Source organism: Acartia tonsa, chromosome 1 (genome assembly GCF_053477335.1).
Source record: "Acartia tonsa isolate MP-2025a chromosome 1, ASM5347733v1, whole genome shotgun sequence".
Taxonomy (NCBI): Eukaryota; Metazoa; Arthropoda; class Copepoda; order Calanoida; family Acartiidae; genus Acartia; species Acartia tonsa.
The window spans coordinates 23,362,067-23,423,014 of NC_137260.1; the positions used below are offsets into that span (position 1 = coordinate 23,362,067).

The 60,948-nt window shown below is 32.3% G+C and overlaps 3 protein-coding genes across 4 annotated transcripts; 2 read left to right on the forward strand and 1 right to left on the reverse strand.

Annotated features, from left to right (window-relative positions):
• Positions 1-14,755: 14,755 nt before the first annotated feature.
• On the reverse strand, positions 14,756-17,915 carry LOC145326874 (uncharacterized). Its single transcript, XM_080170314.1, has 4 exons — positions 16,289-17,915; positions 15,773-15,923; positions 15,433-15,479; positions 14,756-15,049 (listed from the first exon to the last, which is right to left on the reverse strand). Exons 1-4 carry the CDS (start codon positions 16,997-16,999, stop codon positions 14,756-14,758), a joined length of 1,203 nt encoding a protein of 400 aa, XP_080026440.1. The 5' UTR covers positions 17,000-17,915.
• A 15,297-nt stretch (positions 17,916-33,212) lies between these two features.
• LOC145332608 (uncharacterized) lies at positions 33,213-51,732 on the forward strand. Its single transcript, XM_080177617.1, has 13 exons — positions 33,213-33,275; positions 33,763-33,826; positions 37,520-37,597; positions 38,338-38,460; positions 39,107-39,185; positions 39,476-39,524; positions 40,349-40,427; positions 40,856-41,042; positions 42,751-42,828; positions 43,125-43,235; positions 43,547-43,666; positions 48,169-48,238; positions 51,262-51,732. The coding sequence occupies exons 1-13, from the start codon at positions 33,223-33,225 to the stop codon at positions 51,461-51,463; spliced, it is 1,293 nt and encodes a 430-aa protein (XP_080033743.1). The 5' UTR covers positions 33,213-33,222; the 3' UTR covers positions 51,464-51,732.
• Positions 51,733-52,358: 626 nt separating this feature from the next.
• LOC145332617 (uncharacterized) lies at positions 52,359-55,220 on the forward strand. Of its 2 annotated transcripts, none has more exons than XM_080177628.1 (5): positions 52,359-52,477; positions 52,723-52,789; positions 53,622-53,751; positions 54,370-54,443; positions 55,076-55,220. In XM_080177628.1, exons 1-5 carry the CDS (start codon positions 52,422-52,424, stop codon positions 55,151-55,153), a joined length of 405 nt encoding a protein of 134 aa, XP_080033754.1. In that variant the 5' UTR covers positions 52,359-52,421; the 3' UTR covers positions 55,154-55,220. The 2 variants fall into 2 exon arrangements, with proteins under 2 accessions (XP_080033754.1, XP_080033762.1); XM_080177636.1 differs by having other exon boundaries at positions 54,370-54,465; positions 55,076-55,181.
• The last annotated feature ends 5,728 nt before the right edge of the window (positions 55,221-60,948 follow it).

Below are 60,948 nucleotides of genomic sequence, written 5' to 3' on the forward strand. Positions count from 1 at the left end.
AAAAATAGCTTAAAACCATTCCAAGATATTTACGTAGCCTCACTGAAAAGTACATCCAATTTTATATTATAGGAGGAGAGGTTGTTCTATTTTTGTTTATCTGTCTCTATAAATTGTAATATTAACAGGTCAGGGCAGTTTTGGCAACTGGTCAATCAATTCAAATTACAACCCTTCAAAAAATGCAATAGCAATCTAAAATTTTAGATATCCTTGCAGGCTATCTTAATGTGAATTTATTTTATGCATTTGCTAGAATTGTAGTTTACAATGACTTTAAATATCAAGTATCAAAATTACCTATAAACAAGGAGATACCCTCCCTCAAAACAAAATGATTAAAACCATCCTGGGATCTAATTTCATTTTCACTGTAAAAGAAAGTAAAAGAAAAAAAACAGAGAAACAAACATCCTCTCCTTTCTATGTAGGTTTTATTAGGAATTGCAATAAATAAATGATATATCATTGCAAAAAAAATCCGCAAAGCTATTTAGTGTGAAAGAAATCAATAATAATACCATAACTCTAGTTTATTAGCTATATTACCTCATAAACACAAAATATATCTAGAATGGATAAAATTCTTGAAGCGGATCTACTCAATGATTGTATCCAATCTATGTGTCTTAGAGTACAATAATAACCAGTTTGAACCAACCAATCAAGATTCAATAAAAGTTTCAAAGTTGTAAGCCTTTTAATGGGAGAAGCCACACTTCTCTACTATTGGGTCATGTCCGTAGATACAAGTCTTTCAGTATATTACATCTCTACTTATATGGTAATGAGTAAATTAATTCTGATAACTATGGATTTTGCTATTCCTGTTACTATATAGTATTTGATAGCATGTAATAATATTTCATATAAAAAGGATTTGATGTGTATATTTAATATAACCTATCCTAGTACGGCCTACATTACAAAAATTGCACTTTTAATAGCGAAGCTACTCTATAAGTCCGTTTGTGTTGCTGCTCTCAATTCGGCTATCTCTGTTAATTTTCTCTCAAAGCACTAAAAAGGACTCATCACAGTGCTATTCTATAGTGTCCCTTAATGTTTGAATTATTATTTTAAACCTTCTCACTATCATTGGACTTGATCGTCCTTGTTTATAATTAAAAGACTTTTTATGGTTAACACGGAAAAATGTAAAATGTATTTAAGCCCAGCTAAGCAGCAAAAGGTTACAAAAGAGTTCAATGACAATCATATAAAGACATTTGCAAATACAAGTTCTATTGCAAAGTTATTGGTTGGATTTATTATTCGTTTATTTTTACGGATCTGCCGCTGACAATATTGTTTCCGAGTTCAGTAAAAAGATTTGGTTAGTTAGATAGAAATTGCAGAAATAGGTTTCGTGTTTTTATAACACGAATAAAAACAAATTTTTTTAGATTTTTCTCTATTACAAATTTTTCAGAGAAAAGTTTACATAACATCAAAGAAAATATATCTTTTTAAATAACGTATTTTTATTAAAAACTTAATTTTCTTAACTTCGCATTTAGTACATGGTGCATGCCCTTTATAATAACTTATAACATTGAACTATTGTCCTCATTTTGTTTTCATGGCAGCCTGTTTTTTTACAGAGTTATGATCAAATAAATGATGGAACATAACAACTTATAAACTATCCCTTCACTGTACTAATGGAGATGCGATCCTCAATTTTCAAATTCTTTGAACGTACATATGAGACTTTTACAGAAATGCTTCGCATCCACAACTATCTATCTATGCTTGATATAAAATCAACACTTTATAGATCATATTATGAACCTTTGATTGACACGTGCCCTGCAATTAACTAGTAGCACTCAGGGGCAAGACACAATTACTTTAGCTAGGCCCAAGGCATTATTTGTATCAATTTATGCATTCATAGGCCTGTCTCTACCTATATGACACCATATACAGGTAACGACAGCTTATTCATGGTAATCTGTATGTGATTTGCTAATAGTATATGTTTATTAAAGATATTATGTTTATAGTTAATGTAATCATATAAACAACCAGTACATATATGTATGCCTACAACCATGCCTGATTTACGTCACATATTAACACACAGATATTTAATTGCACAGACAAACACTAAAATCCTGGTCCAGAGCTAATGTTATAGCATGTACCTCTTGAATTTATTCAGTTATTTACTAACTCCCCTACCATCAACTTCTCTTTCTGGCTTTAAAAGGTAATGACTTAGTTGTTTGGCATGCATTGTAGTTTAAATTTAGGCCCCTTAGTACTTAGCATGAATTGAGCTCAGGCCTTATGTTAGAACTCTAACACTTAGCACAATTCACTGCTTGGGACTTAGGGCATATTTCTGTCCTACTCTACTTATAATTTTAACACTTATCCTGTAAATATTTCCATACTTAACTTATGCACTTGTGATATAAATACACTTTATAAAAACATTTTCCTTCCTTAATACTTAATATACTTATATGATTCTGATCGAATATCAAAACCAACCATTTATTCTTAGGTTAAAGCAACATAATACTTCGCGTGGGTCTTTTGTTGAGCTTCCACCAGCTCAACCAAATTCGTATTATACTTGTGGGAATAGAGGGTTAAGCATTCTAAACAAGCGAACCGACGATGAGAATGTCTATGTGTATTGCATTAAAATTAGGTTTTAGTAGTACTCATAGAAGAGCGGTCTCCATACCTAAATATGGACAAACGCCCCATTCGCACACACAATGGTGCAACTTACCGGTTGTATCTTGGAAAAATTTTACTTCATAAATTTTTTTTCTTTTTTTCCTTAACGTACCCGAACCGCCTAAGGCAGGTATTTTTACCAAAATCGAATAATTGTAGTTATGGCAAAATCGGATTTACCAAAACCTGTGATACTATTTGAGAGCAAGGTTAGGACTATGAGGCGTTTGAAGAGATAGGGACTGAAAGGCACGACACAAATGCAATTGAGAGCCTCGTGTACGAGCAGTTGCACTAGCTGACACTCTAGAGGCCCTAGAGAATGCTAGCATATTTGTGGCCATTGGTCGCCGCCCTATAAGGACACTCGCACTGGTTGACACTCTAGAGGCCCTAGAGAATACCAGCACACCGGCACCTCCATGTCCGCCTCTCTTTAGTAAAACACTTGGGTTGGAATAATCTATGATTGAGCTATGTGCAAAATTTTGATTTTTTGGACTTAGTCAGAATTTTGAAACTTAGGAGTTGTGCTAGGTGGCGGAGTATATATATAAATCTTCGGACTTAGTATGATTTTTACTTATTCGAAAATTCTCTAAGTGTTGAAATACTTGAATCTTTGATACTTAAACCAGAACTTATTAAGAATCAAGCATGGAGTAACTTTTCATTTATAAGCTATCAAAATACTATTTGTAAAGGACCATTTTGAACTGCCTTATTAAATGAAAACTTAGGAGCAAATCCTATAGAACACGGGAAACGCTGTTAGTTGGGATACATATTGTCTTTGGAGCCATGTTTCTGAAACAATATGCCGAAAGCAGTTAGTACTCTTGAGTCGTAGTAAAGGGCCAAAAGATTATTACAAACTTGTAGCATTTATACTCAAGTTAAACTGTACTAATACTTTGGTGCCGTTAGAACCGATTTTCTGAGATTTGCACTTACTTATACATGCCTAGGACTTATATTCTTAATGCAATTCTGATTTATACGCGGATGTATCAAAATAACTATAGCCTCAAAAAAATTTTGAGTTAAACAAAATATTTCAAAGTCTCAAAGATATTCTCAACATCGATCGGTTGGAATGATATAAGTGTAGACAAATTGCTGTATGCAATCAGAGAAATAACTCCAGAGACTTCCTGAGACTCTGAGCAAAATATTCCACTTTTGGACTTAGCACCGTTTCTATTTCTTTTGTTACAGAGAGAATCTCGAATTTCTGGACTTATAGTAATTTCTATGAAATTGTGAACTTGGTTGGAAATTTACCAAAATTCGGACTTGTAATAATTACGATTTTTCCAACTAGATTAACAAATTTCACTTTCCACACTCAAAAGAAAATTTTGTCTTAGAGTATTTTTGCCTTAGCCAAAATATTCCAATTATGGACTTAGAGAGATTCTATTTCTTTTGGTGAAGGATAATTCTAACACTCTAATACTTTATAATTTTAAAATCCTTAACTTAGCGAGATTTGCATTTAGTCAAAATATTCCAATAGTGGACTTAGAGTGATTCTATTTCTTTTGACTTATAGGCAATCTCTAAAGTAGCATTGTGAATGAACTGTTAGGATATTTCATCTTGGACAAAATATTCCACGTCTGGACTTAGAGTAATTCTATTTCTTTTGTCTCAAGAAAAAAAAAAAAAAAAAAAAAATTCACTAATTTTGTACTTAGCATAATTTCATTGAAAGGTTTTGGACTTAGTCAAAATTCACTAATTTTGTACTTAGCATAATTTCATTGAAAGGTTTTGGACTTAGTCAAAATTCACTAATTTTGTACTTAGCATAATTTCATTGAAAGGTTTTGGACTTAGTCGAAATTCACTAATTTTGTACTTAGCATAATTTCATTGAAAGATTTTGGACTTAGTCAAAATTCACTAATTTTGTACTTAGTATAATTTCAATAAGAAAATTTTTTTTGATTTAGTCAAAAATTTATTAATTTTGCACTTAAAATATTTTCAGAATTCTTTCCTAAGCCGAAATTTGTTGATTTTTGTACTTAGAATAATTTCATTAGAAACTTTTGGACTTAGTCAAAATTTTCCAACCTTGGACTTAGAGTGATTCTACTTTATTTTGACTTAGAAAGTTTTAATTCAATCTTAACTTAGAAAATTTTTGTATGATTCCTTACAAACACGTACATAAATACAATAAACGGTTCACTCAACAATAAGTAGGACATGAAAACTAAATTTTTACTTGCTTTGCTAATGCTAACATTTCTATTTCATGTACCACCAGGATTCAGCAGTGAAAGTGAAGACAAGTTAATTACTAGTGATAGTGACCATTAGTGATATAAAAGTATAGTCAACAATATAGGCCCTATATGTACTGAATAGCACACTTTAAGAGACAAAGTTCTATACACCAAACGCAGCAGGAGGTTGCAGCAGCCTACCTTGGGAGAGTAGGACGTCTCTAAAAGAAGTAGCAGAAGTACTACGGAAAAGTACCCTACTGTCTTTAAATATCCGGAATCATAAACCTTTTATATCGAGAAATGTATGTTTACTTAGGCTTACTAGCACATAGACTATAACCAAGTAACATAAAAGTGTGTCTACATATAGCCCAGAATTTTTATAACCTAACAAATTACTTTTAGATAAGTTAGAAAAAAAAGTGCACTAAAATCAGTCAGATTAGTTTTCAGAAAAAAAAGTATAAGTATTGCTTAATTCAAAGTTGATAGGCTCCTTTGAAGTTTGATTGACAACCTCCACATTATAGGTTGGCCACCTAGTGTAGGATCTCACACTTCCTCAGAGTAAACTTGCACTTGAATACTGTATTACTACTAATTATAATTAGATTACATCCGGTCAGATAATTTTGAAAACAATCTTTACATATATAAATATAGGTATATCTAAATTGTATATCCCACTACAGTTATAAGAATTGAAGTCATAAGTGAAGCCCCAATTTTGCGCAAATTACGTTATAGGATTGGAAGGAAACCCCTAATACAACTATAAGTAAAAGGTGGCGAGATCTTTGACATTCAGGCAAAATTGTTGCAATATTATTAGAATATAGACGATCCTTTGGGAGTGAACCTTAGTAAGTTATATTCATAATAGCCTTACAGGAATAAGTAGATCGTAGGCTATAAACACATATCCTTAGAGTGAAGTAAGAGTTCAACAAGGATTATAAATTGCTGTTTCTTTTTCTCGACAACCATAATTTGCTAGGAAAGTCGACTCCTGAGCAAACTAAAAGTTAATTTGCGATAGTATATAAGCATACCCAAATTAACTCCGCTGCAAACATTACTTAACTTAATAACCAATTTGAATAGCTAACTAGCTCAAATTGACTCCATAAAATAAAACTATATAAAAGTTAAGTAGGAGTGTTTCTACAGTTGAGCCTAATTAAGGATAAGGGTGCATTAGCGCACATCTTTAGAATATCAATCAAAAGCTCACACGCACGTATATACGACGTAGAAACAACTATAGGTGAAGCATATATCATACCCAGCTATAACTAAACACAATTTAAAGCAAAGAATTGTTAACTTAAACAGATTCTTGATTGTTTTAAATTATACTCATTATTTGTACTCCTCTCGAACTTCCGCTATTTTTATCATAAAAATAGTATAACACTCCACTGGCATCTAAAAGAACTTACAATTAGTTCTAAGACTTTACAACTATTATCATGTCATCTGCCCGCAAGCAAGGCCAGCAGGATGATGAAGCTGGTAAGGAAACCACTCCTTGTCGGGGACGCTCGACAACACCTGGTATAAACACCCCTTCAGCTAATACAGACATTAGAGACTCCGATGCTTATGAGGAAATACAAATATCCAATTTAGAAGAATCAGAACAAATTGGCAAGAGGAATATGAGCCCTGAAGTGAATGCGATATCTCTGGCCTCACTATCAACACAAGCTAACTTATCAGACTCATGGAAAACTGTTTCCCACAGGCGGACAAAAGTAGCAGAACCAGCAGAAGAACTTCTACTCTCGCAGAAACTGAACACAATACAACTTGGTAGACCTAACACGAGTGGTTCACTTGAAGTTGGAAGGCATCTCTGCACAAACTGTACAACGAGTATAGAACACAAGAGAATCCACACCACCAACACTTCGAAATCTAAAGAGAGAAGAGCTAACTACAGAGACAGACAAATTGCCAAAATAGAGGCCATCTCAAATTATCATAGAAGAAAATCCACCGTTAAAGAAATGGCTACAAAGTCACCCAATCCCAAACCTCATCATAGGGATAACAGGGACAGGCATTTTCAGAGGAATACCAAACGGGATTATCAGGCTTCTTATAGGTTATCACCTGGACGCTACTGTGTAGCATGTGGACAATATTCTCACAACATATCTGATGGATGTAGATTATTATGTGATGATACAGGGCGGTTATACCCAACTGTATTGACATCAGCTTTCTGTACAAACTGTTATAAGACATATGGTAAAGAGTTATACCATTCTCGACACTTATGTCCTGGAAGGCCAGCCATGATGGAATTATACCATAGTGGTAAGGTGAAACCTAGTGGTGTCTTCAGGCAAACATATGAAGACTGGGCTAAAGCCAAGGCTGAGGAATCATCTAGAGATTGTAACTTCGGTGGAATCACAGCCGCCACAGCGGAAATAAGTCCCAATGAGCCTAAAAATCAATTAAGAGATAACGTTACACCAGCAAAGGAGGAAGAAAGAAAATTGTACCTTCATTGCTCTGGTTGTATGCCAGAAGAAATAGATTGTAAATATGACTATGATGTACGCATGACAGCTTTACTTGACTCAGCAACAGATAAAAACATCATATCAGCCAGGTACTATAGCAAGTTGTTCGGCATAGTAATGAACGATGATGAAAATCAGCTGGAAGAAAGTCATGATCTACCAGTTACATGTGCAGATCACAAGATCCCCGAACCCAGAGAAGTAACTCTCATGATTCGCCCCACATCATTCTCAAGCCGTCATTACCCAATTCCCTTCTCAATTGTAGCTGAAGACCATGAGGATGTCGCACCTATGATAATTGGACTAAATGGTATTAGAAGCCTACAGCTAACATGGACGCCTGTCACAGACAAATACCGGTTAGCACCGTGTTTGTATTCTATTCTTCACCCTGAAGGACCGCTGAGCAGTATCTTCTGTTCTGAACTTGAGCTCCAGCTCTGTACAGGAGTAGTTAAAAAGATCAAAGCTAAAGAAACCCAAGTGATAGTAATGAATATCAACCACTTTTTCAACCTAGCACCTGGAACACAAGTAATCCTCAGCGACGATCATATTTCAAATGAAAATGCAGGAATCAAAATCTTACCTGGACAAACACAACTCATTATCAATGATGATGGACAACTCAGTGGCAGAGCTTTAATAATCAACAACTCCGATCACACTATCACCAACACAGTTATCACTGGTTACATAGAGTCCAGCGACCAATCTATTGTCAGAGAGGTAGTCGTTGATTTTGACTTCTCAGGATCATTCATATATGGACTACCTATGCTACCAGAAGTAGACGAATCTGATGACGAATTGGATCAACTTGCCATAGCACGAAACACGCCAGCTATTAATTAGATCACTCTAGTTACTAGTAGCCAACCCAATAATACTCTTATACCAATCTGAAACACAAAATCAATTATTACATTGATTAACTTATTAAGCTGATAGATACACTTTAATTCATACAGCTATCAAACAGGGCACTCACATATCATGAGTGATCTTAATCTGATTATCATCTTAATGCTAAATAAAAACTCCAGTCTCATCTACTCCTGAATACAGTAAATTCATTGAACACATAGATGATGATGTAGAAATTAGGTTAAGGTGTATGGTCAAGATTGAAAATTTCACACACTACTATTTCAAAAAAAAAAAGAGAGAGAAACTTGAATAGTAATATAGCTAATATTTTATGGCATAATTCTAAAATCTTCATACATTCACGTGTAGACAAAAGAAAAGGTCCTGAACAATCAACAGTGCCAAAATACCACTGGGACTTTGTCTAAAGACTATCATTACTTGTGAAGCAAACTTTACACTAAAACTCACCCTAAGACAGACAAGACCAAATTGTAAAACAAAAATATATATTAAGGACATGACCTAGATAGTACACTCCACCCCAGGAGCCCAGTATACTTAGGGAGTATCATTAAATTGATTGAACTATCTAAAAACGAAGTCAGAATTACTGAACATATATTTTGAATATTCTGAAGAAAGTTGTGGAGAATACGCACATAAAAGATAGAAAATTTAGTTTGAGAAAATTTCACTTACCTTGAAAAGTTGTAACTTTTCCTTGGTTCTAGGTTTACATGTCTATCGCAGTATAAATTGAAAACAAGCATAGCAGTTTTCAAAAGATATATGGACTTACAGATTTTACAAAAAAAAACTTTTATGCGCATATTCACAACAATAGGCACAAATGAACCAATAGCACATTCGATCTCATTTATACTTTCGGGTTGGATGAACTTTTGTCTCAATCCTAGCACAACGGTGAAACTTAGAGGACACTATGAAAGTTTGGCAATTGGACCAATTTTGGTAGAATTAACTAGCACATTGACATGTAAAATAACCCTGTCAAATAAAGCTAGTACCACCTCTAGCTTTTATGTAATAGTCTTATTATAAACTGCATTATTAGAACTCACAGACCACTTTTACCACCTGATCTAATCTTTATATAAGCATACAATACTATATCACTCCTGGTGATAAGATACCAAGCTTATCGTTGCATTTGCAAGCAAGGGAAAACAGTATTGAATCGCTTGAATTTAAATTTTGATTAACTCGAAAACCCTATGAATTATAATTCCCAAGTAACCTTGCAGTTAACATTAAGTCTAAGAAACACATCTCGGATACTTAACCCATCAGCCTTTAATAATGCCTGAAACATGTATCCAAAACCATGCTGTGGCAAAAGCGCATCTAATTTGTATATAATTGTGATACAGACAAAAACTATCGATTAGGATCTATACGAACAAAACTATATCTTTAATGCTCTTATTTAAGAACACAGCAACAGTATACATTGTGATATGCCACAATTTCACCCATCAATGATTTTATTTAAAAATCTAGTAATTAAGCAAAAACCATTGCCTACCCTCAAAGAAAATTTCAATCAAACAAGATTAAGTTTTCTTTCTTGCATATTGTACTCAGACTTCTTTAAAACTTTAAACTTCAGAACTCTTTAAACTTCAGAACTATAATATAACCCGAATACCAATGCATCTTGTCAACAAATGATTAACAGGTATATTACAGTTCTAACCAAATTAGATTTGAACTGCTACAACAACAACACAACTAATAATGATGCCATAAAATATTTAAGTTATAAACCATATGAACTAATTATAGCTCATACTATAAGAAGGGAACACTATTGCTCTTCTTTCCTTACGCAATATTATATGCTGTACGCAATTTTTGATAAAACAGGGATATTTAAAAGTTTAAATAATAAAACTCCCCTATATCTATTTTAAAAGATGCCAAAACCTGTTTTAATTGCTAATTAAAGATAAGATTACAACTAAAAATCACATAAAAAAAAAAAATATAAAGGTAAACTTACAGAAAATTCATGGAATTAACTAAATACTTTCCACGTGAGACCAATCCTAATATCACACATACCCTCTCACAGTATTAATAAATTGCAAGTTTTCAAAATAAACATGGTTGAAAGGAGATCTGATATAAATACAGACAAGTTAAATACCCTTTCAAAATCAAAGAGTTTCAAACCAATTGGCTAATATTTTGACACTTTCATAGAGAATACAAAAGAGTAATTATAAAGTCTTACAATAAAGTCATGGACTAAAAGATAATTAACTAAACGAGACGCTTCCGCTTATAAGTTTGGCCAAAGCAAAATTTGCGACTAAAAATATGTGCACAGTCATCCCTTTATGCACAAATAAGCAACATAATGACTATCATTATAACAAAATGCAAATTTAATTAATACAAAGCCTATAATTCTGCACACGTACAGAATTCATATCTATAAAACATTAAACATAAATTATAATATCAAATTTCGAGAAATATAAATCAAATCCAATAACAATCACTTGCATTTCCGTTTACCCTGTAAACTCGGGAACAATATAATAGTATGTTATTCTAATCTGATAACAGAGATATCATAATTTATGTAGAATTTTCCCACTCAAGGTTATATATCCAGTGGTAAAATTTACGTCTTCTCTCTTGACAGGGGGAGACCAACCATATACAATACATGTCGACTAAATAAGTCGATCCCTTCAAAAAATATTTATACACAAAAATATATAAAAGGAAAATTGTATATGTATAAGTTTTGAATCTGTATAATCTAAACAGAGTCAAACGAGTAATACAAACTGTACAAATATACGCATGTCACTGCGTAACCCAATATATACAAAATTGAGTTAAAAGTTAAAATATCTAATACTTCTATGTAAATCACACAAGCATAAAAATATTATTAGACAACCTATATATAAATGCCTTGAATTGAGATGAACTTGATTAGTTATTAAGCTTATAACCAATCTACATACAAAAAAAATATGTCAAAAACTTTAATTATAGTTAGAAACCGGAAACGCCCACTCAGGATCTAGCAGTAGCGAAAGTGGGATAATAAATAGATTTTGGAAAAATAAGTTAGTATATCATAGAACTCCAAGCAGTGAAGACCTTAACTATTAGTGTAAGTGTACCAGTCAGAAAAGTAACTTTTGATTGTGGATATAAGCATCTATTAAATAAACTTAACTGTTTAACAATGTATTCTAAGATAATATTAATAATACTAAGTACGTACTACTATAGTACAACAGCAGACACAATGACAGACTTGATACCCACTCACTATCAAAGTGGAGAATATATAGGCTACACGGCTGTAGCAATTCGATCCATTCAAGTTGATATATCTGTAGACAATACAGCGCCTGAAATAGCAATCTATGATGGCCTGAAGACTCAATTAGACATTAGCTACGATGGACGCACATTCACTTCAGCACAAACTAAACTTATAGGCAAGTTATATACCAAAAAGATTAAGGACTTGCTTAATGAAGTAATAAAACTTATCCGCAACATCAAGGAAGCTATTGAAACAGTAACTCCTTTAATAAGTTCTAACCGCATTGAAGTGACTAATAACGTAAATAAACTTTCTTATAAGCTAGATCATGATAAGTTTGACTTTACACAGTTATTGCTTGCGGAGATAGTACCACAAATTGTAAGTGGTATAATCCTTCATGCCAAAGCAGCTAACTTTGTGCAAACAGCAGAATACTCTTATGTTGATAGCTTGAGCAACTTAGCCATCACGAACTTAGAAGATCTTAAAGCAGACTTGAACTTCAGACTTACTCTAATTCAAGATCTTGCAAAGACAGACATCACAGACTCTATTAAAACTTTCGTAAGGCAAGAACTTAACTTGGACTATACTCATAATCTTGGATTGGAAGTCCAAAGTCGTTTAAGTGGTGGTACCACATCATTCACCACTATCCTATCCATGGAATTAAGTTCTGAGCCAATAAAAATCTACAGATACGCACCAATTCCTTTTGATGAGTGCTATATCGATTCCATTTATTACTTGGATAAAACCAAAAGAGTTTACAGACAATCTTATTATAACGCTTATCTACCGGTTGAAGCTGACCAGTGCCTTAAGGGACTACTTAGCGTTAATGAAACATTGATAACCAAGCACTGCCCTTTGGCAAAACAGACTTATCCCTACGCTCATGTGCAAGATGGAATTGTCTTTACTAGCTTGAGCGAAAATACTAATCGCAGTTTAGAGAATGCATCAATAACTATTACATCCACTCCTTTTATTATAACAGGAGGATCATATAATCTCACATTGGGAGATACGATCGCACAGTTCGCATTAGGATATGACCGACAGACCACGGCACGAACTTTACCATTTGCGTCAGAAGCACTGTGCCCACCAAAACCTAAAGAACCATTGACCATTAGAACTATCTTTGCTCATATAGAAGAAATAGCTATATACGTGTCAATAACAATTATCATGGTCATAATATTAGACAGGATCACTACATTCCTAGTCAGACTCTTGAAAAGAATATTAAGAGTATTTCAGAGGAGTTTGCGTATACGCGGTAGAACGCTTGTCCCTCAACGACCAGATGCACATCATCATAACCTAACGGTAATCTACGGCAGGAGAGGTCACCCCGCCGCGACTACCGCTAGTTATCGACCTAGAAACTCAAACAGAATAGTTAGATAAATATACAAGTTAACATGATTCCTATGACTTAACTTCTAATGTATCCAGATGGAAAGACTTACGAACATTCCCAATGATATAAAAGACTTTGCCAAACGGAAAATATAATACTCTCGTACTTACCTATACAATATTGTACTTATATTCTTACACGTTCTTATAAAAATCTCCACGTTATTATTATATGAGTTATCTAAAAGGGTAATGATAGAAACGGTAAGAAAATGAACCACATATATAGTAACTATGATACTAAAAGAACATAGTAGGTAATGTTATTACTCATTTAATCGTTATAAAACAAGCGAATTTTAAAACTAGGTTAAACGCTTCATAAAGGTAACAATTTAATTATTATCACTACTAACGTGACAAACAAACAAGTAACGCTTATAGAGTAGCTACGTAATTTTACATAACATATGTTAAACCAGTAATTAACAAAATATGTATGTTACTTAAAAATCTCTATATTTATTTTAACAAAAGTAGATAATCTTTAGAAAAAGGTATAAAAATTTGATAAATATTTCTCTTTGGTGAAAATTATAAAGTTAAGACAATTTCGAAAACAGAATATAAACTTTCATTTACCAAAATTTTTGAAAACAAAATTGTGATAATAAGAAAGATTTCTGACAAGTTTTAACAAATTTAGTTAATATTTTTTTTTGACTTAAGCTGTATACTGGCACATAAGAAAAATTCCGAGATCATTAAAAATAATTGAGCAATAAATGCAAAAACTTATATATATATATAGGCACACAGCCTATCAACGACTCTACTTGAATCAGGAAAATTCTATTTGGTGGAAATAAAAATTTAGATTTAACTTTAATGACAGGCCTAAGAAAATTTTACCCCGAAACTTAAGTTTTACGGCTATTGTAGTAAGAATTAAAGGGATGTAAAGTTCTATAGTTTTGAAGAGGAATGATATATATTCTAAACCTTAATAAGTTAAATAATCTTCCTTAATAAAATTATCCGATCAATGAAACTACTCTAATTGCTCAAATATTAAAATTTACAAACAGTCTTTACATATCTCTCTTATAAGTACTTGAATAAGCATATTTGAATAGCTTTGTCTAACGTCAGTCCTTCAGTCTACTTAGATATTGGTTACAAAAAATATACGCTATTTACAGGTCCTCTATATATATCACAGCACAATTAAAATTCACGATTAATGCACAGGGATGGATATAAATGAAATTTAGAAAAAAGGTACTGAGGCGCAAGCTCGATTAAATATCTATATACATAACCCTTAAAAGCTAACAAGAATGAATAAATTGTGATATAAGGCTGAAAATTAAAATTGTTAATATAATATTGAGAAAAGAAATTTAGTTCAACTATGACGAAAGTAATTGAGATTACACGAAGTTTTAAATTAGGGGAAAAGAAAATACAACCTTATACCATTATTTCCTTACATACTAAGTTCCTTACAAGCTAACATGTAATGACATAACAAAATAACAATGGTGTAAATTATTTGGTCTTGTACAGTATGAAAGTCATAACGTCTAATATTTTACTGAATAGTAATCACTATTTTGACTAGTTACATAGATTAAGAATTTTGTCACACGTGTCTGAGCAGTCTTTGTCTAATAAAATTTACAATGTCTATGACCAAGCTAACATTCGCCACTTCAACGCGTACGCTTAGGGCCGGCAGAACCCCGTCGCCGAGGGACACCTTCAGCATCGGACTCCTCTCTGCTGTTATCCGACGAACGCGCAACTGAGGTCAGGCTAGCAGTCTCTGAGGCAGTCTCTGGTGGAAGAGATGGGGTGGGAGTCTCGACTGTAAGACGCAACCGCTCTAAACCTCCAACCATTCTCTCTGGCAATGGGAACCGAATCTCACTACCCATGGAACCGAACTGGCTGGATGGTATATCGATCTCGAACACGTTCACCAGAGGAAGGGTATTTTCCGCTTCCTAAAATAGGGAAGTAAGTATTAGTTAAAATAGAAAATCTTAACAAATAATCAGGGAGAAATATAATAATGTTTACCCATATAGATAATTGAGCAGCCTTGATACTTTTAGAAAATTTTTATTAACTCCGCTAAAGTCATGATGCTAACCAATGGAACGGGAATAGCACCATGATTAAAATAACTTATTGTATATACGCATAGCTAAAGTCACCAAATTCTTTACCTCAAGTCACGTAGTTTTGGCGACTAATAATATTAAACGAATGTAGCAAACTTACCGCTGAAAGGTCCGCTGCAGATGGGGAATCAATTCGACTCAAGCATAGGGATGAACTATAGCTGGATCCTTCTGCAGACCCTCCAGAACTGGGTGGGCTAAACCTTAGCATGTTTGTATAGTGTTCCTCCAGATTGACTGAGTTGGTCGCCTAAAATATAATAAATCTTATTAGTTTAATCGCAATGCCAACAAAAGAATCTAGGAAAATCAGGAAATGAGAATGCCTAAAATCCTGTAAAGCTATATGATTAGGTAGCAATTCAACCCACTTTATACTAGAATTAAAATCTTAGATCGGTTCAAAAATGCTTATGCAACCATACATTTTAAGATTAATATTCTACCAATAAAAGAATTTTAGTTGCAAATACCGCTAGATACGTGTACAAATGTACAGCCTCTTTCTGAAAATTAATAGAAAACTAAAGCATGGATACTTACATGTAAAGCCAGGACTCCCCGTCGAGGTTTCCAAGCCCGCAGGCACATTTCTTCCAGTAACCCGATCCTCAGTGGCAGACAAACAGTGTACGGCAAACAGGCCAATTCTGGACCTTACTTCTGCTGGAGTCGATGGACTAGCAGAGGGAGCCTAAAACCAAAGGAAAACATTAAAGTCTTGGTCTAACATTTAAACCCCCAATGAGAAACGTACGGCACGAGCAAACTCTTAACCTTCCCAGAGGGAAATAATATTAGGTTGCTACTTAAGATTTTAGTAAATGTTAACTGGTATCTCAACTTAATTGCGGTAACCGAGCGGATTTCTCTGGCGACATAAAACGACGACAAACGGTGAGCGATATATATGGAAGAGCCGAAAGTCAACGTTGAGGAAGTGAGAATAGGACAGAACAACCCTGCAACAACATGATGCTTTATTAGACAAAACGGGTGGCTAGAAAAAAAATTATACAAAACAAAAAAAAAAGAAATATACAACAGAAGAAAACTCACCTGTGTATCCGACAGAATATCATCAATCTCAGAGGACGCGGCTTCATACATGGTGTCCGACGGCTCCGCAGTTGGCGACATAGCCCCAGATCTAGTCCTGTTGGTCCTGTTACTGCAGTGAAGAAGCTCAATGGTCCTGACGCCTATGTTTCGGAGGCGCGTACATACATCTCTTATCCAGCGAGCCAGCGACCTGTCTGAGGTGTTGTCAATACGTGTTAGAGTCTCAAGCCCTACAGCACCGAAGAAGACCACTATGAGAACACATGAAAACAAGCCTAAACCCAACAACATGTTAATTAAGCCATCCATGTTGAATGTGTCCAGACTCGTCTTCTGGTCTCTCCCCAACTCGGCAGACCCAGAATCACCTCCGGCAACATCGTCACCAATGTCACCGCAGGAGTTCTGCATCACCGAATTGAGGAGAGACCAGATGATTTGTATCGTTCTACTAAGCATCAGTGAGAGATGCTCGTTGCCAAACATCTCCCCTTGATCCCTTTCGGACTCTACAGTACTTGTACTCCCATAGTCATCGACATCAGCAAGGCTTGGCATCCCAGACTGGTCGCTGTACACTGAACTCGAGTCGTCTAAGGAGTTTTCAAGAAACGAGGAATTGGCAAGAGTGGCCGCAGCCGCCCTCATTGATTCCTCGAATCTTTCCTTAATATTCTGATGCGCGTCCAGGCTGTCAGGCACATACATTATGAGCGAATGTAAATTTAAAATAGAGGACTAGTGATTCTGAAAGGCAATATAGTAAAGTTGATTTTATGAAAAAGACTGTACACACGAATGTTTTTTTTTTGTATTTTAAGCAACTATGGTTGAACCTCCTAACCATTAAACTTTGATTTATCATCTAAAAGTAAAATTCTTTAAGTTAAAGAATATGTAATTAATCTTACATGATTCAACGCTTAAAAATAGCTATCGTTAAGCTATTCAAACATTAAAACTTTGTTTTATTAGATTCAATTAAGTTAAAGAATATGTAATTAATTTTACATGATTCAACGCTTAAAAATAGCTATCGCTGAGCTATCAAAAACATATTCATTATGATGTATCAAGCAATTAAAAACTTATGTACTAGCTAAATCTGAATATCTTCAATGATGTTTTAAAAAACACTTTAGATAAAGCTAGCTAAATATAATTTTTGCAAGCGACCATTTTAAAATAAATATGGTTGAGTTACTCGTAACGTAAATAACCTATCAATTAGCGTCATTATAATTGAATTAAGTAAAAAGAAAATCTTATTTTAAAACCTATAGTAAAATTGTTTTAGAAGAGTTGAATCAGGACTCAATAAGTTTTGATTATAAAAAGGGGAACGCTGTAATCAAAAGTTAAAACGAATAGAATGATGGAACATATCTGTGTCAATATAAGTTTTGTTTACGATGAACGAATTTAACTTTTGCAGACGGAAAACGTAAACAAAACAAGGTACATCAATTTACCTGATGACTCAGATATGTCCTATCAAAACTACAAATATTATATAAAACAAGATTGTCATATATTGAAGATGTACCCATATTGCTTCTAACCCACTTTCGTTTAAAAATACAGTGATAAAGGCCTTATCGACGAAGAAAATAAGATTCTTGAGTCTTAAATAGCGGCTAACGAATGCAATAATGGGCATATCAGCAATCTATAACATAAAAACATTCATATAAAACAAACGGGATACTATATTTTATCACTTTTATATAAATTCTCTTGGAATTTAGCGGTAAAATTAAACACTCGAACGCAAGCTCCGCTCGCAAAGACAATTATTATATAAATGAGCATAATTACTGGGCCGCCAGCTTTTTATAACCTCGCTCAAATCCAACCCCTATCACTTTTGACCGCCCAAACATAAACAAAGGGTTGACAACTTATTGTTACGTAAAATTTAATTACGGACGTCGAACGATATATTTTGTAAATATTAAGTCTATAAGGTACACTTGACAACGACGTAATGTAAGATATTAGTCTTTAAAATGATTAAAATTTATTCATGTTAAAAATAACATAAATACAGTTAATGCCAACAATGGTATAAACCATATGTACATATACAAAATATACAAACAAAGGGTTACCAACTATTGTTAGTAAAATCTTATATTTTTACATACATACGAGTATTGTAACCAAAGAAAATAATACGATATGTAAATACTAATTGTACTTATACATTTTTATATAAAATATTGTTTATATTCAGGAAACAGTTATATTTAACAGAAATAGAGATAACTAACCAATCCATTATAGGTCTATCTGTAACGAAAGAATTTCTAGAATATCCCAGGGATAAAAGGATTAATAAAAGATTATTAAAACTTCTTTTGTTTAGATTACCATAGCCAGGATACCCCAAGGAACCGGTTGGAGCACGCGCACTAACTCTTTTTAGGATCTACCATGGACCAGCCTGGAGATAACCTAGATGATCATGGAGTATTGGAGCCCTACCACCACCCTACCTTGGACGGATTGCGGTTGTGTTCCTGTCAACACCTTGACACTATAGACGAGAACAACAACATCATCACCACACCAGAGTACGATGGATTCTCAGAGAACCTGTCCATCACTATCAGGAATTTCTTGTTAAATACAGCCCTGACTACCAGAGAAGATAGTAGAGTGGATACCGATAGTGACACTAGCTCCAGCAGCACACTATCCCTCTCTACCAATGACCTCAACCAACTCTACTATGACCTGGAAAATCACTCAATCACCTTGGACGAGAATGGAAACGAGGTAGCACAAGTGGACGCCCTTGGCTACATATCTACCTCACCCCCAACCTCAACCTACACTTCGAACGAGAGCACTTCACCACCTAGTTCATCATCAGAAGAAGCTGAACTATCCAGAACAACCAACGCAAAAACATTTATTGATGTGACAATATTAGATAAAACTAAACCCCTCAAGAAAAGAATGTATTCTATTTGGGAGGTTTATCATCTTGTATACCCAGCTATGAAAATACGCAAAGCATACTTTCTTAATGGAAAGCGTATTTAACTTAGCTTGGAATACATTATAGTTTACTATATATGCCTATATACTGGGACTACTAAACTTTTTCTTTTTCTCTTTTTTTCTTTTTTTACAACTTACCCCCATTGGAGATGCGATCCTCAATTTTCAAATTCTTTGAACGTACATATGAGACTTTTACAGAAATGCTTCGCATCCACAACTATCTATCTATGCTTGATATAAAATCAACACTTTATAGATCATATTATGAACCTTTGATTGACACGTGCCCTGCAATTAACTAGTAGCACTCAGGGGCAAGACACAATTACTTTAGCTAGGCCCAAGGCATTATTTGTATCAATTTATGCATTCATAGGCCTGTCTCTACCTATATGACACCATATACAGGTAACGACAGCTTATTCATGGTAATCTGTATGTGATTTGCTAATAGTATATGTTTATTAAAGATATTATGTTTATAGTTAATGTAATCATATAAACAACCAGTACATATATGTATGCCTACAACCATGCCTGATTTACGTCACATATTAACACACAGATATTTAATTGCACAGACAAACACTAAAATCCTGGTCCAGAGCTAATGTTATAGCATGTACCTCTTGAATTTATTCAGTTATTTACTAACTCCCCTACCATCAACTTCTCTTTCTGGCTTTAAAAGGTAATGACTTAGTTGTTTGGCATGCATTGTAGTTTAAATTTAGGCCCCTTAGTACTTAGCATGAATTGAGCTCAGGCCTTATGTTAGAACTCTAACACTTAGCACAATTCACTGCTTGGGACTTAGGGCATATTTCTGTCCTACTCTACTTATAATTTTAACACTTATCCTGTAAATATTTCCATACTTAACTTATGCACTTGTGATATAAATACACTTTATAAAAACATTTTCCTTCCTTAATACTTAATATACTTATATGATTCTGATCGAATATCAAAACCAACCATTTATTCTTAGGTTAAAGCAACATAATACTTCGCGTGGGTCTTTTGTTGAGCTTCCACCAGCTCAACCAAATTCGTATTATACTTGTGGGAATAGAGGGTTAAGCATTCTAAACAAGCGAACCGACGATGAGAATGTCTATGTGTATTGCATTAAAATTAGGTTTTAGTAGTACTCATAGAAGAGCGGTCTCCATACCTAAATATGGACAAACGCCCCATTCGCACACACACTAACATTTTCCCAATTTTAGAAAAGTTTTTTTTTCTTGTAAGAATATTTTTAACTGTTCCTTTTAGCTTCCATTTAGAATGAAAAGAACAATTTAAAAACTTCAAACCGAATTACATTTATAAGATTAGTTTATTATAAAAAGCTACATTTTGAAATTCTAAGGGAATAACATGCCAACATTTTATGAATGAAATTTAAAATCGAAATATTCATCTAAAGAATCTCGCTAAATACTGAACGGATGTGATTCTCCTTTTCAGTGTAGCTTCTCAAAGGTCACGGAAAGATCTATAAATATTTTGGGGGAGGGTACCACCGCATTCCTATGAAAATTCGTAAATAGAAAAAAAATATATTTTATATCCTTTCTTTAAAAAACTTAAATTGAAAGAGCGGAGTAGCCGTTAGTTTTAAGAAATTAAGACATAGCAATTGTAGTTATTCAAGGAATGTTGCTGTCTCGATGCATAGCTACTGATGATGCTCATCCTGAAGAAAAATTAAGTCCTATATTTGTTTCTTTATCTTTAAAAGTATGTTTATGTTTATTTAGAAAAATATACATTCATGCTCTGCGCAACACAACCATAAATTTTCTTTAAAATCTAGCCTGTCAAGTTTTAGAGTATGTGCTAGTGTCTGTGTATATTTTATATAGCATAGCTACTCTTTAGTTCACTATTCCTTATAGTATGTGCTAGTGTCTGTGTATATTTTATATAACATAGCTACTCTTTAGTTCACTATTCCTTATAGTATGTGCTAGTGTCTGTGTATATTTTATTTAGCATAGCCACTTTTTAGTTCACTTTCCTTATAGTATGTGCTAGTGTCTGTGTATCTATAATACAAAGTAGAACGATGTCTGTCTGTCCGTCTGTCTGTCTGTCTGTCTGTCCCTTAAGATCTCGGTAACCACTGAACCGATCGGATTCTACTCTTCAGGGTATATACCTATTGGTCCTGTGGTGGTTTTAAGCTATTTTCTTGGGGGGTGGGACACCCCCAACCCCCCAAAAACAAAAAAATCCCCCCCCATTTTTTTTTTTTCGCTTTTTTTTGCGCAAGATTTCCTTGGTCCTTTAACGAATTTTGCCTTAATTTTTTTATCACCTCTTGGGGCAAAGCCCCTAGAGGCTAGGGGCGAAGCCGCTAGTATTTTATATAGCATAGCTACTTTTTAGTTCACTATTCCTTATAGTATGTGCTAGTGTCTGTGTATATTTTATATAGCATAGCTACTCTATAGTTCACTATTCCTTATAGTATGTGCTAGTGTCTGTATATATTTTATATAGCATAGCTACTCTTTAGTTCACTATTCCTTATAGTATGTGCTAGTGTCTGTGTATATTTTATATAGCATAGCTACTCTATAGTTCACTATTCCTTATAGTATGTGCTAGTGTCTGTGTATATTTTATATAGCATAGCTACTCTATAGTTCACTATTCCTTATAGTATGTGCTAGTGTCTGTGTATATTTTATATAGCATAGCTACTCTTTAGTTCACTATTCCTTATAGTATGTGCTAGTGTCTGTATATATTTTATATAGCATAGCTACTCTTTAGTTCACTATTCCTTATAGTATGTGCTAGTGTCTGTGTATATTTTATATAGCATAGCTACTCTTTAGTTCACTATTCCTTATAGTATGTGCTAGTGTCTGTGTATATTTTATATAGCATAGCTACTCTTTAGTTCACTATTCCTCATAGTATGTGCTAGTGTCTGTGTATATTTTATATAACATAGCTACTCTTTAGTTCATTATTCCTTATAGTATGTGCTAGTGTCTGTGTATATCTTATATAGCATAGCTACTCTTTAGTTCACTATTCCTTATAGTATGTGCTAGTGTCTGTGTATATTTTATATAGCATAGCTACTCTTTAGTTCACTATTCCTTATAGTATGTGCTAGTGTCTGTGTATATTTTATATAGCATAGCTACTCTTTAGTTCACTATTCCTTATAGTATGTGCTAGTGTCTGTGTATATTTTATATAGCATAGCTACTCTTTAGTTCACTATTCCTTATAGTATGTGCTAGTGTCTGTGTATATTTTATATAGCATAGCTACTCTTTAGTTCACTATTCCTTATAGTATGTGCTAGTGTCTGTGTATATTTTATATAGCATAGCTACTCTTTAGTTCACTATTCCTTATAGTATGTGCTAATGTCTGTGTATATTTTATATAGCATAGCTACTCTATAGTTCACTATTCCTTATAGTATGTGCTAGTGTCTGTGTATATTTTATATAGCATAGCTACTCTATAGTTCACTATTCCTTATAGTATGTGCTAGTGTCTGTGTATATTTTATATAGCATAGCTACTCTATAGTTCACTATTCCTTATAGTATGTGCTAGTGTCTGTATATATTTTATATAGCATAGCTACTCTTTAGTTCACTATTCCTTATAGTATGTGCTAGTGTCTGTGTATATTTTATATAGCATAGCTACTCTATAGTTCACTATTCCTTATAGTATGTGCTAGTGTCTGTGTATATTTTATATAGCATAGCTACTCTATAGTTCACTATTCCTTATAGTATGTGCTAGTGTCTGTGTATATTTTATATAGCATAGCTACTCTTTAGTTCACTATTCCTTATAGTATGTGCTAGTGTCTGTATATATTTTATATAGCATAGCTACTCTTTAGTTCACTATTCCTTATAGTATGTGCTAGTGTCTGTGTATATTTTATATAGCATAGCTACTCTTTAGTTCACTATTCCTTATAGTATGTGCTAGTGTCTGTGTATATTTTATATAGCATAGCTACTCTTTAGTTCACTATTCCTCATAGTATGTGCTAGTGTCTGTGTATATTTTATATAACATAGCTACTCTTTAGTTCATTATTCCTTATAGTATGTGCTAGTGTCTGTGTATATCTTATATAGCATAGCTACTCTTTAGTTCACTATTCCTTATAGTATGTGCTAGTGTCTGTGTATATTTTATATAGCATAGCTACTCTTTAGTTCACTATTCCTTATAGTATGTGCTAGTGTCTGTGTATATTTTATATAGCATAGCTACTCTTTAGTTCACTATTCCTTATAGTATGTGCTAGTGTCTGTGTATATTTTATATAGCATAGCTACTCTTTAGTTCACTATTCCTTATAGTATGTGCTAGTGTCTGTGTATATTTTATATAGCATAGCTACTCTTTAGTTCACTATTCCTTATAGTATGTGCTAGTGTCTGTGTATATTTTATATAGCATAGCTACTCTTTAGTTCACTATTCCTTATAGTATGTGCTAGTGTCTGTGTATATTTTATATAGCATAGCTACTCTATAGTTCACTATTCCTTATAGTATGTGCTAGTGTCTGTGTATATTTTATATAGCATAGCTACTCTATAGTTCACTATTCCTTATAGTATGTGCTAGTGTCTGTGTATATTTTATATAGCATAGCTACTCTTTAGTTCACTATTCCTTATAGTATGTGCTAGTGTCTGTGTATATTTTATATAGCATAGCTACTCTATAGTTCACTATTCCTTATAGTATGTGCTAGTGTCTGTGTATATTTTATATAGCATAACTACTCTATAGTTCACTATTCCTTATAGTATGTGCTAGTGTCTGTGTATATTTTATTAAGCATAGCTACTCTTTAGTTCACTATTCCTTATAGTATGTACTAGTGTCTGTGTATATTTTATATAGCATAGCTACTCTTTAGTTCACTATTCCTTATAGTATGTGCTAGTGTCTGTGTATATTTTATATAGCATAGCTACTCTTTAGTTCACTATTCCTTATAGTATGTGCTAGTGTCTGTGTATATTTTATATATCATAGCTACTCTTTAGTTCACTATTCCTTATAGTATGTGCTAGTGTCTGTGTATATTTTATATAGCATAGCTACTCTTTAGTTCACTATTCCTTATAGTATGTGCTAGTGTCTGTGTATATTTTATATAGCATAGCTACTCTTTAGTTCACTATTCCTTATAGTATGTGCTAGTGCCTGTGTATATTTTATCTACTCTTACAGTATGAGCTAGCGTCTATATATGCATTATATATTTAGCAAAACTAATTTACTAAATTTTGTATCTTATTATTTTTCAAATTTATATCCTGATATAAAAGTAATAGGAAAAAAAGTGCTCGAGAAACATTTTAAAGCAGTTAGCGAGATTTTTAGGTAAATACCGAACACAATCAGACATTCTAACACTGTTTTATCCCGAGAGAATTCATAAATTATAATTAGTTATATAACCTACATCATAAGATTTTAGTTATGAATTTTCTAGAAGATGGAATAGAATTTCAATAGAGAACCATTTCCGTGGCTGTTATCTGTTTATTGGAGATCCATTTTTGACCCCAGGGGCTGGATTCATATATTAATTCAGGAACGTGTATTCACAAAATATATCAAAATTATTTCTATTTTTAGTATTATTTTCATGGTTTTCATTTTTTCACTGTTCTTTTAACAAGCTAAATCTGCTTGGTTATTATGAATCGTTTTATATCTAGTTTTCTACGAATATAAATATAAAAATTATACAATTAAAACCAGTTTTGCTAGCCTCTTGGGTCCGAAGGCCCGGTCTTTTAATCATATCTTTTTTTTATTTTGATATATCCGTGTAAAGCTGTTTATGTTACGATGCGATAAATTAAGTATTGGAATTTTTAAGGGGGGAGATGATATTTTTTCTAGGGTAATTTTAAATTGGGAGATACTAACCTTTCCCGAAACTTTAAAAATCTTCACTTCAAAAAGAACTATATTGATGTTCGTGATAGCAAAATCTTAAGGTACATACAGACGTTACTGTTACTTTTATATAATGATTTATATCTTGTCTTAAGATATAAAAAATTTGCAAAACTCTTTCTTTCTTGGCTTATTCCTACTTACATATGATACATAAAATTATAAATTTATTGTATCAGTTTAGCTCGTGTTTAAATCAAGCTCTTAGGAATAAGTAAATAAGATTAAATGTTTTAGTTGTATAATTATATGTATTTACTTAATTCTGAAAAATTTTTAAAAATCAATTTCAACAATCTGATAAAATGTTGGATAAAATATAATAAAGTAATGTCATGAAATAACATTGACAACCTCTTAAATGAAATTTAACCTTATTAATAATTTATATATTTACTTATTTCTTTGTCTCTGATTCAACTACCTAAATACAAAATTAAATATGTTGTCTATGTGTTATCTTTTGTTTGTTTAATGTCAAGTTGTCAAATCTTTTATTTATTCAGGCTATATATGCCTTTTTTTAAATAAAATCTTTTTTTTTAAATATTTCAATGAAATAGATAATTTAACCTTATTTTAAGCTTTTTATATGGTTCTTAATAGAGATACTATGAAGAGTTATTTTGAGCGTAGCCACTAAATAGTTTGCTTTTGTTAATCCTTTCGTCTATAAAAAAATATTGCAGATTTTCAACAATGAATTTTAAGCATTTTATTATTCTACTAGTGTTTTTTATGGTTGATTTCTCTAGAAAAGGTGTAGATACCATCAACTTAAATATTCTGTAGTAAGAAGCTTCATTGTAAAGATATCGCTTAAGTTGTTAGCGAAATCCTTTCCTAGAGACAGACACAAAGATAGACATCCTGTTACTTTAATACATTTTAGGATTGTATTTAGACAAGTGATTAAAGTCGAAAGGGCCATCACGAAACGGTTATTCGAAATGTATCTAAATTAATTGTGTAAGGTTATTAAAACATCATGCTATAACATATATTGTGACTGATATTTACATCGACATTGATACCAAAAATTCATCATTTCAACATTTTGACTTTTTAGTTTTGTGTTAATCAATCACAGCACAAAATTTTATATTTATCTTGGATAATTAAAGATCACTTTCATATTCCACAGGAATTTAAAAAACAATAAGCTAAGCTTTGCTATTCAGAAATTACTCGTACTTGTTAATTAATAATATTATTACAAATTCTAAGCAAACAAAGCTTAAATATTTGATAAATTTCTACTAATAAACATTATCTATTTTAGTATGAGATATTAATAAATTATAGTAAGTTTGAAAAGTTAAAGTTATAATTTACAATTGCTACTGGAATTGAAAGGTTATGAGCTCCAGTTTTTAGGAAAATAGATGCTATCGTTGTACCATTTATGGTTTATCAGTTACATTGTGAAAATCAAATCTTTTAAATTATTTTATTAAAATAACAAGGGTGACAACATTTATAAGAAGCGAAGAAAAATAAATTTGATGCACTCTATGTTGGGTATTACAGACAGACGGACTGATATAGAGTAGATGCACATCGATGCTCTTTGGTATATTAATATTCATAAAAATTTGCATGCTTTATCATGAATAGCAACCAATAAATTCACGTTGGATATTGGCTAATCAGATTATTTATAGGCCTTTCTTCTGCCGCTTAACACAGTGCACATTGGGGCAAATCAACCAAAAAGGGGATTTAATTATTTAGTAACCTTAAAATTCATCTCACAAAAATTTCATTTTATACTTTTTTTGTAGGTAATTTAACAACAAACAAATTTGCTTTTCTGTTTTTTTCTGTCATTTAAAAGGAACATGGAGATAAAGGTCATTTTATGAAGGTAGATAGAAAATTACCAGATTAACCCTTCCCGAAAATAGCCCCCCCTTACCCTATCCATCTATCTATCCATCAATCTATCCATCTATCTATCCATATATCTATCCATCTGTCTATCCATCTATCTATCCATCTATCTATCCATCTATCTATCCATCTATCTATCCATCTATCTATCCATCTATCTATCCATCTATCTATCCATCTATCTATCCATCTATCTATCCATCTATCTATCCATCTATCTATCCATCTATCTATCCATCTATCTATCCATCTCTCTATCCTTCTCTCTATCCATCTCTCTATCCATCTCTCTATCCATCTCTCTATCCATCTATATATCGATCCATCTATCTATCCATCAACTATTCATCTCTTTATCCATCAACTATCAATTTATCCATCAACTATCAATTTATCCATCCATCAATCTATCCCTCTATCTATCCATCCATCTATCCATCTGTCTATCCATTTACTTATCCATCTATCTATCCATATATCTATTCATCTACCTATCCATCTATCTATCCATCTATCTATCCATCAACTATCTTGAATTTCGTGTTTAAAATATCTAATTAGGGGTTTTGGTTATCAGAGCAATATGAGAATTTTTTAGTAGCGCAGCTACCCTATCACTAGCTTTTTGGGCCCTTTAAAGTGTAACTAGGTTAATTGTAGTCCGATTTTAGTGTTCAAAGTGTCAAATTTGGGGTCATGGAATTCATTTCAGTAGGAGGGGAGTGGATGGTGTAAATGGGGGTGGATGGGGATCCTTAGTTTAGCAAGCTACAAGTTTCACTTTATTTTTATGTTTAATAAATCCATTATAAATGTGGGCATGATTAACATAAATTTTTATTAACTAATATCTATATTTATAATGATATTATGATTCTTGTTTACTGTTTATATGTATACTAGCGGCTTCGCCCCTAGCCTCTAGGGGATTTGCCCCAAGAGGTAATTAAACAAGGATGACAACATCCATGAAAGAAGCGAAGCTCTGAAATGGAAGGACAAACGAACATTAACACTTGTGAAGTGTCAGAACTGAATATTAATGCATGTCTATACAAAATTATAATTAAAACTGATTAAATACATGTTACTTTTTAAGGACATACTGACGTTTTTAGGACTTGATTATAGAGATGCTTCGCTTATAACAATAGACGTTATTGAAATAGGAATCAGTATTCAAAAAGTCAAATGAATAGGATATTTTTAACATTCAAAACCATTATTTGTTGTCAAAAAAGTAAAAATCAGCTTGTTATAAATGGATGTACGGACTTTCTGGTAACGATTATAGAGTTGCTGTGCTTTCTAAGTCGTACCTAACTGTTGTAGAAATCAGCATGAAAAGTTTGAGATCGATAGGACAATTCTAGCCTGTTTAAGTTAAGTAAAAGAGCTAACTGTACCAGACGTACGGACGGACCGACCCTAATTATAGAAATATGAAAAAATTCAGGGGGATTTTTATTTTGAAAAAGATCTTTAAACAACCACAGGACCAGTAGATATATTCCCTGAAGAGTAGAATTCAATCAGTTTAGTGGTTAGCGAGATCTTAAGGGATGGGCGGACAGACAAACAGACATCAAGCTACTTTGTATTATATATTAACACCTAGGGATCTAAGGAACAAAACAATAACCGATTAATATGTACATCCCCAATATTGATACATATTTAATAAATACATATTTAATAAATTATATTACAAAATTATTTGTCTGTAGATGACAATTAGTGGTTGAAAAGTTTTGACACTCATCTTAATGAACCAACCAATAAAAAATCAATTAAATTTCCTGAAGTTCTTATGCTAACGAATATAAAAACGTTATCATAAAACTTTGAAGTTTGGGGACTAGTGTAATTAACAGTCCCCTCCCTTTCTAAATAAAACTGCTGACTTTAAACATGAATACCCTGTAACTACATAATTTAAAAACAAAGCATTACCAATAGACAGACAGATAGACTACTTCCTAATTCAAATTTAGAATGATTATAAGAACCTCACGTTATTTGCATATTAACTTTACCTTTTCGCAGTGAGGTAGGGGACATTGGGCTGTTTATAACACTAGTCCCCAAAGTTTTACAGTTGTGTGTTCAAACGTTTTAACTACTAACTTTAATCTACAAAAAGAGTAATTTTGTGTATTATCATTGGGGATGTACAACAATTTATTGACCTTTGTCTTATCCCTTTAGATCCCTGATATTTGTAATAATCTATAGAAACGATTATTTAGTTACATTTAAACATCAAACATAAAGAGGTTTAGATTTAGGTTTAGCCTCCCCCCCCCCCTCTCCTCTTCATCATTTAGTGCAATACAACTTGAAAATATTTATTTTTAACTTTAATTCTAAGTCAGAATAAATATTTCCCAATATGTCTATGTTTCTGTGTCTTTTATTTATTTGAATTATATCTTAAGTTTTGACTTTAAAAGCGCATTTAAACGCCTTTTCTTACAAGCTTTTCGTGCACCCACATTCAGAAAACGGGCTAAAAACCCCTACGGGGGCGCGGGGGGGTAAATAAAACCAGTACTGGCGATTAAAATATGTCTTTGGGTAATCAAATATCGTTTTTTTAGCCGGCGACACCCGGCGAAAACATGTTTCCTCTTACTGTCTTCTCAAATGTTGATTAAAAAACAAACAAATAAAAACTAAAATCTTGACTTCAACTAGAATTATTTAAGACTAATTTCTTCAATTTGTGTTTTTTTCTTTAATACTGTCAAAATATATGTAATGCATGACTCATCAGAAGTTATTTTGTCTAATTACATTAATTCTAAGAGATTTTATAATACTTTTAAAATTATTGGTGAAACACAAAAAGTATGCCTTTTTCTGTAAGAAAATTTTTGCATTTCTTGACTTCCATGCATTAGAATGCTTACTTAAAAAGCGTATTTTTACGATTCCTTTGAAATCTGATGTACATTGGGTATGATAATACTCATAGAATGTTTAAAACTTGATTTGGGGGTGGTGAATTGTTGCCCCTTGTTCAGTGGCGTGCGAAGCACTTTGTCTAGGGGGGGGCATTTTGAAGATTTTGTGAAATTTTGCCCCCCCCTAAATCAAAGTGCCCCGGGGGGGCACTTTGCTTTAGGGGGGGGGCATTTTGATTATATATACTAATTTTAAATAATGGCGTTTTAAGGGGTGGGATTATTTGATTATGGGCCTTCTAGTCCTTATCCCTTCTTCCCCATCCCTATTTCCCATTTATATCCCCCCTCTCTTCCTCCCCCCTCTCTTCCCCTCCCCCTCTCTTCTCCCCCATCCCTTCTCCCCACCCTGCAATGACTGAAGGGAAGGGAGCTAGAAAACATCTTCAAAAAAAAAGTACAGAAGATAATTTAACCTTTACCCGGCCCCCCCCCCCCCCACCACCACAAAACATTTTTTATGGGTGAAAGGGGATGTTATAAAATCTCAGCAGGAAGGATGAATAACCCCATTAAAAATATTTTTCAAAGTAAATTACATACTGGATGCTCGGAACAGCGAGAAATTTTATTTTTTTTAATATTATAATCAACAAAAAAATTTATCGTACCATAAAAACCAAAGATATAAAGAACTATGTAAAAAATAAAAAAAATTACTTGTCCTTTCATCTACAGATATAAAAATCTCTTAGAAATATGGAAAACTTTGGGGTATAGTCTCTTTTGTGGCAACGCCTCTTAAGGGGCATTTCGTTGTATTTTCATAGTAGCTTTTAATAGGTTATTCTAGGTTAAGTTAGGTCAGGTGATTTCCCCGCAGGGTTAGGCAATTGGCCCCGCAGGAGCTATAAATAGGTGAAAAGCTACTGTGAAAATACGACGAAATGCACCTTAAGAGGCAATACCCAAAATTTAAAAGATACAAAAACAGCTAAAAACTTCCTGAAAAGCAGTCCGACCTTCATGAATTTTTAATAGTTAATTATACTCCATAATGATGGGAATGTTAACATTAAGTTTTAGCCTTAAATTTTTAATTGCAGTTGAAAAAATCACATTTCCCCCTTAGCATTATGTACTGACAGCCATAGGGAATTATAGAGAAGCTAAAAAGTTATATCAACATATCCTACCCTCTTTAAATGACACTTTAAAACTCTGTTAATTTTGGTGTTTCCAAGGATTTATAAGGGCGGTGCTTGAAGCGCACCTAAAAATATTTTTTCCCCCTTTGAACTGAAATCAATTAAAGACAACAAGAGTGGCGTATTTTATGAAGTAAGGAATATAGAGTGTAGTTAGTTTTAAGGGTTTTTAACGAAAATTGCCATAAAAAAAAGTCTTTTTGTAAGGGTATGTACACAAAAAAATGATAAACTTATCCTGAAAATAATATGACATCATATATAGTTAATAGTTATTCATTTAGACAGACATACAGTGTTGAGAAAAAGGCTTAGATAAATATCAATACTGTTTCTTTTTTATAAAAAATAACTTTTTGATTGAATATTTGTTGTTTACACATGTTTTTTTAAGAAATAAAAATAAAATATACAATGTGATAAAAAGTAGAAACCATTTGGAAGGGCGCGAAGCGCAAATTTTTTTCTTCAAATATGCAGGGAGGGAGGGATTTTTTGGCTATTTATTACACTAGTCCCCAATATTTCATATAAAATTTTCTTATTCGTTGGCTCAACAACTCTGGGGACTTTAATGGATTTTTGATTGGTTGGTTGATAAAGTCGAGTTTCCATACATTTCATCCACTAATTGTAATCTATATAAGGGGTAATTTTGTGTATCATCATTGGGGATGCACAAAATTTCTTTGGTAAAAAGTTTATATTATACAAAATAAAATACTTCCTATTACCTGGTTTGTTATGTTCAGTGAAAAAAGATTATAACCTAATTTCTACACTAATTAAAAAATTTGGTAAGGTTAAATAAATAGTAACTGTCTGTTTGGCGTGAAGCGCCAAATTTTTTTTTTTGAGTATTTCTTGATCTTTTTTTTGGAAACTGGGATAGTTTTGCTTTTTGTAGGGTAGGGGGCAAAAAGGGGCATTTTTGTTGACCAGGGGGGGGGAAAATGGGGCATTTTTCAACATTTAGGGGGGGCGATGGCTAGGGGGGGGGCAGGGGGGGGCGTTTTGGTCGCTAGGGGGGGGGGGGCGATTGCCCCAAATGCCCCCTTCGGTTCGCACGCCACTGCCCTTGTTGCCCCTATGTGCAGTGGGTTGGCATTAAGTGTACGTTCAGCAGTCTGGCAGCTAGCAGGCTTTGAAGTTCTTAGATTTTTGGAGATATTTTACCGTGAACTGCACTAGATCCCCTTATATTTTTAGTATCCTTTATGAAATAAAGTAATAAAGTAAATTTTGATCGTTTTGTAAGATGCAAAATTAGACACAATGAACATATTTCTGTTATAACATGTAATATTTTAAACATACTTATGTAAAATAGTTCTTTTATGCAAAATTTAATATTACATTAAATTATGTTCTTTAAAAAGTGTATATTATTTTAAATTCTTGTGATTTTTTTCCAAAAATATCATGTACGTATAATGCACCTGATATGAATTTTGAACATATTGCCTCAAAGTGCCCGTCGAACACTAAAACCTCCGACCTCCTCTTTGTTTTAAAATAAGTTAGAAAAGAAGGAAGAGGGGTGGGGAATAGTTTTTCATTTTGTTTTTTCGCCTTAGGGTAGGTTAGTTCATATTGGAAAATAGATAGCCCCGATAAATTAAGTACCGCATGAAAAAAAAAAAAATTTCCATGTTTGTTCAAATCAATTCAATGAATGATAATTACACTTGTGTAATCTCAGGTTGTCATTAGATATTCTACTTATAATAGTTATTTATCGCATAGTATAGACAACTTTCCGCAGATATTAAAATGAAAACTTATAGATTATAAAACTAGTTTTGTTAGCCCCTAGTGAGATGCTTCGCATATAACTTTGTACCCATTTTAAAGATCAGAAGAAAAGACAATTCTAACATGCATAAATTAGCGATAAATTTTATTCTGATACTACAGATCTGAAAATGGAGAGTACAGATTCTGGGAGTTCCCCATCAAAATCAACACCTACGGCCAGGTAAACTCATTTGCGCAGTCAATCGTAATACCTTGGCTCATCATTATTCTTCCCCCTCCTCATACAAATACAAAACTACAAGAAAAAGATCGTGTAATTTAAATGTATATTTCTGCTCTTTTGTGAAAACTTGGCTTTGTTAATATTTCCGACGCTATTAGCTGATATCCAGAGACCCAATTGAAAGTTGGCACAGCATTGAACATACAGTTATTTAACCCATGCCCCTCCTTTGTTTTACGTTGATGGATCTACTAGTAGAGTCTTACTTGAAGTTGAATCAACATCTACTGAAGTTCTAATCTTATGTTACTAATAAGCCTTCTGGTTAGGGCAGTTTATAAGGCACCAGCAGTAAACCTATCATTACATATAATAGTTTTACATGTTTTCTTAAATATAAAGGCAAAGTAGAGGTAGGAAAAATTTAGAATAACAGTCAGGCGAACATAATAAGTTGTAGAGTATATTAAGATTTTATATTTAGATCTATGAGTAAAGAAGAAAAACGTCAGTATGCTCAGAGCAAAATAAGAGCAAAGGCATTGAAGGTACTTTTGAAAATTAATAAGGAAAATTATGTACATAAATGATGCAAAAAAAGTGACAAAATTTGTTGGAAAAAATACCAGTACTTGTTTAAAATACTGTTGAACGCCTAATGATGAATAAAATTCAGAAAGTAGACATTTAACTAAAAATTATACTTTTATAAAAAAAAGTTCTCCCGTTTGTTGGCTTAAAAAAGTTTATTAAATATTTCCAACAAGCAGTGGCTCAACTTTAATCAATGATTTTAATCTACAGAAGAGTTAATTTCATTTATGATTATTTGGATGCACATCAATTTGTCATCCATTATTATCAGAAAAAAAGGGAATAATACTGGTTATTAATCTAAAATACAAAGTAGAATGATTTCTGTCCGTCTGTTCCTTAAGATCTCGGTAACCACTGACCCGATGGGATTCTTCTATTCAGGGAATATACCTACTGGTCCTGTGGTGGTTTTAGGCTATTTTCTGGAGGGTGGGACACCCCCAACCCCCCCCCCCCAATTTTTTTTTAAATTTTAAATTTTTTTATGAATTTTGCGAATTCGCCATTTGTTCTGAAAAATTTGCGATCCATTCGCTTTTTTTCAGCTGAGTAGGTAATTATACCTCTTATGGCAAAGCCCCTAGAGGCTAGGGGCGAAGCCGCTAGTGTAAATAGGGGAATAGAGGAAGGGGGGATAGTGGTGGACGTAATGACAACCCCTAATTTCAGAGGAGCTACGCTACTAAAATTTATTTTCCTTATTCTGAAAATGTTTCATTAGCAGTTTAGGTAAAAACTAATTTAAAATTTAATTTCTTACTTAATTATTTAATTTTGCATACTTGATAGTACATATTATATGATCCAGAGTTTTGGTGTTTGAAACAAGGATGACACCATCCATAAAAGAGAATATCAAGTTAATTTAAGACAAAATATAAAGATTGAAAATTAAATCAATACTCAAAAAATAGATTAGTTAAATAATTCTTTAAATCTACAAAATAAATATCTTTCAAAAAAAATGTACTTATTTTCTGATAATGGCTATTGAGTTGCTGCACTATATCGAAAATAAATATGATGTATCCTAATCCTATTATATAAAGTAGCAAGGATTTTTTGTCTGTAGTCTAGGATTTCAACAACTAGGGAAGCTTGACATAGGTCCTGGGATGGTTTTAGGCTATTCCTTTTTTTATTTGAGTATTTTGGTGGTTTTAGGCTATTTTTTCTGCCTTTATTATATCTTCGAGCCTCCAGATGCTAAGGGCGTATCCCCTAGTATGCTTAAATATGAATGCACCGTAGTCGTATGGACACATCACAAGTATTGAATAGCTGCGCTACAAAAAGTACAGTAGGTAGGAGGAGTTTAATTAATCTGCGAGCACAAATATTTTGAATTTTAATTAAAAATGATAAAAATATCCTATGGTGTGACGTACAGTTTTAATTTAATGTCTGAGTAGGCAGCCGCCGTTTTAAGCATGCCGCTGCGCACTGTTGTATTGTTGGAAAATCAACAGCCGCCTAATCATTGCTATCTAGAATTATTTTTCTAATTGATATCCTTTGGTTTAGAATCGGTTCTGAGCCATACTGAAAAAATCATGCATTGTATCCTAATAGAAAAATACTAAAACAATATAAAATTGATAGCAGTTTTGTAAGCCCGAAACTTTGGCCCTTCGTGGCAACAAAACTATAATTATCAATCAAATAATCTTTCACTTTATTAACCGCGTAAAGCTGTCTATAATACAATGCGATAAATGAATATTATTTGTAAGAAATAACTTATGCCCTCTTATGCTAAAAAAAATGCCTAATCCATAAAGTTACATTTGTCTTATCAAATAAAACATTCATATTAATTTCATAAAGTTTAAAATGGTACTTAAAACCATTTCATAACTGTAATATTTATCAAAAAAGTAAATAAAGGTTGTTGAAGATTCTTGCGATTTATTATTCAGGGATTGGTCAATAAAGTTGAAATAAAATTGCTGCTACAATATATTGCGTGTTTGTGTACGTTCTTTTCTATCTTTTAAAGCTTGACCGACAGACCGACGGACGGACCAAGTAATTTTTTACGGGATGCTCATTGGTACAGGAAATCTTAACCAAAAATAACAGCTGCCTATCTTAAATTGTAGCCGAGAAAATTACATTTCCCCAATAGCGTTAGGAAAGGGACTGACAGATAAATGCAAAGATAAAGTTAATTAAAGAGTAGCCTCGCTGATAACAATACATTTTCTAAAAATTAAAGCTGTTTTTTTATGTTATTATCATTATCAAGTATATAGAAGTTTTGGAGGAAAAAAATCATCCTGAATTTATTTGCTTGATACAAATATATATGTTTGCTTTAAGTTGAAATTGTACACTGCTAGAAACACGAAACATAATTGCCTCTTCAACTTTTCTTAATTGCATTTTATATTTCAAGAGAAAAAGCATCAGTAAATGGCAAATTAAAACAGCTGTTAAATGTTGATGCTGAGATTGTATCAACACATAAAGAAATAATCTTAATACAGGATCGAAAAAGGTTTGTTGTAAATAGATATGCCAAAAAAATGCATGAAATAGCAATTATGAACACTTAATGGAAAGTCGATAATAATGCTAAGATAATTGCAAATAGAAAAGCACTTTCGGATAAATCACTAAAATTACAAATTAAATTTACATTTTAACTATAAGAGTTTATTATTATGTCTTATTTTGGCGTTTCTTTGCAAATTTAAATTTTAGCATATATTTTACTAGCCATTTTATTCCAGATTTTATGAAACTTTTAGAGTTACATAAATTAGCAAATACCCTCACTTTTAGACACATTACAAACTTTCCCGATTTTGTATTACTTTTGAGGAACATGATTCCAGTTACGTCATATTTTTCTTTCCCGAAAAAGAGAAGGGGGGAAGAAAATCTCTTCAAAAGAGATGGGGAAAACCCCCTTTTCTCCCATCTCTTTTTTCATCCCCCCTTCCCTTTTTTTTCTTTCCCCCTTCCCTTTTTCGGGAAAGAAAAATATGACGTAACTGGAATCATGTTCCTCAAAAGTAATACAAAATCGGGAAAGTTTGTAATGTGTCTCACTTTTAGCTAAAATGTGTTTGAAAGGTTGCGTGATTTAATTCTTTTTGCAATGTTTAATTTTTTTCTTCTCAATTTAATCTGTACTAGCGGCTACGCCTTTAAAACCTTCTGATGGCACATTTTTCAAACGTTAAATACCTATTTTGATTAATAATTTGCTTGTACTAGCGGCTACGCCTTTAAAACCTTCTGATGGCACATTTTAAAAAAGTTAAATGCCTATTTTGATCAATAATTTGCTTGTTCTAGCGGCTACACCTTTGAAACCTTCCGATGGCACTTTTTTTTAAATTAAATATCTAATTTGACTAATAATTTGCCTGTGTTAAGATCAGTTGTTTTTTATTCATGTTTTACGATAATGCCGCCGACCTGCGAGATAAATTTAATTTTTTTTTGACGATTCTTCTTGAAAGGGTTGTGTTACCTTTCCCCAAAATAGTTATAAACCTTCCCAGGACCTATGCGAAGCTACCCTGTAAAGGAGAACTATATTCGTTCTGCGGTTAGCAAGATCATTCGGTACAGACAGACTGAAAGACAGACAGACGTTTTGTTACTTTATTCTAAGGATAATGTTTTATTAGGCAAGTGAGGAGATGTTAAAAGAATATCCAGAAGAATGGTCCTGGGCACATTTTATTCTAAATGATATCTCTAATTTAGTAAGTGTAATCACATTCAAATACTGTTCTATTTGACGCATTTTTAAAAGGGGTATCAAGAATACACGCTTACACCTGTAGAATCATACTGCAGAGAAATAAGAATAATAACCCACGACAAAGGGAGAGGTAGGTTTCGGGTAAAATCCGTAAAGGTTATGTGTTATAAGTTAAAAACAGTACCTAGTAGAACGATAATAATTTATGTTAACTTTTTTTTTTAATTTGTCAATAGTTCTTTTCAATAAGAAATACACATATTTAGTGAATATTATCGTTCTACTACTATTTTTAAGCCTTAAAAAACACACTTTTACAGATTTTACTCGAAACCTATCTCTCCCTTTGTCATACCCATTTCAAAAATGATTCAAAAATATTTTAAAAGTCCATTTATCTTTATTTTATTCATATCCTGCAAAGCTATAATGTATAATCTAATCCACCACTCTCTCTAGCTTTTTGTTTTCAAATTATTGTTATTGTTACTAATATTTTATTATTTTCAAGATATACCTTAATTAGTGTTATTTGGTATCCTCTATTTGGTAAATAAACAACTATTCTGACTATTTTCAAGCAAATCTATTGATATCTAAACTGACCCTATATGGACTTCTATATATAGTGTTGAATTCTTATGAGACTAACATATAATTATTTGATTTGAACAGATTTTTTCATAATTCTGCTCTTATTGCTGTAATATGTTTGTAAAATTAACAGACACATATGTTTAGTTTCCAGCACAGCTGATCAAAACCGGTTCTCCAAACTACCTGTGTTCAGTATTACCCTCACACTGGCGGTCAAATAAGTCTTTGCCTATAGTCTTCAAAGTTGTGGCTCTATCAGAACTTGAGGTAAATAAATTGTTAGTTTAGCTGCTAGTAATGATGATAATTATGTATAGGATGGTACTGTAGTTAGTTTAGCTGCTGGGAATGATGATAATTATGTATAGGATGGTACTATAGTTAGTTTAGCTGCTGGGAATGATGATAATTATGTATAGGATGGTACTATAGTTAGTTTAGCAGCTAGTAATGATGATAATTATGTATAGGATGGTACTATAGTTAGTTTAGCTGCTAGTAATGATGATAATTGTATATAGGATGGTACTATAGTTAGTTTAGCAGCTAGTAATGATGATAATTATGTATAGTATAGTTAGTTTAGCTGCTAGTAATAATGATAATTATGTATAGGATGGTACTATAGATAGTTTAGCTGCTGGGAATGATGATAATTATGTATAGGATGGTACTATAGTTAGTTTAGCTGCTTGGAATGATGATAATTATGTATAGGATGGTACTATAGTTAGTTTAGCTGCTAGTAATGATGATAATTGTATATAGGATGGTACTATAGTTAGTTTAGCAGCTAGTAATGATGATAATTATGTATAGTATAGTTAGTTTAGCTGCTAGTAATAATGATAATTATGTATAGGATGGTACTATAGATAGTTTAGCTGCTGGGAATGATGATATTTATGTATAGGATGGTACTATAGTTAGTTTAGCTGCTGGGAATGATGATAATTATGGATCTGAACTGAGGAATAATATCACAACTATGCAGGAAATCAAATATGTCAAATTTAAATATTTTCAGTTTATTGGAAGTTTAAATCAAAATAGCTTGTAGATATCAAATTCAAGAAGTAAAATAATAAATAACATCAAAGATACAATAGCAATATTGTGCTTCAAATTTACATTACATTGGTTATATACAAATTACAACTAATTTTATCACAGAATGAATTTTATCAGCTCTTATTGGATGAAATTACCAAATTTACTGACTGAAATTTAACCTTTATTTAAAGATTAATAAAAAATTGTTTGCTAAATTTGACATTGGTGAAGGACAACATAGCAACCTTCAATGACCTACGCTTTGTTGGAAGATCTGGCAGGAAATAATACTTAACACTTCTGAAAAAGTTAACATTTTTTTATGAACACATGTACTTTTGTATTCACGGGTTGTGGGCAGGAGGGGTAGCTAATAGACAAAGACCATTATGAGACTTAAATTTTATATTAAAAAAGCTTCCCAGCAAGATATTTTGCCATGGAATCGCCATCGAGCTCAAGCAATATATGTACCGAGTCTCATGCTACCTCCAATCCCCTTTGCCATGAATTACCACCTAATTTTTTGGCAAATTGGAAAATTGTCCTTTCAAGCAAGTTTGCCATCGATTTCGAAGCAGAGTAGCATAGATTAAAAGAGCAAGAGAGAGAGAGAGAGATCATACATTTCCCGGCTTGATTTAATAAGGAGTAAGATATGTCTCTCTCTCTCTTGCTCTTTTGATTTATACTACTCTTCTACCATATCAATGGCAAACTCTCATGCGTCCTTTTGCTTGAAAGGACGATTTTCCAACATTTATCACCAATGATATCAAACAACATAGAATGCTTCCTTTTTTTAAATGTTTTGCTGGGTATTCGAAGCTACTTTAAAATAAAGAAATTAATTGGTTCAGTGGTTAGCAAGATCTTAATGGACAAAATGTTTGTGTAAATTTTGAAAGTCACATTGACTTATATAAATAACAGGCCTTTGTTTCATATTTTTATATTCTGTTAGCTGGTGTGAAGGCCACTTGAAGTTTTTCATCAAAAGTCCTACATAGATTAAACTTTTAAATTAGAATTATACCTGCACGTTCCTACTTCTGTGAGTCTCTACATAACTTTTCCTTCACTAAAGTATTATTTACGATGTCAGGGGTAAGAATTTTAATTTAACCATCACAATTCAGACCAAACCTGTTGAGGTGGCTGTGTATCCAAGCTGTATCAAGGTAAATAATTTATTTTTACACACTTAATTAATTATTTGCCTAAATAAACAAAATAAACACAATAAATCAACCAAATCTTGCAAATTAGGTCAACTTTCTCAGAACTATGGAGGTTCAAAGGAGGGGGTCAATAGGTGTGTTTTGAACTGTAAATTTGAGTTTTAACAACTTCCAAAAAAGAGTTAAAGAGGGGTAATTGCATCCTCTCCCCCTCCCTCAAACATGAATTACAACCCTTATTCAGATATTACCCTCTTCGAAAATAAAAAGCTTGGCCGTCCTTACCTTAAACATCACTCTGAAGGATAGTTTTTTTGTGAAAAAAGGGGAGGGGGGAAGGGAGATGTGTAAAACAGATACAAAATAGAGGGAAGTGGTATTATCCCTGCAATCTACCTATATTTATTCAAACTTTTCATTTTTTTCAGGTTACAGTAGATGGGCCAAGAATGCCTCGCAACAAACGTGGTGGCGGATTTGCCGGTCTGTTGAGCCCTGAAGATTGTCTTGATATGGGTGGCATGGATGCCAGCACCTCACTGGAGGATGGTAGTGAACAAATTACGGAATGTTTGACTCCTACAGTTCTCAGTGATGAATCACTCAGCCCTGGAGGTAAAGGATTCATACTGGGAAAGGCTAATTAACAAAAAAATTATCTTCTCAATTATTATTATTTAAGAATTATCATCAAGGAGAAAGAAAGTGATGTTGATTTATTCTATTTAACTTGCATTTTATTCTCCCTGTAGAAACTACTCGACAACCAACACTTTGATTACACGACCTTTGTATGGAGGTCCTAACTATGCATGGTTTTGAGTTGCAGCTGCTTTGGGCCAATGCATTTTCCCTACTCTTATTCTAACAGAACAGGATTAGGTACCATTTTAAACGTCACAAGCATAACGCGAACCAAAGACCTTCCCGACAGCAAGCAGGCACGCTACCCTTTACACTAATATCACGGGTTTTCGTTTGTTTCTTTACAACTTAAGATAAGGTTGTTTTAGGTTATTATTGGGTACTGAGTTGTCCCGAAGGGTTATGGCACTGCAGGTATATATATATAAAAAAAACCTAACCCCCATTCCTTACTTCCAATTTGTTTTAAAAGTAAGAGTTAAGTGCCAGTGCTCGAAGGTGCACTTGGAGGGAAAGCACCATCTACTCTACGTGAAAAAAATTGCAATCTCCAGACAAGAAATACAGATTAAGTACAACATGCTCTTGTAATTCTCTTCCAATAGATTTATCAATTCATTCTAACATCAATAATATAGGAATTCTATATACACAGATCACGGGCTGATAGATAGATAAACAGGGCATTGAATCAATATTTAATTTTATGAAGAAAATGTTAATTGCTTACATTTTATCGACTAATTTTTCTGGTATTTATTCTGACATTAGGCATTGCCAACGTATAAAATTTCATTTATCCTATGTAATATATTCTAATAATGAGGTTGATTTCGATATGATAATAACCCAAAGTTTCAACTGGTTATAAAAAAAATTGGACATTATATATGATTTCCAATTTACGAAGTTAGGGTTTCCTTAGTCTTACATTTTTTTTTATATTCATGTAAGGCTAAGTAAATCCTAACATTTAAAATCGCATAAGAAATTTTAAAGGGTTTGGCCTACTAGCATTAAGTATCAAAGCAGTCATCCTTTTACCTCTGATTTAAAAATAAATAGTTTCTTTCACAAATAATATTTGTTAAAAATATTACATACATTTATCGTATAGTAAATAAAATTACGTACATTTATATCTTATCAGAGCAAAAAGAATTATATAACCAATAGAAAAGGAATTGTTTTAATTTAGAACATGAGAGTTTTTAGAGTATTTTTACATACGGATTATTATATGTACAACTATCAATTCCAGCCAAGTTATCCATCAACACCTATGCTTTCTGATTATTATACAGCTATTAATTCTGGGAAATATATTCATACAGCCAATATATCCATCTACACCGATGCTTACTAAGTATTATACAACTATTAATTCTAGGAAATATATTCATACAGCCAAGTTATCCATCTACACCCATGCCTACTAAGTATTATACAACTATTAATTATAGGAAATATATTCATACAGCCAAGTTATCCATCTACACCCATGATTACTGATTATTATACAGCTATAATAATTCTAGGAAATATATTCTTACAGCCAAGTTATCCATCTACACACAGATTATTATACAGCTATAATAATTCTAGGAAATATATTCATACAGCCAAGTTATCCATCTACACCCATGCCTACTAAGTATTATACAACTATTAATTATAGGAAATATATTCATACAGCCAAGTTATCCATCTACACCCATGATTACTGATTATTATACAGCTCCTACATTAGCCACAGGTTATTTCTATTTTAAATGCACAGAACAGCTATTTTCCTTTAGAAATTAGTTCATTCTCAAACGGCCTACCAATTAAAGATATTGAGAATAGTTATTTCTCAAATCATATTATAAACAGCTTTCCGCGGATATAAAATGTACATTTCTAAGATTAAAACTATTTTTTTATCCCCGAGATGCCAAAGGGGGGTACTCAAAATTGAAAAAAAAATTCTAAGAGGATAGTGCCTGTTTGACTTATTTCTTTGAAAAGCTTTGCCACTGCAGAATAAAAATTTCCTTGTTTATTATTTAGGTAGTGCATCTATCCTACCAATTGCATCTACTTCAACTTATCCCTACCCCTCACTGTCCTCCCCATCCACAGCGGTCAATGCCTACCCAGCTCTTTACCCTTTGGGAACAGGTAAGTAAATCTAGCAAAGGTATCATTAAACATGCAATCCGCTATCCAGTACAAAGTTTAAATACACAGATTTATTAAAATTAAATGTGTTATCTAACGAGTAAATCATGTTATGGTCCTGTATTATTGGGGCTAATAGTTACTTAAATGGTTAAAAGTAAATATATTATTATTGATAATCTATTTCAAACAAGGATGTCTACATCCCCCCCAAAAATCATCATTACAAAAATTCAATTGTAACTACATATTTCAAGAATCATCAGCAAAGAATTCTATATGTTCATTAGACTATCTATCTATCTCTCCAGGTATAGACGGTCAGCCTGATGAGATGACCTTTGCTGAGGCATTCTCCGCCCTCAGAGATTATGCTCCACCCTCCACTTCTCTTTCACATCAAAATGAGGCAAATTCTGAAAACAATTTAGGTAAAGCCGAAAGTTTAAAAGGTCTTTTTTATTTAATTTTAGTGGATAATATTTTTTATCAAAAAGTTTGTTGACAATATTTTCTTAGGTGTTATGGCCTTAATGATGAGTAACATTGACTGACATAATATCGACAGTCTTATGACTACATACTTATATTGACAAATTACCTGCTCAATTTTTAATTTATTATTTTCAAGTGAAATAATTAAATTATGATCCGTGATCTTTTAATGCGTAGGACTAACTATCCTACCTATAAAACCAAAAAGTTCAAGAAAACACCCACAGAACCTCAAACACTAATGGCTTTCACACAGCCAGAGGTGTGCATGAAACAAGAACCGTTGGAACTGATGCTCAGTTTACTGAGAATATGAAAGATGATGGTGAAATCCGAAAGGAAGCTATCAACTTGATGACAGGACCAATAAGTTCTTAGCAAAGCTGTAAGATAGGAACCTGGAATGTTAGAACAATGTATGAGTCAACTAAAACAGCCCAAGTAGTTAAAGAAATGACAAGTTACAATATTGGAATGCTTGGGATTGCAGAATGTAGATGGACAGGACAAGGACAAACTACAACCAAAGATGGCCACCTAATACTTTATTCTGGTCATGAAAGCCAACATATGTATGGTGTTGCTATGATTATTCAAAAACGACATGTCAATTCACTAATAGACTAGAAACCTATATCAGACAGAATAATTAAGGCTAGATTCCAATCAAGGCACTGCAAGTTGACCATTATCCAATGCTATGCCCTAACAAATGACAAAGATGGAGAAGTAAAACAAGAGTTTTATGATCAACTGCAATCAATCAGAAACTCAGTACCCAAACATGACATGTGCCTAGTTCTTGGAGATATGAATGCTAAAGTAGGAACCGACAGGACTGGAGTGGAGAATGCAATGGGACACTTTGGCATAGGTACAAGAAATGAAAATGGAGAATTTTTACTTGAATTCTGTTTAAATAATGATATGGTTGTAGGAGGTACATTATTCCAACACAAAAACATTCACTAATATACCTGGACAACACCTGATGGACAAACAAGAAACATGATTGACCACATTATGATCAATAGAAAATGGGTCAAATCAATGCAAGACTGTAGGAGCTATAGAGGAGCCGACATATTTAGTGACCATGAACTTGTTGTCAGTAAGATTAAATTAAAGCTGAAGTGTACTGGCCATGATAAAAAGAGTGAGATTGGTAGACAATATGATTCTTTAAGATTAAAGGACCCTGTGATAAAGAATGAATTTGTCTTAAAACTCAGAAATAGATATCAAGTCTTAGAGGACCTAAATGACGAGACTGAGATCACATGGACTTCAATTAAAGAAAACTTTCAATCTACTGCTAAGGAAATCCTAGGACACAAGAAACCAGAGAAAAAAGACTGGATCTCTGAAGAAACATGGATCAAAATAGAAGAGAGAAAGAAGTTCAAAAACAAAATCCATAATGCTCAACATTTGGCTGACATGAGCAATTTAAAAGCTGAATATACTGCTAAAGACAAAGAAGTCAAAAAGTGCACAAGGAAAGACAAGAGAGATTACATTGACAATCTGGCTGAAAAGGCCCAGAGAGCAGCTGACTTTGGTAACATGAAAACAGTATACAACATAACCAAGCAATTAAGTGGCAAATATAGCAAAAAGAGTGGTGAAACTATCAAGGCTAAAGATGGTAAATTACTCACTACAGAAAAAGAAATTGCTGAAAGGTGGAAATCACATTTTGAAGAAGTGTTGAACAGACCTGAACCAGAAATTTCTGCTGAACCAGAACCAGGACATGAAATAGACATAGACCACCAACTATTCAAGAAGTTAAAGCTGCTATACATAGCCTAAAGAATGACAAAGCACCAGGACCTGACTTGATAACTGCCGAAATGCTTAAGGCAGACATAGATCTTTCTGCTAGGACTCTAACTGATCTTTTTGATAAAATTTGGAGGCAAGAAAAGATACCAACGGGCTGGTCTAAAGGTATAATCATAAAACTACCTAAGAAGGGAGATTTGAACAATTGTGATAATTGGAGAGGAATTATGCTGCTTTCTATCCCAAGCAAGGTCCTATGTAAAGTTATTTTAAACAGAATTGATGAGAAAATTGACAATAAACTGAGAGAAGAACAAGCTGGATTCCGTGCTGGAAGGGGCTGTGTTGACCAAATTTTCACCCTTAGGACAGTTATTGAACAATGTGTTGAATTTAACAAGCCACTTCACGTAAATTTTGTTGATTTCTTTAAGGCCTTTGACTCCATACACAGACAAACACTCTGGAAAATACTAAGAAGTTATGGTATACCAGAAAAGATTATAATTATGATAACTAAATTTTATGACAATTTCCAAGCCTGTGTTTCAGTTGGAAACAATAAGACATCTGATTTCTTTAAAATAAGCACTGGAGTCAGACAGGGATGCATTTTATCACCTATTCTATTTATATTGGTCATTGACTGGGTGATGAAGAAAACCACAGAGGACAAAAAACGTGGTCTCCAGCTGGGCATACTAGGACACCTAGAAGATCTGGACTTTGCTGATGACCTGGCACTGATTTCAGAAACAATTAAACATCTACAAGCTAAGACAGATAGACTAGTCAAATATGCAGGACAAGTCGGGCTCTTTGTTAATGTTAATAAGACTGAAATTATGAATATACCTACAAACCCTGATCAAACTATAACAATAAATGGTGAACAATTGAAACAAAGCAACAAATTCACCTATCTGGGGAGTGTTATCAGCAGTGAAAATGGCTCAAAAGCTGATATTAAAACCAGGATTGATAAGGCTAGGGTTGCTTTCAACAGTCTACACAACGTTTGGAATTCAAAGAAACTTGCTCTGAAAACAAAAATCAGACTTTACAACAGTAATGTGAAATCAGTTCTTCTCTATGGAGCGGAATGCTGGAGAACTGTGAAAACTGAAACAAATCAACTTAATGCATTTCACAATAGCTGCCTAAGAAGAATTTGCAAAATATTCTGGCCAAACAAAATATCAAACCTTGAGCTGTATGCTAAGACCAAGTGCAATAGTATTGAAGCAGAAGTGAAATATAAAAGACTAAGGTGGCTAGGACATGTGCTCAGAATGGAACAAAATATGTTTCCAAAAAAGTGCTTAAAATGGAACCCCACCACTGGTAAACGTAATCGGGGACAACCAAAAATGACCTGGAGGCGGAGCACTGAAAAGGACCTCTTTAATTTGGAATTAACATGGGGAGAAGCTGAGAAACTTGCCAAAGACAGCAGGAATTCATGGAGGAACAAGGTGTCCGTATTCTCTGGCCTTCACAGTCAAAAAGAGAGATGCGTCTGATGATGATGATGATCTTTTAATGTAGTTTTGACATAAACATAGCAATAAAAAATTTGCAAATTGAATATAAAAAATGGATATAAATGCAAAATATAAAACGGGTATAACGTTAATTTATAAAGAAAAAAATGAATATTTACTTTTTTTATCTATTTCACTATTCTATAATTCGCTTTTTCAGTCCGTCTGTTTGAAGGTACGATTGATTGTCCCTCAGTCCGTAATGTTATAAATGTAATGTGATTTTATCGGCTTCTATTTAAGATAGACGGCTGATTTTTTCCTGAAGATTCCCTATACCAATTAGTTTCCAGTGTATAATTATTTGTCCGTCCGCCTGTCAGTCATGCTACAACCATACAAATATTAAAACATTCCCAATAACTGTATTCTTATTTTATGACCAATTAATACAGTGTGTTTTTTTATGAGCACTTTTTTGAAAGCAATTTTACCCCACTTATAGTTATCAGAATTTAATGATTAATAGCTTATTTTTTTCGTTTTTAAGGGAAATTATGAAACAACAAAAAAAAAATTACAGTTTTTGTTGAAAAAGTACAGTAAAGTTGAAAATTAAAACTTAGGTGTTAACATATAAAAATTGTTTTAGCGCATTTTTCTTAAAAAAATGGATTTTCTGTAGTCGACTTTGGGGGGCCAGTACTCCCTCCCTGGTTGAGATATGACCTTCAAACTTTGATATGTTCTAGTACATGTCCCTAATAGTATCTGTATACATTTTTAGCTCTATATCTCAACTTTGAAGTGTTTAGCAGCCATTCTTGCAAAAGGTTGATTATTTGAGCATAAGAAAAATGCGCTAAAACCATTTTTAGATGTTGACACCTAAGTTTTTAATTTTCAACTTTACTGTACTTTTTCAACAAAAACTGTAAATTTTTTTGTTGTTTCATAATTTCCCTTAAAAAACGAAGAAAATAAGCCATTAATCATTAAATTCTGATAACTATAAGTGGGGTAAAATTGCTTTCAAAAAAGTGCTCATAAAAAAAAACACTGTATTTACTCTTAAAATCACTTTATCATTATTCCATCTATGATCTTTGTTTGCTTCGAAACTTATGGTTGTTGTCACCCTTGTTATTTATTTATTATATTTCTAGATGTTTCTTCTTCTTATGGTGAATCTTACAACTCCTATTCTTCCTGGTCAGTGTCTCAAACAAATAATTCAGGAATAATTCATATCAAATTTTATACTTAATGATAATGGTAATAAAAGGCTTTAAATCAGTGCTTATGCTTCCATAATTTTTAAGATACCTATCATGACTGTAAGTTTTATCCATTAAAAAACTGAATACCACAGCTGAACTTGTTTTTACGATGCAATAAAAGCAAAATTTGGGCTACACTCAAAAAACGTCTATCTCAGAAAACGCCTATCTCAAAAAACGCCCACATCAAAAAACGCCTATCTCAATAAAATGCCTTTTTCTTAAAATGCCTATGTGGTAAGTTGAAGCGTTTCAACCTACAGTCGCGAGTTCGATTCAAACGAGCCCCTAGCCTTAAAGATCCTACCAATAAATAACTACAAGGAGTTACTGATTAAAGGATATATTTTGAACTGATTCATTACAAAAGATATACAGGTTTATATAGCAAATAGAAGTATAATAATAGATGATGAGGGGTAGCTGGTGATGGGTTCCTTTGAGCTGGGGGCTGTGTCCACAGGCGCAAAGGTAGGAGGGAAGGCTGCCTCCTTGGGGTAGGCAGGTGATGGCAGAGAAAGGGGAAGGTCCGGCTGCGGCAAGGGGGGTGTAGACATCTCCCGGCAAGGCAGGTAACTGGGGCTTGGGGTTGTAGAGGGGCCGCGCCCCTCCCACTATCAGAGATGTCCAATTTGACCGCTGCTTGTGATGTATCGGCAAGGCCCTGGAGGGGCAGGGTGAAATGGTGATAATAGGCTTAGCGCTGGGTTGTAATTTGATAAGCCGCAGCATAGCAATTCTATGAAAGGCTTGTCTGTATACTGCCGTCTTACCACACCTACTACATTTTCAAGAAATATAGCCTAATTTATAATTAGTATTCAATAGAATAATAAAATACTTGTCATTCATGATCTCTTATCTAAAACACAAATAAACAGTTACCAAATCAACCACTCAATAAACTATGTACAAAGAGGGATAAAATGGTAAACTAAAGAGTAGCTTCTATATCAAGAGAATAGGGATACTTTAAATAAATGGAAAATGGTGGATGAGAGAAAATTATTGGATAGAGAACTCATTAGAGGAAAGGGTTTAATTATTGAGTTATAGCGTTTACGGACTGACGGACTGACTGACGGAAAAAGTGAATTATAGAGTAGCTTCGCTACTAAAAATAATACATACTTCTGAACAATTTACTTTGAGTTTAATTATGAAAGATATATAGTTAAATTGAATTAATTTTAAAATATGTATATCTTTGTATTTTAATGATTCAAAATTCTTAATTGGATTCAATTCAGATGAATAATTTCAATGATCAAATAATTAATGTACTGTACAAGTTATTCATTGAAATCTAATTAATAAATCCTAGGGTTTTATTGATATAGAAATATATTTTTATCCAATGACAACAGTCCATATTGCTGTCGGAACAAATTTAATTTCAATAGTAGAGAAGCATTTGAAGGAAGGGTTTGTAAGATTTTGGGAACTAATCTACACTTGTATGTATGTACATATAATATGTATATACAATTTTATATATCATCTTATTAGCTTATGCAATTGCATGTTAGGAGTCTAATACTTTTTTGTGTAGATTCCTAATACCATAAGCCATATTTTCCATTTTTAATATGATTCATTAAATAATTTTTCGTCTTTTTTAAAATTTAACTTTTTTTACTGAATCAAAATCTTAATTTTACATGAAGCTGTGTCTTAAGTTATTCTATATGTTTTTTAGAATATTTGTCTCTATACCTTCTTAAGCAAAGGCGAGTCGAATTGGGGATTATTAAAGGGGATGTAGTGGCCAATCACCCAACAAGCCACTGAATGTCTTTGTTGGGGCATAAGCTCAGACATTCCTATAGATAATTTAACACCCATATTACACCCACTACGTTCATAAGGATCAAAATTAAAGGGGGGGGGGGTGTCAAAACTTTCGACTGAGTAGGTGCAAACCCCGTGGAAAACCCTACGTACGCCACTGTTCCTAAGTTTAACTAATTAAACCTGACCTTATCAATGTTAATGTAGATTAATAAATTAACAGTTATAAAGCTACTCTTTAACTGAGAATTAATGCAAGACAAATAAATAAGGAAACCTTAATATTTCCAAATTATAAAATTCTTCAATACAGTTTTCTTCATCTGTTTGAATAAATAGATAAGATCAAAAATTTTTAAATTCTACTTGGAATTTATTTTTATTATATGTCTTTTTAAAAGCTGAATGTAGATCTAACTTATACCAGAACTTATATATGATTTTTTTTATTAAATTTTACTTTTTTATCAATGGGCGCCAGTTTTGAATAATATTGTTCTTGATTTTGAGAGATCTCTACTTCTCTCAAGTACTAATTACCCCAGAATATGAATTATAAATTACACAGCAAGCACACACACAGCAAGCAAACATACACACTTCATGCTCAAACTTTTAATATAAAACTTTACTTTTCAACCTTTTAAAGTTAAATTTCCGTTTTACATTTATGAAATTTATGTAATCAAAATGATCATTTTAAATACGTTTTTTCTTTGATTTAAGTTAAAAGTTCAGTATGTAATTCTGCATCTTTTATAATAGTTTTCTGAAAAAGTTACTTTAATATTTACGAACAATGCATTTTGATAAAAGTGTCAAAAACTATTTTTAGATGAGTAGCATCTCTATAAGTATAGTATACACTTCCCTCACTAACTAAGAAATGACTAGATAACAACCCACCTTTTTAGTTGCCCAATTTTCATATTCCCTTTTATGATAGTCACAAAATAAAATCATGTTATTTGTACACTAAAACCTTTTTTTTAATTATCGTAACTTTTTTTATTTTACAGGAGGGGGGAGGTCAACGAAAATTAAATCGAAAACTCTCTCTTTTCAATAGTAATAAGTGTCATTCTTTGTTAAATCATATACATCTTCGCATTTTTGGCCATTTTTGGCCTTTCAGATTACTATTTATTCTTGATTTAATTTGATTAAATTCTATATATGAAATTGATAAGATATGAGAATGTATGAAAATGAACAACGCCAATACTACAGCTACACAGCAGACTACGCAAACAATAATAAATTAGTTGAAAACACAACCCCAGATGGCGCCAGTGATGCAATTGGAAAATCAGCTGATGCTAGTAATGCAGTCTTCGATTCAAACAGTTTTGGCAGCTTACAAGAGTATGACAGCTTAAATCAGGAATGAGAATACCAAAAGAAAACTTTTTGTATCAATTAAAGTGAATTTCCTAATCATTAAAACAGCTTTTCTGAGGGTTTTATGGTTTATTAAGAGAAGCTTTGATTGAGCTAATTTAGTCTTTTTCTCAAATAATTTGGTCTAGTTTTTCAAATGAACAAAATAAATTTTTGCTCCTGAATGATTCTCTAAATGTAAGATGAAAGATTCTTCAGCTGGCAACAACCTAAATGAGAATAACAACATCAACATTCCAAACAATAACACTAGTCAAGGATCAGGCATAGAAGGGAAACAATAATATTAGAATCATACAATTTTATCTATTTTTTTATAAACAATTTCTTTCAATACAAACTACTTAATCAAGACGATGCTGTGAGTATTGGTGCAAAAAATGGGGACAAATTTCAAATTGTTTTGGCGTGTGACGTCATACCCCCATCTCTTTTCTAGGGGGTTTCTTTCCTCCTTCCCTTTTCTTTCCCCTCACTTTTTACGTAAATAATCAGCCCCGTCAAATCAATTTAAAATTTGTCCCCATTTTTTGCACCAATACTCACAGCATCAATCAAGACTTTATACTAAATATTAGAACTTATTACTTTATTTATTCACCTGAACTAAAAACGATTTCTATGTCATTAAACCTAAACATTTTTCATTGAAATCTATGAAATACATATTTGATGCTGTGAGTATTGGTTTAAAAAATATGACGTAACAAAAAAAAATTAGCCAATGAGAGGCCGTTATTGACCAATGGCGGCATGCGTAGTGGACTCTCATTGGCTATTTTTTTTGTTACGTCATATTTTTTAAACCAATACTCACAGCATCTACATATTTGAACAATTTTCATGAAAGCTTTTCATTGATCAATGTATAAAAATTTTTTATTTTATAATTTACTACTATTGCAACCCCCTTACCCCTATCTATTCTAAACACAGATGGTACAGGAATGTACGACAGTATTCGACACAGCAACATCACCAAGGAGTTCTATGAAATGCACAATAGGAATCTATCCATCTTAAAAAATCCTCTGATAAAAAAGGCATATAGTTTTTACTTCTTCCACCAATTGGAATGTAAAAAATACTTTCTCCTCATTTGTAAGGCCTAGGCGGACTCTAAAACAATAAAATTAAGTTTCAGAGAATACTTTCTAGATGTGTAATCAAGTTTGTAATCTTTTTTTTTATTTCCAAAAGGCATCAGTTTTCGTGAAAACTAATCTTGTTAAAAATGGATTAATCTTTTAGTGGCTTTGCAGATTTTTATTATCCGCCATATTCTCATGTCAACATTAATTCTTCAGAAACCCAGGTTCCTTATTCACTTTATTGAAATAGCTTATAGTGCCAAAATAACCAATGAAAGGCCAGTATCCATTGTAATTGATCAATGGTAAAATGTATACTAGCCTATCATTAGTCATCTGTATTGTATGATGTCATTTTGTATTGGGCACTATAAGCTTTTTCACTTTATTAACTGCCAGAAGCATCCTTAAAATCTTACAAGTGTCCATGAGTGTCCGGCTTTTAAGATTTTGCTTATCTTATTTAATTTTCATTGTTCTGTTTAAAAGGTATCAGTAAATAATTTTCAGATATTTAATGGGGGTTTGTATGCCAATACACAAAAATACATTATTTTTTCTTCTATGGAAGCATAAGTATTTATTGTTTCTTCTGGCTGATATAAAACATTTTACAGTTACAGAGGACCATGCAATGCACACCTCGTATAATTAAAAAGAAACAACAAAGAACAATTGATTTTAATTGCTCTTTTGTACAAATAATTTGCACTCATTAGTGGCAAATGAATATATTATTTAAATTCATTTCTGTAAAAGTAATGGATATTAAATACATGGATATTTGGCTTAATTTTGACTGACAACATCTTCCTATATCATTGTTTTGTCCAAAAAAAAATCAAACATGCTCCCCAAAAAGACAAAATTCTAATTGTAAAATAGGTTTTAATTAAAAACTAAAAGTTAAAAAATCACAAGAGGGCATGAAAGGAGGTATAAAAAACACGCCTCCTTAATATTGAAATTGGGAACATTTTTATCTTCCTCTTGGTTTAAACACCCTTGACAAAAACTGTGCACGCCACTTTATAAATTCTTTGTGTTGTGAAACAGGATATTGTCCTAACTAATGAGACTGGAACATGTGACCTTGGTCAGGGGATAGAAGATACAAATATGGATTCAACTGCTCTACCTAATGAAAGTAAACAACAACCTAAAGAATTAAACAATAAAGAACAAGGTATATATATGTAGATGATTTAGATTTTAATAAAAAACAAGGACAATAATACAAAACTAGAGCAGTAAAGACAAGATAACAAGTGTAGTTATTAATATTCATGAAAAACTCATATTAATTAGCCGATATAATGTAAGCGATACAAAATTTTACCAGCAAAGCTACTCAAAAAATTTTCTTCTCCATTCTTCTGTCCATTTATAAGTTCTCTCTCTATCCTGTCGCTAAAAAGAAAAAATTCCTGTAAAGTTAGTACATGACATTGCAAATCTCCGAAGGGCAATCGCAAAAATTTTGTTTCTTTTCCCCTACAGTTGCGTGCGGTTTGGAAATTAAAATTGAATTCTAAAAAGACTGCCTTCCCCTCTTTTTACCCCAGTATGGTTTCAAAACCCTCTTGTTAATTGCCGTGCTCGCAACTGCTTCTCTCTCTCCCTCTCTCTCTCTCTCTCTTCTCTCTCTCTCTCTCTCTCTCTCTCTCTCTCTCTCTCTCTCTCTCTCTCTCTCTCTTTCTCTCTCTCTCTCTCTCTCTCTCTCTCTCTCTCTCTCTTCTCTCTGTTTTTCTGTCTGTAGAGTACTGAAAACTTGAAAGCAAAACTAATAATATAACCAATATAGATGAAGGAGAGACTGAATTTGAAGAAACAATGCAAGCTGCAAGTTCGATACCTAGCTTACAAGCAGTATCACAGGTATACACATACCTAACATAAAGTAAGTGATCCTTATAAAAAAAAGTAACAGGATATCTATCTGTTTGTGTGTTTTTCCAAGAATCTCGCTAACCATTCAAGTACTATATGTATTTTAAGATTGTATATATCTTTTAAGGAAGCTAGTAAAAGTGGCGGCACAGATTATGACGTCAAAAAAAACTAACCAATGAGAGGACAGTATACACTATAATTGACCAATGGTAAAATTTATAGTGGCCTCTCATTGGTTAATTTTTTTTACGTCATAATCTGTGTCGCCACTTTTACTAGTTTCTCAATTAAGCTACTTTTTATTTTGAGCACTTTAACCTAAAAAGAGTGTTTGAAAACATCAAAATCATTTATATATATTTCTAATATAAACAAGTACAAAGTAATTTGTTTTGAACTTAAAACCTTCGTAACGGCTGGATTGGTTAGGTTTTAATTTTCTAACAATTTTGGTAACAGTTTAATGCTATTTACTGGTGAATTGAAGCCTTTCTCCAATCGCTTGAAGTACTATATTTACACAGGGTAGAGGCGAAGGCCTACTATATATATGTACTACTTTGTATTATAGATAAATATATATAAATCAATAAATACAATTTTGTACCATATTTTAGGTTTTATTTGACACAGGAGATGAATTTGGAAGACTAGGTAGTTGTGGCAAAAATGAAGCTCTCTGGAGACCTTATTAGCAACAATATATTCTTTGTAAAACAAATCTGCAATTTCTTCATTGTTTTTTATTTATTTTTTCCTCACAATATCAAGTCATATTTTTACGCATACATAAATATTGGATGGAGGGTAATTTTTATATTTTTGATTCTAATTAAATATTTATTATCATTGTAAATTTAGTGTGGGAGAGGGATTTCAATAATTTACATTAGTTAAGATTTAATGTATTTAATAATTATTTATTTATGAATTATATGGATTTTATAAACTATCTTTTTAAAGAATACATTCTTTTGCATATTTTGAATGGCCCCATAAAATATTGTTTTCTAAATTTAATAACCTAGAATCACCACATAATTAACTTTTTTTGATAGGTTTATATTTTATTGTTCAACAGCTGTAACAATTCTCTTTTAAAACAACTTGTTTTCCAATAAATATTACTTACCTAAAGTAGTGTTTCCTTCGATTATTAAAATTCACATTTTTAAAATATACCTTTTCTAGGTTTTGTTGGCAGTTTTTGTTTTCATTACTACATCCTTTTCAATGTCCGATAATGGTTTTAAAAGGGAAGTTTTTACAATAAAGTTAGAGAATAGAGGGAGCAAGGGTACATGACTATATAGAACTATCGCAAAGACCTACCAACACAATCCCATTAATCAAGAAATTTGACAGCTTAGACTCTAAAATGGCTGAGTTTTATAAAGGTTTTTTCATTTTTAGAAACAATACCTTAACTATAAAATTTAATATGTATTTGTGTTTGTCCTTTATAGATAATGCATATATCTTAAAATTAATAAAGTAAAAAAAAACAATTTTGGCGTTGTCAAAAAATTATAAAATCGTAAAAATCTGGATAGTAATTTCATTACAAGCTGTCTTGAGTACAATTTTTTCGGAAAGTAGAGATTATTTCCATTTTTTATAATAACAATATTAAAGTTCAAGTTAACAGCACTATAGATTTAATTTGTTTTTAAAAATATATTTCTTTTTTAGGAGGCTTTTAAATCTTTATCTTAGTACTAGATAGATAACTTTCTTCCTTACAACTTTCCTAAATAGTTTAACTGTCCATAGCAATGTGAACTGAACCAGTTGCCATGTCTGTGTATATGTCATATTTAGTAGCCAAGCTACTCTATAATTCAATTTGTTTATCCATCAGAAAGTCCGGATTTTTTTTCAATGAACTTGTAATTAAAATCAATCTGTATTTGGCTTTTATAAAAGGATATTACATCCCAATAAATATATGTAAATTATTTCAAATTGTAGCTCATTTATGACACTATACATGCTATACTCTGCTTTTACAGTTACAAAATGAATGTAATTATTTTAAATTCTTGAAAATAATAAAAATCTGTAAATTGCTATATACATTTTCAATATTTCATGCAATAAATCAACTGATTTTTGAAAGACATATTTGTTAAATGTTGCTAAACTTGATATCATCATCCTTGTTAGAATGTACTATAGTATTTGAATAAAAAATGTATTATTATTTTTTGAAGCTAGCTTTTTAATAATTACGTTTAAATTCTTTTAGATTTACTGATAATTATCATATAATAATTTTTTGCTTATTTTCAAGGTCTTACTATTCTAATTATATATACATTATTATGTTTAATAAGAAAATTCCGACATTCATCTTAGGTTATTTTTTAAAAAAATTGCTATCTTTGAATTAAATATTCAAATAAAATTACACAGTACAAATAATAAAAAACAGGTTTTGCTTACAAAACACAATCAAATTAATGGAAACACTTTTGAAAAGATAGCATTAATTTTAAATGATAAATATGCTCTAAATTTTTACAAAAATTAGGCAAAACATTTATTTTTTGTCGTTGATAACAATATCTTATTCTTATACTCTTATTTACAAATAGTTTTACAATAAAATCTTTTGATTTCATTGTTTTAACTCTTGTACATTAGGTCACATGACTTTAATTAATAATAAAGGTCCCCCAAATCCTTATACCAAAATATACGGTGGTTTTGATTAATTAGTAAAGTTCCTTCAAATCTTATTCCAATGACAGCTTATGAGCTTTCTAGCAGCTAAGTGAGAAAGCAAAATTTTTATCTATAAACAACCTTCTGCAGCGTCACGGGTCTTTGAAGAAAGAAAATGGTTTCATAGCTATTTATCACTCTATATATATTACTTTAATGTTTTTACTTAACTAGGGTCTGTAAGTCCGTACGCCACAGTTATAGCTCTTTCGTCAATTTAGGCATGTTAGAATTGTCCCTTCGATTTCAAACTTTGGATGATGATTCCTGTAACAATAAGATATTGTTTAGAAAGCGTATCATCTCTCTAATTATTGCCAGAAAGTCCGTACATCCAACTAAAACATGCTTTTTTAAATAAACTTTGTTGGCAACATTTTCTTGTATGATATGATTATATTATTTATATATTTTTAAGAAAATCATTTCACGGATACACTATTTTAAGCGAAGCATCTTTATAATCAAGTACCAAAATGTAAGTATATCCTTAAACAAAATCCTTGAATCAAATAATTTTTAAACAAGTTCATTCACAATTTTGTTTTACTTTTAGATCAATATTCTGCTAATCAAGTGTTGACATTTTTGTTTTTTTGCTTGAAACAACAGCGCAATAAAATTTGTTTTTATATATTTTTTTTCTGTTTACTTTGTTGATATTCTATAGAAAATATACAATATTTTTAAGCATTTGCAAACAGAGAAAATTATCAGAAAACGATTAATTCTTTTATTAAAAATCATTTTTTTTCGCTTCAAATTGTATAGTTTAAAAATCTATATTTTTAAAAACATTTTTTTATTTAAATTTTTTTCTGGAGATACGGAAAGTGTCATGTTTGACGTCATAAAAGCTTACTTTTTAACGTAACAAGTGTTAATAATGATGTTTCTTCCAGATTTCTATAATTCAAAACTTAGATAATTCTTTTTTACTAGTTCATTGGTTATATTTAAATTTGTATTAATTTTCTTTGTCACATGTACAATAAGGAAAACTAATTCAGAATTATGTATTTAAAGCTTATAATAGAATCAATAATATTGTTGATACTTTGTGTGTCATTGATTATGATGAGTATTACAATAAAATAACCCCCAATTCCTCACAATTATATTCGATAACCAATGTATAATAAAAAGTAAAGATAGTTTCAATTAGGCTGTGTAAACTGTAGCAGGTAAAATAATTTAGATCCTGGAAAGAAAACGATGTAGCAGGTTTCGTAGTATTTTCATAGTAGCTTTTCTCTTATTTCCAGCCCCTGCAGGGTACTCTAACCCTGCGGGGCAAATTTCCTAACCATGCCATGCAGGAAATCATAAACATTTACCTAACCTAACCTAGATTAAAATATCAAAACCTACTGTGAAAATACATTGAAAGTTTAACCCGCTACTTCGTTTTCTTTCCATGATAAAAAAATTTGAAGATGATTATAGAAATTTAATTGTCAATCAATAAGCCGTACAGACTGAAGCAGTAAAAAAAGTCACATTTCTCTTGTAGAATTCCAATGTCCTGTGCATGACGAACAAACCAACGGACTGGAGAATCATTTCGACAAAATCATCAGTCAAGTAATTCGTATTTACCCCATAGCATTACAAACTGACTGATTAACAAAGAGTAGCTTCGCTTCTTTGAGTTACCCAATATTAGGAAAAAGCATTAAACAAATAAATTAATAAGTGCACACACCGTGTATGAAATCAACAGTATACTAACACCTATCCTGGTTATAAGGATTTCTAATTTTATACAATAATAATTAAGGCATTAACATAAAAATAAAACATTTATATTTCATCCTATCATATAAAGTAGTAAGATTTATTTGTCTGTTGCGAAGGATCTCTCTAACCGCTGAACAAATATTTTTCCTTCACAGTGACTCTACTTATAGGTCTAGGGAAGGTTTTTAACTATTTAAAGAAGGTACCTACACCCTCCAAAGAGAATTAGTCCCTGAAAAAAATTACCCCCGCAGAAATATTTCTTTTACTTTTTAAAATTGTATGTTTGGGGCGGTTTCTACTTAATCCCCATAAGATCAGGTGCCTCTAGGGACGTATCCGATAGTATTCAAATAATCTAACCCTTTACCTATGGAGAGATGACCCTTGATTAAGGATAGATATAATATTACTGTCAATAGCATAATATTCATTGACCATCGAACGCTTTGCTTTAGTCTAACTTACATTAATCACGAATGTTCAAATATAAAATATCTTAAGCGAATCATTTTTAAAATCTAATCCTAAAAATCTTAGTATATTCTTTAACACAATCCTGTATTTAATCAATTTTGCAACAAGTAGATGTATAAAAATTTTGTTTTGACCCTTAATTACATATGTTCGTGTTCGTTTGTTATACCGTTTGAATTCAGAGCTTTGCTTATGGATGATGTCATAATTATTTAAAGCGAATCTTTTCTATAATTAGGGTAGGTCCGTCCGTCCGGAACAGATAGCTTTTTTTTGTTAATTTAGGCATGTTAGAATTGTTCTATCTATTTTAAACTTTGTATGGTGATTTTTGTAGTAGTTAGGTACGATTTAGAAACCGTAGCAACTCTATAATCATTACCAGAATGTCCGTACGTCCATTTTAAACATGCTGATTTTTAAAGAAAATTTAACAACAAATCATGTGATTTAATTAACCGATTAATCTGATTTAAGGTATATTAATTCCTTGGACAACAAATTACAATATTATAAGTAACGCAACTCTATAATCAAGTCCTGAAATTGTAAGTATGTCCATAAACATTATCATGTATCAAGCAGTTTTTCATCAAATTTACTCACAATTTTGCTTTGTCCCTTATTTATTTATAGTCTGATTATTCAGTTCTGACACTATACAAGTATTGATGTCCATTTGTCCTACCATTTTAATGCTTAGCTTTTATGGATGTTGTCATCCTTGTTTTAATAATATGATTTTATAAAATTACACTAGATTTTCTAAAGTGAAAAGAAAGGATTCCAGATGGATGTGAAGAGTAAGAGAAGCATTACATCTTATTTTCTCCTGGCACTAAAGATCTTTAAAATTGTTCCTTCTGCAAGATACATGGCTTGTGATGTTATTGGAACTGTCTTCTGGATTTCTATCATGTTAGCTATGCAAATTTTCTCTGGTTTTGATATTTACAAAAATTTGCTATTCAACGGCTGGAGCAATGTATCTATAGCCGAGTGTGTTAACAACAGCTCTAATATGTTTGTACAGCCAGCTGGTGATGCTCTTGAAATTATTGCTGTAGCTTATCTGGCTTTTATGTTCAAGCCGTTGATCAGGAAATAGATATTTTTTGACAACATCATGTCCAATTTAGTAGGAAGAAATTGAAATGCTTTTAATCAAAGGAATTTTAACGTATAAGACAATGGATTTATAATTTGGGTACCTGAATGATTTTAGATGTTCCCGAAGGAGAAATAATCAAATCTTTATAAGTAGATTCATTACTATTATTATCTTCTATGTTGCTTTTAATCAAATAGATGGTCCAGGCCTAATTTAATTTAATGTTTTTAATCCATATAATAAAGTAACTGGATGTTTGTTTGTACCGATGGATCACGTTAACCAATAAACCAATATGTTTCTTCTTTACAGGGTAGCTTTTAATAGCTCCCGAAAAGGTTTATAATTATTTTGGGTGGATGTAAACCCCCCCCCCCCAAAAAAAAAAAAAAAAAATATGGAGGAGTATACTTTTATTTTGACACTAAAACTAGG

Excerpts from the sequence above, each read along its gene's own strand:
- LOC145332617 (XM_080177628.1), top strand. The coding sequence starts at position 52,422 with ATGTACGACAGTATTCGACACAGCAACATCACCAAGGAGTTCTATGAA. Across the intron at positions 52,478-52,722 it reads GAGTTCTATGAAATGCACAA|TAGTGGCTTTGCAGATTTTT; the intron begins TAGGAATCTATC and ends GGATTAATCTTT. Across the intron at positions 53,752-54,369 it reads ATTAAACAATAAAGAACAAG|ATGAAGGAGAGACTGAATTT; the intron begins GTATATATATGT and ends TAACCAATATAG.
- LOC145326874 (XM_080170314.1), bottom strand. The coding sequence starts at position 16,999 with ATGTATGTGCCTGACAGCCTGGACGCGCATCAGAATATTAAGGAAAGA. Across the intron at positions 15,480-15,772 it reads GGGGAGTCCTGGCTTTACAT|GCGACCAACTCAGTCAATCT; the intron begins GTAAGTATCCAT and ends ATTATATTTTAG. Across the intron at positions 15,050-15,432 it reads CACTATACAAACATGCTAAG|GAAGCGGAAAATACCCTTCC; the intron begins GTTTAGCCCACC and ends TCCCTATTTTAG.
- LOC145332608 (XM_080177617.1), top strand. The coding sequence starts at position 33,223 with ATGGAGAGTACAGATTCTGGGAGTTCCCCATCAAAATCAACACCTACG. Across the intron at positions 37,598-38,337 it reads TAAATGATATCTCTAATTTA|TTTCCAGCACAGCTGATCAA; the intron begins GTAAGTGTAATC and ends ACATATGTTTAG. Across the intron at positions 41,043-42,750 it reads TGAATCACTCAGCCCTGGAG|GAAATATATTCATACAGCCA; the intron begins GTAAAGGATTCA and ends TATTAATTATAG.